Source organism: Cibotium barometz, chromosome 27 (assembly GCF_041138505.1).
Source record: "Cibotium barometz isolate CiBa-2024 chromosome 27, ASM4113850v1, whole genome shotgun sequence".
Lineage (NCBI taxonomy): Eukaryota > Viridiplantae > Streptophyta > Polypodiopsida > Cyatheales > Cibotiaceae > Cibotium > Cibotium barometz.
In genome coordinates, this window is record NC_141072.1 from 53,843,441 (window position 1) to 53,915,529 (window position 72,089).

Consider the following 72,089-nt stretch of genomic DNA (forward strand, 5'->3'; position numbering starts at 1 on the left):
CTTAATCTGGATGAAGAACACTTGAAGAGCTTCTTCGTCACACCACAGTCATCCAGAAGCAGAGGAAGAAGCGGGTCGACTACCACGCCAAGTTCCGCATGTTCAAGGAAGAAGATCCGGTCCTGTTGTTCCAGCCTCGAATGGGTCCGCATCCGGGAGCGGCTAAAGCTCCAATGGACAGGACCGCTCTGGGTGGTGGAAAAATTCTACGATAGCACCTTCCTCCTTGGCATGCTCAAAGGAGAACAGTTCTAGAAGCCGGTCAATGGCTATCGACTACGACCATACCATGTGCCGATGCCCCCTAATCCATTCATTAATGAGGCGCACCACTAACCCACTGCTTGGGCATCCATCACTTTAATGATGGAACCCACATCATGATTATTTGATGGCCGCACAGCAATCATGCAACGATAACTCTTTTTAAATCATTGTAACTTCTAATTGACTCTTGTGTATCTATTTGTTTGCATGTAGCCCGTCTTTTCGCTCCACGCCACAACCTTTCACCAGCAACTTCCTTCCTCCTTCTCTCCCATATGCAACACCTGCTCTCCTTCCAACCATGGTGACCTTCGAGCCCTCTCTAGCATCGCCACTGATACCGCTGACGTGCAACAGTGGGGCTGGCCATCAAAGAGGCCAACCACTATTGCAGACCAGAGTAGCACACACATGAAGCTGGGCCAATTGCTAACACTATTGTTCCCTAGAGGTATAAGGTTGTGAGACAAACCCGGCCCCAACTATTAAAATTGAAGTATCGTCCCCATATGTACCTACACCCCAAGAGGTACAAAACACTTCAGAAGTCTAACAGGAGAAATCAGTGTTTATTGCTCGCCCCATCAAGGTGGTGAGCTCAGAACAAATAGCAAGCCTCAACACCGAATTAGGGTGAACCCACTCAGGTATAAAACCCAGAAGGCCAAACTCTTAGGCAAGAGGCATATCCAGGACTTGGCAGAGCCAAACCCGAAGATAGCTATCAACATGGGAAACCTACAACTAGCCATGTTTGCCATGGCTCTACTGAAGGATCATACCGCAGCTCTTCGGAAGAACTATGACGAGCTGCGTGATAGGATGGATGTCGTACAAAGAGCAGCAACATCGTGACTAGATATACAAGGACGAGATGCTCACTCATATCAAGGAACTCAATGGCAAGGGTGCCCAGAAGAAGCCCATCACTCGGCGGTGGGGGGGAAACCAGGACACAAAAGTAGATATCCAAAGGGCCATTAGAACCAGTGAAGAGGCAAACAATGACACCTTTCATCTAGACCACTTTATACATAAGCATGCCCTGAATCCTCAAACACGTCCCAACCCGAATATCTGTGTTCCGTCGCTCATAATTATGGAAGTCATATCTCGGAAGACATTCCCTGGCAGTCATCTCATGGAAGTCGTCCTTCATCTTCTGCCTTCTGGATCCCTTCTTCCACATGAAAGTCTCCACCCCCCGAGGATAGCACCTCCACATCATCGGCCACCCCCACCACGTTCTAGAGGAGGGAAACGGCCACCTCCACCAACGCTGCCTCGACCATCCTCGATCTCGCTCACCTTCTATGTTGTTGCTGAAATGCTGTAAAGACTTCCACACAAATACAATACAGGCAACCGTGGGGAAATGCCTTTTGTGCCGATGGTAGTCTCCGACCTGATGCATATTGAGGTGTGAGAATGGTGAGAACCACAAAGAAGCAGCAGTAGAAGAGCTCTATTGGGAAGGCGAAGCTACTGATATAGAGATGGGGCAATGACAGGATGTCAAAGGAGGTGGATGGTGGCTACATTGCGGTGGCATAGATGCGGTGTGATGGGGCAATGTGACAGGATGTCAAAGGAGGTGGATGGTGGCTACATTGCGGTGGCATAGATGCGGTGTGATGCACGTGGTGGCAGCACACGATGGACGACAGTCTTACACTATGGTAGTCTGTGGTTCAATGATTGGGCGCCGATTGCAGTCGTCAACACAACTTGCAGCGTCTCTCTTTCACCAACACTATACTATGTACTATAGGCTCCGATCCCCCTCTCCTTTCCCTTTCACAACAATGTAGCATCTCTATTTCAAGCCGAGATTCCTCTCTCTTTCTCTCCCCCTCTCTCTCTTCATGTGGGTCTTCCTATGTGTCTGGGCCAAACCCCCTGTGTCTAGGACCAAAGAGAGGAGGAGGGGAAGCAAAACCTTCGTGTTTGGGTCAAGACAAAGGGGAGAGTGGGTCTTCGTATGTGTCTGGGCCAAACCCCCTGTGTCTAGGACCAAAGAGAGGAGGAGGGAAAGCAAAACCTACGTGTTTGGGTCAAGACAAAGGAGGGGGGGAGGAAAGAGGAGGAAAGAAGCAAAATCTTTGTGCATAAGATTCGGGGAGTTCTGTTTGCAGAGGAGAGAAAATAAGTCCTACATGATTTTCTTCCTATGATTTTTAAAAAATATATGTAGAAACAAGTATTTCCATTCTTGCACATGTTTTAGTCAATAAAGCGGCAATGTTGTGGGCCTTTGGGCAACGAATGAGGTTGCTTTTTGGCGGGCGTCAAGCCCGTTTTTTAGTGAATTACCTATATTCTACCCGCCACTTTTCAAGATTGGCTGTCGAGCTTGGAGTATTGAACGTCATTTTGACAAGTAAAATTAATATGAACCCGTCAAAAAAAATTTATGTCTAAAATCATAAGTATATATATAATAATATATGGATAAATTATCGTTAAAGAAGGCAATTTTATGTCAAATCATAAGTATATATATATAATAATATATGGATAAATTGCCGTTAAAGAAGGCAATTAGAAACCAAATGGTCATCCAAACTCCATAATGTTGCCCAACTGCCTAGTGCCCACTTTGCCACTACTCGGCGCCCACGATTCAAGCGGCTAGCAACTTACCTAGCCACCAAGTCTCTGAACTTATCTCAAAAGTCAAATCGCTAAGGTGGCAAAGTCCGAACTTATCTCAAAAGTTGAATCGCTAAGGTGGCAAACTCCTGCCCCTCAACGTGGACAAAGGAGAGGAGGGAGAGGGCTAGGAGAGCAAGGAATTCTCTTTCTTTTTTAATTAGTGTTTTAAAAAAACAATAATTTACTGTATACGTTGTGCAGCTTTTTTTAAAAAAAATTAGCTCTGCCCTCTCTGTCCTGTGCAGCTTTTTTTCAAAATTTTAGCTCTGTCCTCTTTGTCCTGTGCAAGCAGTGGCGCGCTTTTTGGGCTGTCTCTTTCTTGCGTTTTGTGGGCTTTCTTACAGCTCTCTCATCACGCAAGCCCAGACGCTAAGCATGGAAAGCGAGTGTTGCACATGCTCATCTCCCTCTCATCTCGACGTCCGCACACGCATGCAGCTCCACCTAAATCCTTTGGCCGCCACATACCGCACAAAACTCCTCACCCAGCATCGCATCCTCCACCGCCATCTCCACACAAAACACCTCACCCACCATGTACACCCGCAGCATCACATCCTCCAGTGCTCTCGCCTCCACCCCCGAGGACAGCACCTCCACATCATCTGCCACCCCCACCACGTCCTGGAGGAGGGAAACGGCCACCTCCACACCAACGGTGCCTCGACCATCCTCGATCTCGCTCACCTTCTATGTTGTTGCTGAAATGCTGTAAAGACTTCGCAGTACAGGCAATTGGTGGGAAATGCCTTAACCACTGTCCTCAACTTGTGGGGAAACACCATTTAAGAGGCTAAATGTAGTACAGGCAACCATGGGGAAATACCTTAACCGTGGGGTCCACCTTCAAGTTTTAAAATTGAAGGTATTTTTCAAAATCTACAAGTGAAATTACACTAAACCCGGTTTTTTTTTTACACTGGGGCCTGCGCACATCATCCAGGTGTGTCAGAAAAGTGAGCCATGACCAAGAACTATGGCTGTGGCTACACTTACCAAATTGCTTGATGAAGGCTAGAATTAGTGCCATGCGTGAGTACTCCTATGTAGAGCCGTTATGAAAAAGTTGTTTTTGAGAAAGCACGGGTCCCTCCATGTGTGCGAAAGGGCATTTTCGGTAGAGTTCCTAAGCTTGTCAGATAGAGTCACGGTTCTGACCAACGGATTCATGTGTGCATCGTATGAGCAAAGGAAGGGCTAACATCACAGCATGGGGTAGATCCATACACTCTTTCTTCTTTGTCCTTTATGCCTTCCTATCCACATACTTCTATGCCCTCTATGGTATATCCCCCTACATCATCTATGCCTTTTATGGCAACTTTATCTACTATGATTCCTTCTTCTACTACTTCCACTACTACTCCTCTCCCCACTCAATCATATCATCCCTTTAACCCATTCACTCAATCTTTGAGCCTTCCAAGTCTTTCCGATTCACAAAAGCTTATCCCAAACAACTACCACACTTGGTCCTTGTTTATGCAACTTCTTTTGGAAAGCGCCAGGGTGTGGTCTATAATAACCTTTCCTCATATGGTGCCTTCTCAATATCAAACCTATATGGATGCACGGGCCAAAGCTTTACTTGTGCATGGCATGTCTACATCGGTTGTGTCTCAATTTCTCTCTACAAGGACACGCTATACAAATGGAATATGGAAGACTTTCAACGGTTAAGATGGCTAAGTTGGAAGAAGATTTGGATAAGCTTTCTATCTCCGAATCCGATAACATAGTGGAGAAGCTTGGAGAATTCAATTGAATCAAGCGGCAACTTGAAGAGTTTGGTACATTGGTAAGCAATCCGATCCACAAGCTACTTGGTAAATTGCCTTCTTCTTTTAAATCGTTCAAAGATAACATCTTTCTTCGAGTTCCTTTCCCTTCCTTTGAAGAGACTATGGGTCTTCTTCATGATAAGTGCCTTACTCGCAAGTAAAACAAAAAGGACTCGGCTTTTGTAAGCCAAGGCAAGGGCAAGGGGAATGATCAACGCAAAGGCTCTAATTCCAATGCTAAAGATTCTTCAACCAAAGGCGACAAGGACAAATCAAAGGATTCTTCCAAGGAGTACACTTTCTGTGGTCGTAGTGGCCATACGGAAGATCGTTATTTTGCTAAGAAGGCGACATTCAAGAAGGTAAAAGCTGAACTTGAATCCAAATCTAAGGGTTCTTCTACATCAACATCTTCTCACAACAAAAACAAAGACAAGAAGGAAGACGGTAACGCCAAGATTGCATATGTTGCTATGTCTTCTGATTGGTTATATATGCTTCCTTATATATGTGCCATTTTAATGTAAGTTAACATTAAAAATTCTATAAATCTTGTTTAAAAACTTGGGAGCATCATCAAAACCAAAATACGATGTTATAACATAAGATATTATTTTTTAATATCTATACATTTACACAATTTCTAACACTCGTTAATTATATCCTCGTGTATTTGACTTAAAACACCTCGAAAACATAGCCCTAATCAAGGAACCCTACCACAACCAACCTCCCTCACCCTTGCTCTCCTTGAATCATTTTGAAAATCGCTCTCTTGCTCTTCCCATTGCTTCGCTTTCTCAAGCCCCCTGGCTATCAACCATCTTTCTCACTTCTTGCCAAAATTAGCAACCAAAACCTACCATGGCTAGCAACAACAAGCCCATTGGAGTTTGATTCCTGCAGCTCCATCCTAGACCCTATGTTTCATCAAGAATGACTGCAAAAGGTCAGGATGTTCGAGTTCGTAGCAAAAACCTAGACGAGCGTGCAAGAAAATATGGAATCCAAAGTGCAACTAGCAGAGTTATCAAAGAACAACACAATCAAGATGGAAGGACGAAAGGCGGTGCCGGTCATACCAGAAAACATCGCCAAGGCATTCAATCTTCCTACAAAAGGCATCACCACCAATGCCGACTCCGATGTGGATATTGAGGAGGAGCTCTCAAAAGTCAGTATAAGGAATACTCTGTTGCCACATGATGTGATCCAGATAAGCAAAGACAATTCAGATTTTACTTTGATATGATCTATTTGGTTGCCAAAAACACCAACATCAGTAGAACCAACTACATACTGTTGGGTGGCAGAGCAGAAAATGGCGATAAGGTGAACTGGGCAGTAGTGGTGGCTAAAAACATGCAGCACAACAAGCTCATAAGTTGTGGCTATCCAAAGGTCACACAAAGATGGTGGGGCATTTGAAAGCCTTAGCATAGCTTGGTGAGTTGAGGAAGGATAGCCTCGCTGCAAACTAGGAAAGTGTGCAGAAGTAGAAGGAAGAAGAAGCAACAAGGAAGAGGTTCAAAAACAAAAGTTGGAAGAAGAAGCGGCCATGAAGAGACTAGAGGAGGAGTCTCAGAGCAGAGGCTGGAAGAAAAAGCAGCAAGGAAGAGTCTCAAAAACAAAAGCTGACCTATCTATGTAACGCTCAGTGCTCGAAAATCCTCAACTAATCTTTACTGGGAAAAAAAATCTTCTCCAAAGCCATGGATAGCCTGCTAGGCTCTGTTTGTGGGAGGGAGAAAGGGAGGCCCGGGAGAGAGAGAGAGAGAAAGAGCGCCATGCGGTTGAGTAAAGAGACATTTAAACGTCTTCATTTAGAAGACTCAGGCATTTTAAATTTCACCAATGGAATGAAAATGAAGTTTGCTTTTTTTTTTTCAAACTCTATTGATAGAGATTTTGATGTTGCATAGTGTATTCACACAATACCATAAAAAGCTCATCTTAGGGACACAATTATCCTCAAGGGCCCAGGAGAGAGAGAGAGAGAGAGAGAGAGAGCACCATGCGGTTGAGTAAAGAGACATTTAAATGTCTTCATTTAGAAGATTTAGGCATTTTACCTTTCACCAGTGGAAAATGAAGTTTGCTTTTTCTTTTTTTTGTTCAACTCCATTGAAAGATTTTGATGTTGGATAGTGTATTCCCACAATACCATAAAAATCTCATCTCAGGGACACAATTATCCTCAAGGTATGATAAATATATCACCATATGCCCATGAGTCAAGATATATCTGTTGATTCATCTATCATCACTCCAAACCAAGGACTAGAAGTCAAATGATTTATTTTAGATTTCTTCAAAGAAATCTTATTGGAATCAACACTAGCCCATGCAAGAAGTGTTCCTTGCTTTTTATTCTTTCGTGTATCAATTAATAGCTAAAAATAACTTAAGTCAAGCGTCAATACAACTATTGAATATGTCCCTAAATACTCAAAGGAAAAAAAGAAGAAGCAAAAAGCTACCTACTACCAAATTTGATAACTGTCATAACACCCATCTCGAGGGTCACCACCGTCCATAGCCCATGCCTATTCTCTCCGTGGGCATGGTGCATGCATGGTCGAGACTCTCATGAGTCCTACTCAAAGAAGCGCACAGGGACATGGTGAGGGGAGAGGACTCAGGAGAGGGGGAGAGAGTGACGAGTCAGACTCGAGAGAAGTGATTAGACATAGGCTTCAAAGTTCAAGCCCAGACTCCACCCCAAGACCTTCAAAGAAGATTGATATCATTGATTATTAGGATTTAGAAGATGTTAGTGGTAGTAGGTAAGTTCCAATGTGGAGTCGTGGACAGTAGTAGGTCTAACCATCACAATGCCGACCCTGCCACCTAGATCCGAATGGGCGTGTCACTCTTTGCCCACGTGAGTGGGTACTACGTAGTGGGTGTCCTTACAGCCACTACCTCCCCCTCAGGCTCTTTGTGTCAGGCTAGTGTGGCCTCTTTCTCCCTCTCTAGCCGATAGCAACCTCCACTAGGGAGCCCCATTGCCCATGCCTGGTTCCTATCACACACTCTCTCTTGGAGACCGAGTCTCTCCCTCTCGAGTATGCCTCCCCCTTACAATCTGTTGCCCTCGCACACTAAAGGCTTCGTGGAAGAAGTGTTCCTTGCTTTTTATTCTTTCGTGTATCAATTAAGAGCTAAAAATAACTTAAGTCAAGCGTCAATACAACTATTGAATATGTCCCTAAATACTCAAAGAAAAAAAAGGCCAAAAGCTGCCTATTACCAAATTTGATAACTGTCATAACACCCATCTCGAGGGTCACCACCATCCATAGCCCATTCCCATCCCCTTCGTGGGCATGGTGCATGCATGGTCGAGACTCTCGTGAGTCCTACTCAAAGAAGCGCATAGGGACAGAGGGTGAGGGGAGAGGACTCATGAGAGGGGGAGAGAGTGATGAGTCAGACTCGAGAGAAGTGATTAGACGTAGGCTTCAAAGTTCAAGCTGAGACTCCAGTCCAAGACCTTCAAAGAAGATTGATATGATTGATTATTAGGATTTAGAAGATGTCAGTGGTAGTAGGTAACTTCCAACGTCGAGTTGTGGATAGTAGTAGGTCTAACCATCACGAGATGTCGACCCTGCCGCCCAGATCCGAATGGGCGTGTCACTCTTTGCCCACGTGAGTAGGTACTACGTAGTGGGTGTCCTTACAACATGCAAGTTACATGTCATACAGTGTCTTGCATACTACATACTACATACTACATAGTAAATAGTACACAAGTATTGGACCCGCGCGTTGGCTATGGTATAGATCCTTGCATTACCCTCACATTGAGACCATGTGTGCATGTACAAACATGTGTGTGTGTGTGTGTGTGTGTGTGTGTGTGTGTGTGTGTGTGTGTGTGTGTGCTCGTGCATGCATGTATGTGTGTGTGCATATACATGTGTGTGTGTGTGTGTGTGTGTGTGTGTGTGTGTGTGTGTGTTCGTGCATGCATGTATGTGTGTGCGCATGCAACTTCATGTATGCATTTGTGTGTTTGTGTGTATTAAATTTTAATTTTAGTTATAATTTAATTAATGAATTAAGTTTCCCTTTATATTCTTTCTCCCCTCTCTGCCCATCACTCTCTCTCTCTCTCTCTCTCTCTCTCTCTCTCTCTCTCTCTCTCTCTCTCTCTATGTCTCTCTCCCCTCTATACTCATCTCTCTCTCTCTAGCATTGTGGGTTGCCTCTGCATGCTCATCTCCCTCTCTCTCTCTCTCTCTCCTTGCCTCCCTCCCTCTCTCTCTCTCTCTCTCTCTCTCTCTCTCTCTCTCTCTCTCTCTCTCTCTCTCTCTCTCTCTCTCTCTCTCTCTAGCACCGCGGGCATCTACCCTCTCTCTCTTTCTTTGTCTCCCCACCTAGCACTGTAGAGTGTCTCTAGTTGCAACAAGCATCTACCATGTCTCTCACTCTCTCTTTCTCTAGTTGCAAGCATCTACCATGTCTCTCACTCTCTCTTTCTCTCCCCCTAGTGTTGTTGCTATATGGGCATCTAAGTTGCCTCCCAAAATTTAGGGAGCGCTCCTCTAGGGCAACCACTACCTCCCCCTCAGGCTCTCTATGTCAGGCTAGTGTGGCTTCTTTCTCCCTCTCTAGCCGATAGAGCAACCTCCACTAGGGAGCCCCATTGCCCAGGCCTGGTTCGTATCACACTCTCTCTCTTGGAGACTGAGTCTCTCCCTCTCAAGTATGCCTCCCCCTTACAATCTACTGCCCTCGCGCACTAAAGGCTTCGTGGAAGAAGTGTTCCTTGCTTTTTATTCTTTTGTGTAATCAATTAAGAGCTAAAATTAACTTAAGTCAAGCCATCAATAAAACTATTGAATATGTCCCTAAATATTCAAAGAAAAAAAAAGCCAAAAGCTACCTATTTTACCAAATTTGATCTTACAGTTCTGTTCTTATAACTGTAGGACAATCAATTTTTTATTGTACCTTTTAGTCTCATTTAGTTGTTCTCTTTGATGAGACACCTTCAGATGTACTCTTAGTTTTGGTCTCATAGACCAGAGACGTTAATATATCATTTCATTTCATTTCATTCATTTATCCCCCTAGTGTTGTTGCTACCTCTGTCTATGGGCATCTAAGCTACCTCCCAAAATTTTTTATTGTACCTTTTAGTCTCATTTAGTTGTTCTCTTTGATGAGACACCTTCAGATGTACTCTTAGTTTTGGTCTCATAGACCAGAGACGTTAATATATCATTTCATTTCATTTCATTCATTTATCCCCCTAGTGTTGTTGCTACCTCTGTCTATGGGCATCTAAGCTACCTCCCAAAATTCAGGAAGCGCTCCTCTAGGGCAACCACTACCTCCCCCTCAGGTTCTCTTTGTCATGCTAATGTGGTCTCTTTCTCCCTCTCTAACTGATAGCAGCCTCCACTAGAAAGCCCCATTGCCCAGGCCTAGTTCGTGTCACACTCTCTCTCTTGGAGACTGAGTCTCTCCCTCTCGAGTACGCCTCCCGCCGCCTACAACTTGCCGCCCTCGCACACTAAAGGCTTCGTGGACCACGCTCCTTTTTCTCCCTCTCTAGCCGTTAGCGTCCCTCGATGGGAAGCCCCATTGCCCCTCACTCTCTCTCTCTCTCTCTTGGAAATTGAATCTCTCCCTCTCAATTGCGCCGCTTCCCTTACAGTCTGTCACCCCCTCACACATTAAAGAGTCCATGGATCGCGCTCAGGCAAGAGAAGGAGTTGCTTTCCCTCTACTGCCACATGATGGGTCTTACCTTCCAATAATAGATGGTAGATGTTTTTTCCCTTATTTCTTAAAAAACCCCACCTATTTTCATGTGAATCCCTTGCCTTCCTCTTGTGGGCCTCTCTCTCCTCTCCTTTGCCCATGTGGAGGGGTTTCACTTGTCCTTTATCTTGTACATATTTGTTAAATTTAAAGTTTTTATTCTAGAACCTCTAAAAATTTGTATGTATTTGTATCTTTAAATTTTAAATTTGGAGGTATTTTTCAAAATTTGAAGGTGCAATTACACTAAATCCTGTTTTTTGTTAACACTATCTATGCAATGTGCTCCTCTCTCTCTCTCTCTCTCTCTCTCTCTCTCTCTCTCTCTCTCTCTCTCTCTCTCTCTCTCTCTCTCTCTCTCTCTCTCTCTCTCTCTCTGCCCAGGTTCGAGAAAAGAGAGGTTCATATTAGCCTAGAACTTGTTCACGTTCTAGAAATCCGGCTCAAATTAAAGGGAGAAGGAAAAACGCATTTTCAAAAATGTTGAAATATAGTTATAAGTGGATAGATTTATGAATAAAATACCTCTTCAAATTCACTATATCCATCTTAAGAAGGATTCACGTATGGTTTAGTAAAATATATTTCCTGAATGGAGCTCTAGGGCCTGCCCTGCTCAAGCTATTATTACACTTAAAGAGTGTGTGTATTGATTATGTGTGCGTACGCATGCGTGTGTGTCTCATGATTCAAATCTTTTTGTGCACACACTTGGGAGTGTGTATGTCGACTTAGTGTGTGTGCATGCGCATGTGGGAGCGCATGTATGCATATGTGTCTTTGTGTACATGCATATGTGAATGTGCCTATGAGTGTGTGTGTGTGTGTGTGTGTGTGTGTGTGTGTGTGTGTGTGTGTGTGTGTGCTCGTGTACACATGTATCAACATGTGCACTTTTGTGTGCGAGTGTGTGTGTACATATATATTTAATTGTGTGTGCATGCACGAACACACACACTCACATATGCACACACACACACACACACACATATATGTATGTATATGTATATATACATACATACATACATATATATATATTATGTACATATATATATATACATACATACATACATACATATATTATGTACATATATATTTAATTGAAATTGAATTTAGAAAGTTTGGTGTGTACATAGATATACTTAGCATATATAGTTAAATAATGTGAATTGAATTAATTTGATTTGATTTGAATTAATTTGAATTGAATTAAATTTGATTTTAATTTTATATAATTAAAAAAAATAAGTAAACTATCTAAATTCTATTTAAGTTAAAATAAATTTAAATAATTTAAATTAAATTAATACAAAGCTAAACTAAATTGAATTTCAATAAAAATAAATTTAAAGTTAGTCTCTCTCTCTCTCCTCCCCGGCATCTCTCTCTCTCTCTCTCTCTCTCTCTCTCTCTCTCTCTCAACATCCACCATCTCTTTTTATCTCTCACCATCTACCATCTCTCTCTCTCTAGTCTCTCTCTACCTAGGCCCTAGCATGTGTCTCTCTCTACCTACCTACTAGCAGGTCTCTCAACCCCCTCTCTCTCTCTCTCTCTCTCTCTCTCTCTCTCTCTCTCTCTCTCTCTCTCTCTATGTGCCTGGAAAAGAGAAAGTAGAAGCACCTACCGAAGAAGGAGTTGCACCAACTTCCATTGTAGTAGTTGCCGGTCCAACCGTCGTAGGAGATATAGGATCCATAGTATCTTCAAGTTTGCCTTTGTCTTTTGGAGTAGAGGACTTCCGAGATCCCATAGGGAGTGGAGGGTGGGAAAACACAAGAGAAGAAGTGTCGTACCTCCAACGTAGCCACCCAATAGATGGGCTGTCCACCAAGGAAGTATCTCCAAAATATGCACAAAGATAGTGCAAAAACGCAGCCACAAAATGCAGCCGATATATGAAACAATAGACTCCGTAGAAACCACCAAAAGAGGGCTGAGAATGTAGCCTTAGGTAGAAGGAGTATGGAGGAGTTGATTGTCCACAAAAACGCAAACACAAAGTGTATAGCAAAGTGGAATTTTCAGCCGGTAGAAAGGTGTAGAAAAGAGGATGAATATGTACCTCAAAACACCATGAAGAGGGCTGAAGTTGATGAGAAAAACGCAGCCAAGAAATCTCTCCACAAGAAGCCTCCAAAAAAACGCTACCGCATGTAGAGAAAACTAGTGACAATGTTTTCACCGCAAGTAGAGTTATAGGACTCGGATTGAAGTGCTTTAAAAACACACTTGTAGAGGATGGTAAGGGGCTAGTTTGAAGCCTCTTGCATCATTGAATGAGTGCAAGGATGATGAGTAAGGGCTTCTGCAAAAAACGCAAGCAGAAATTCTGCATGTAGGCAATCTGCGAAGAATAACTCAAAAACGGTGAGGAATTTGCGAAAACTTTCTTCTGCAAAGTTGTAGACCATGATGATTCCAATAGGTTTCATGGGCACAATCCTCAAAAACACATCCGTTTAGCAGATAATCAAGCATGTAAGAGCTTCTGTAAAAAACGCAAGCAGAAATTCTGCATGCAAGCAGTCTGCGAAGAATAACTCAAAAACGGTGAGGAATTTGCGAAAACTTTCTTCTACAAAGTTGTAGACCACGATGATTCCAGTAGATCACGTGGGAACAATCCTCAAAAATGCATCCGTTTAGCAGATAATCAAGAATGAAAAAACGTAATTGAAAGCGGGGTTGTTGAAGAGGACTAGAGCTAGAGAGGAAGAAGGATAAGGAGACTCTATGTGCACCACCACCTTGCTCTTGATACTATGTGAGAAAGAAGAGATGAGAGAAGAGACAATGTACTCAAGAACTCATCAATGAACCACTATCCAACTTCATTAGAAATGAACTACAATGCCTCATATATATAGGAAAGTTCCTCCACCCTTTCCTCCACCCAAAAAGTGTGTAAATAGAAAAAAATGGAAATGAATGCTATAAATCCCAAAAATGCCTAGAGGCTAAAGAGTGTGCCACTAGTGTGACACCATCTGGAGATGACACCTATCCAACAGGTTTGTGCAAGACCATATTCGATAATCATCATCGATTTCTCCCGTCAAATCATCCTAAATATGTTGCTAGTTAGAGTAACATTCCTCCACAAACACTTCGTGCAAAAGATTGGAAGCGTATTTGGGAGTCTACAAATGTTCTTCCTCCAGATGGCATGAACAGGTACAGTAATGTTTTTTCAATCTTGTTTTGTGTAGTCTCTAATTGGATTAAAGATCACATAGAGCAATCCCTTGTGTAGGTACTCCATTTTTTTCGGCTACTATATTGGACCCATCTTAAGATCAACCATCTTCTTGATCCCATGCACATCTTCAAGAATGTGGGATCTGGTATTTGGGAACATGTTATTGGTAAACGAGATAATGTTAGCGTACGGGAGGACTTACGGGTCGCAGGACGTATGCGTCAAGCTTGGCCACGAGAGGAGGGTGGGGAGGTTCATCTTCCGCCTACACCATGGATTATATCACAGAAAGAGGAGAAGCAGGTAAAGCAGGCCATCACCACTTTTGCATACGCCCATTGGATGTATGAGATCATTGAAGGGAGCCTTTACAACCACTAATAAGAAAAGAGGCGTTGAGCAACTATATGGGTTGAAGTCCCACGATTGGCACAAGATGCTCCATGTAAGTGTTTTCCAAGTCTTGTACGTTGAAACAAGAGTTTGAAAAAATGTATTTATATGATGGGCGAGCTTGTGAGGTATGTAAAACCCATGTCAGATCACCCTTCATTATACCTTGCAAAATGAACATACATGAGGTATAACGTACTATTCATTTATTTTTCAGATATGTTAGTTCCAAAGTAATTGATCTAGCCACGTTGGATGATGCGCGTGGCAGTGGAGGTGATTTGTTTGGTAGAGGAGACTTTTTCGCGAACCATTCTCACAAGTCAACTACATCTCATTGTGCATTTAGTGGACGAAATTGCTTTATGTGGAACTGTGCATGCACGTTGGATGTTCTTCCTAGAGCGCTTCATGAAGACCTTAAAAGACTTTGTGAGGCAAAGTGCAAGGCCCGAAGGAAGCATGGCCGAGGGTTGGTTGACAAGAGTCTCTTGTATTATATTTCAGAATTTCTTGGTTAGGTACAAAGTAAAGTAATTGACAGAACATTGATTGATGATCTCAATTTCACTTGCATCCTTAATAGTGATGTGATGAGCAGATGGGTTACAAGATATGAGGATGCAAAGACAAAAAGGCAAGCAGAAAGAGCTCTCTTTCGGAGGCAACATGGCTCTCGTAAGGCGTACCCTAAGCATCTAGCAACACTTCCAAATGATATCCATGTTGATTGGTTGCATGAGAAAATGGAGAGAGTAGAGAGCGGCGAGGGGCTGCATATCAGGCGGAAGAATGGGAGTATGCACGAGGATGCATGTTAAAGGTACATAGAACTAATGTTTTGCATTAGTTGTAAGTGATTTGCTTTTAATATTTATTCACATTGCTTACACAAATATTGCTTCTATTTTGGTCCAATGCACTATGTTCAATGCTATATGGTGTGAAGGCAAGCATTTTCGAACACAAAGAATTGATGAAAAGAGGAATACACAAGATTGCAGTGTCATTAGTAGCTTTGAGGGAGCCAATGGAAAAATGGATGATTATTGTGGCACAATCCAAGACATATTTAGGCTTGACTTTCGTCGCTTCTTTGGTATGTTTTGGATGTCAAATGGCAAATGAACGTGGTGGAAAAAGGGCCTAATGTAACGATAAAATGCCATGCAAGTGGCTATGTAACTATTGACTCTACAAAGTTTTGGAAAACAAAGAAAGATAGGCTCGTATTGCCACAACAATGTGAGCAGGTATGCATTTTTTTACTAACGTGTTTCATGTACATATATATCTAAGCTCGCGTACCCCTTGACTTTTGATATGCTAATTAATTATTGCAGTATGTGTATTTGAGTAGGTTATCTATCTGCCAATGGTGCATGACATTAAATGGTGGTACGTCATCCCTATTGCACCACGTTCCAAAGTGATGTATAATACATTCACTGATATGGAGCATATGGAGGATGTAGCAAGCCGCAATGAAGATGATGTCGAACATGCCAATGAAGAAGTTGTGATCGATGATCAAGAAATAAGAGATGATCATGATAATGAGGATGAGCATGCCATTTCTCATGATTATGAGGATGACCCTACCATTGAGGATGATGGTGATGTTGATGAGGATAATCAGGGCATCGATACCATTATCAATGGACATAATATCGATAGTGGAATAAATTTAATCGTAGCCTTACAAATTGATCAAATGGATATTGATGTTGATCGTTTGGTAAGGATGGATCTTATTGAAGATGAGATCGAACCCTAACCAATCCATCACTGTATTATTCTAAATTGATGACATTTCTATTGTATATGTTGTCTTTTAATTATCATCTCATGATTTATTTTTGAATACATTACATTGTTGTAAATGCATATAGTGGGATTGTGTAATGATATATACTATAATGTACAATGAGATGGTTTAAAGAAAATGGTTTTTAATTTTGTAAAGGAATGGAGTTTTTCTTAATAAAGTTCTCTGTTATCACGTGTAATAAGACGTGTATAATTGCGTGTATATACACGTGCTGGTACACGCGTTTTTGAAACCAGTATACATGCGAATTTAGATGCCAATATACACGAGTTTTTGAAACCAGTATACACACGAATGTAGATGCCAATATACACACGCCCGATACTACTCATATACATTCGCGACCGTACACGCGCCTGTAACTTATCGTGTGTATCGAATGCATGTATGGCAGCAGTGTCTTGTAGTGACACCGAGTCCTTTTTGAGCCGACTCGCTCACAGCGGAACCACTGAGTAGCGCCCTTTTTTTAGCATTCTTCAAATGTTGTCGTTGATGCCTGCTTTCTTCTTGCAGTGCATTGCATTAATTCTATCGTGCGCACGACTTCTTGCTCCAACCTCCGTTTCTTGCTGCCTCTTCATGGTGCCTCCGAACATTACCACTTCCTTAGCACAATATGCAAGTTCCACTCTGCTCGGCACTTTGACTTCTTCTTGGAGTGGCCTCCTCATTGCCACAGCCAGATCTCTCTATTGAGCTACTCAGGTCATCGTCTTCTTCACATTGTTATTTGCTGCTATGCTGCCCATGCTGTAGATCCACACACTATTGTTGCTTCGTTGCTCTACCACCTGTTATATGCCAACTGAGCTATTGCATCACTTACTAATGTGTGCTACTACAATGCTGCTGATATGCTTGCTCTAGTCTCTTTTCTTGCTTGCTCTATTGGCTACTGTTGAAGGTATTCTCTAACATAACATCTGTAAGGTCAACATCTATTGTGTTGAACTTTCTCTCTCATGTGCTCTACACAAGCATCCATTTCTGGCCCGTCTTTGCTAGCGTGTCATCAGTGTTGCATCTTCAGTCTTCCATGCCATATTCTTCTAATATCTTTGTGAGCTCTCCACCATTGAGCTTCACATGCAGCTTCTCATTGCTACAAATCTTTGCCTCTGTAATGAACCTCCTTCCAAGGTTCCACCATAGCCATTGACATGGCCATTGTAAGCTTTAAACTAAGCTTCACTACTTGCATGCCTTCTTTCTTGACAAGCATGCATCCAAGGGTGTTTCCTTCAAAGCTTCTCCATATAGAAGAAGCGATAGGTGCAAACAATGTGAAAGCTACTGAGGCTTCCACCCAAATACCCATCTTCCATGAGCATCATATTCAAGCTTCACCTCTCCCGATGAGTTTAATATTGGACTGTATTTTCAGCCCTTACGTACTTGCCCATTTGGACAAGTGTGCACCTCATAATACTCTTTGCTCTCACTGGCAAAGAACCATGGGATCCAAATATCCCTTAAATCAGCAACCCTTTAATATTAGACTGTATTTTCAGCCCTTACGTACTTGCCCATTTGGACAAGTGTGCACCTCATAATACTCTTTGCTCTCACTGGCAAAGAACCATGGGATCCAAATATCCCTTAAATCAGCAACCCTTCTCTAAATTGAGCATTCTTCCATGCTCAAACCAAAAATTAATGAGGCAAAATCCAAAATACCTTCACAAATCTTTTCTTGGTAGCTTCTCCTTGTTGACACCGAAGACTCAATAGCCTTCATACTTGCTGAAATCTCCATTTTCGGCTTCCATGATGACGAGCAGGCTCTTCATGTTGCAAAAGTCCCATTTGAAACTCTCTTGGGCAGCTTCTATGCAACCTCCTTGTTGCAAATCTCCTCTCAAATCCTCACAAATGCAAATCCAAATGATAATATGAGTGCATAATTTATTTTTTTTCATAATAACTGAAAATGATGCTTAATCATATGAACACATAACCAAGAAAAACTATACATAAATATCCACCATGACCAAGAGCCCACCCAAGCTTTGATACCATGTTAACAATCCTAAAATGGAATTGATCATGGTGATAGACAATGATTAAGCAACATAATTAAGGTGGATTAAACCACACTAGAAACTCCATGAGAGAGAGAGGGAGATTGCACACTCAACAGTCAATTCTATTCTATTGCATATCTCAAGTGAACCATACAATGATATAGGCTTTCTAGCCTTATCCCACTTTACACACTATCATCCATGTGGCACTCCCTTTTTTACTCTTTTGGTCAACACCATTCAATATTACATGTGGCATTCCTATCTCACCACAATATCTTGTACCTCTAGGGTGCTTTCCCACATACACACAACACCGCGATTACATCTCTCAACACTGTACGTTATGTAGTGTGTATATATTAATAATTATATATATGACGTATGTAGTATGTACTATATTAGTATGCAAGAAATTGTATGACATGCAACTTGCAAGTTGTAAGGACACCCACTACGTAGTACCTACTCACGTGGGCAAAGAGTGACACGCCCTTTGGGATCTGGGCGGCAGGGTCAACGTCATGATGGTTAGACCTACTACTGTCCACCACGACTCCACATTGGAACTTACCTACTACGATTGACATCTTCTAAATCCTAATAATCAATGATATCAATCTTCTTTGAAGGTCTTGGACTGGAGTCTTGGGCTTGAACTTTGAAGCCTACGTCTAATCACTTCTCTTGAGTTTGACTCGTCACTCTCTCCCCCTCTCTGGAGTCCTCTCCCCTCACCCTGCCTGTGCTCTTCTTTGAGTAGGACTCACGAGAGTCTCAACCATGCATGCACCGTGCCCACAGAGAGAATAGGCATGGACTGTGGACGGTGGTGACCCTCGAGACGGGTGTTATGACAGTTATCAAATTTGGTAATAAAAGTAGCTTTTGGATTTTTTTTCTTTGAGTATTTAGGGACATATTCAATAGTTGTATTGATGCTTAACTTAAGTTATTTTTAGCTATTAATTGATACACGAAAGAATAAAAAGCAAGGAACACTTCTTGCATGGGCTAGTGTTGATTCCAATAAGATTTCTTTGAAGAAATCCAAAACAAATCATTTGACCGATGATGTGCATGCTGTATCCTCAAGTAGTTGTTCATTACAGGATCTTTCTACTCTATTACATGAAGAAAGGCTTGCATTAAAAAGGTAAATGAGATAAAGGATCTAACATTATTTAGAAGTATTTACTTGATTCCAAAAAAAGGTAAATGAGATAAAGGATCTAACATTATTTAGAAGTACTTACTTGATTCCAAAAAAAATCTTTCTTTTTCAAAATTTTCCTGAGATTATTTCTCTTATGCAAGATTGCTTGGTTCCTTGTACAATATCATTGTATAATGACGATAAAGTAATGGTTTTTTGTATGGCTAACTATTTAATGGACTTTATATATGGAAAAATGTTGCTTCTAGTTCTTGGTTTGGAGTTATGATAGATGAATCAACACATATATCTTGACTCATGGCCATATGGTGATTTATTTATCATACCTTCAAAATAATTGTGTCCCTAAGATGAGCTTTTTATGGTATTGTGCGAATATACTATGCAACATCAAAATCTCTATCAATGGAGTTGGAAAAAAAATGCAAACTTCATTTTCATTCCACTTGTGAAAGGTAAAATGCCTAAGTCTTCTAAATGAAGACGTTTAAATGTCTCTTTACTCAACCGCATGGCACTCCATGATCCACCCGAGTTCAAGTCCCACCATTGGTCGTATATGCCCTTGAGTTGCATTCTACCCCGACGTTAATACCCCTCTCTCTCTCTCTCTCCGTGGCCCCTCCCACAAACAGAGCCTAGGAGGCTATCCATGGCTTTGGAGAAGTTTTTTTTTTCCCAGTAAAGATTAGTTGAGCATTTTCGAGCACCGAGCGTTACATGGAGAGGCCAGCTACACGGAGGAAGAGAACATTGCAGCATGCTGCGTAACACCCTGGACCCCCTCCTGCCCAACGCCAAGGGCTTGCAACACGTGTGCTTGCAGACGGGACCGGGATCGCATTACACGTGGTCGGTCTTCGTCGGCCAGATCAGCATGCCAGTATTCCACGAGGCTGGCCGAGTCCAACTTCTACTACGCCCAAGGTGGCTGGCAGCAGCAGCAGGGCGTTGACGTGGTCGGAATCATCTTCGGCGTCTCGCCCAACGCAATCCTCAACGCATCGCTGGCTTTGGCCGCGTATGCCTGCATCTACAAGCACGACGGCTCTCCCTTTGTTTTCCCGGGCAGCCTACGATGCTGGGAGTCCCACGTCGAGGCCTCGGATGCCGACCTTGTGGCGGAACAAGAGATTTGGGCGGCCACGAATGATGCTGGTAAGAACGAAGCCCTCAACATCGCCAATGGAGACACCGTCACGTGGAAGACCCTTTGGCCGGCCATTGCCCGGAGCTTCGACCTCGAGCTGGCCACCTACACAGGCGAGTCCCGGAGCTTGGTGGAGATCATGCACAGCAAAGCACACGTGTGGGAGGGCATTGTCTCCAAGTTCGGTCTGCATCCCACACGATGGGAAGATCTCGTGCTTGTATGGTGGTTCCTTGACCTGGTCTTTAACAAGCTTCCACCGTATAGAACGAGCATGGCCAAGAGTGCCAAGCTGGGCTTCCTTGGCTCTCGAGACACCAAAGCCTCCTTGCTGGCCAGCTTCGAAAACATGAAGAAGATGGCGCGGCTCATTCCATGACAGCCATGAAATACTTCGATTTCCGTCCTTGGGAACAAAGGTCATCTAACTTGGCTTAGAATCACGATGTTATGATCCATTTCTTTGACTAAATATCTTTATACATACATCAAACATGTCTCACTTGATCGATCATAGCGATTAACGAATTTTCTTTTCTGCTACATTAGTATCTCCCAGCCAATGACAATAACTGTTTCTTTAAGTTTATGCAACATTAGGTCTTATTCAAATTAAAGTCTTTTTGAAAGTGCACAGGCAGAAAAAAGAATGTGAATATAAATTTATAGTGATATCGTCACAAGAGTGCGCAAGGAAAAAAAAAAAGGGATGCGGTTATAATTCGCTAGTGATAATGTCACAAGAAGGATATTAAAGGAAAGTACCTTCTTATACTGATGTAGATAGCTTTTGATGAGATCAATGCAACATGCGTATTTGATATAATTTGAGGCTTTTATTGGTTCAGAGTCTATTTGGTGCCATAAACAGCACCTATCCTGCTCCTACAAAGGTTTTATCTCGAGTTTTTGTGGATAGCCCCTCTCCTACTCTACGTAAGCATAGATGGTGTTGTGGTTTGTTAAGGTATGAGAGATTGTGTTAGAACTGGTTAGGGAGCAGCCATAGCTACTGTAGGTGCATAGGAACAAGAGATGATTTACAAGTGGAGGTGACGCTTAATATAGAAGGGATGAGTGGGGCTGTTAGTTACAACTGATGTAACCGGTGACTAGGTGGTTCGGTGCATGGGTCTTTATGCATGTGTGCATGTACATACATGTGTGGTGTAAACCATACTCAACACGCCCCCGTCTAAAACCGAGCAGTGTGGTTTTGCAAGGAATGCATATGAGAATGCATGTATGCTATAAGTTTGTACAAGTATGCATGATGTCTATGCACTAGTGAGTTATATGCTTCAGCCCGGATCAAATGTGGCTTTAATGTACCGGCCACTCTAACGCGCCCACCATCGCGTGAAGATGAAGTTCCTCATCGGAGGAGCGAAGCTCGTGCTTGGCGTGCCCCACGGTCTTCTTCGAGCATCCTTTCCTCTTCTTACAAGACGGGGAATCCATGGCAACACTTCTCCAGTAAAGTAGTGCTAGCCAGAGAACACACCAGCAGCTACAACATTGATGTGTTTTTGTAGAGGATGATAGCGGCGCTCGGGATGTTGATGGAGGTAGTCTAAGGAACAAAAAACAATGGACACCACCAAGGATGGAGTGAGAACCCGAAGATTAAGTGGGTTGGAGTATCAAAGCATGCGAGGGAACTTACCTTTGAAAGGGTTTGGAGAGGTTAAGCATTGCAGGTGGTGGTGGTGGTGGTGCTGAAACAGAGGTAGAGGGCTGTAGTAAAAGTGAGTGTGCAGAGTACGAGCGTGGAGATGAGAAAAGTCCCACCGTCCATGAAGAATTGTGCCCAGGTGTGTGAGTTGCTGGCTGTACCAAGACCAGCATGGGCATCACTAAAAAGTATTTGATTTGCAGAAAGAGGGTAAGCTGCATTTTTGACACGCATGTCTGCATGCATGCCTTTGAGCTAGGCATGATTAGCTGCATCTGTGGCAGCAAGGAAGAGGCTCTTGCGTTTCACCTCATTCGAAGAAGTCTGACTCCTCAGGGGACAAAGGGAAACAAAGTACAGGGATGCATGGGACAGCAGAAGGGAGGCCAAATACACTGATTGGAGCAGCATCAGTTTGAAGGAGCACGCAGCCGATGATGTCGATATAGTGGCTGGTGGTTGTTGGAGCGGCCTGTAATGACACCATGTAAAAGCCCCTGCTGTGAGGGCTTTCCCCTGTGATAGCAGGGGCTGGACAACTTTCGACATGGGTTGGCTGCAGGAGAGGCATCAAGGGAACATGCTGCAAATAGAAGAAAGCCCGTGTGTAGGGCCTTAGAAAAACCACATCCGATGGGCAGAAGTGTGTTGCTGGAGTAGGGAAAGGCCAGCAAGACGCCTTTCCCGGTAGGAAACCCACCGAGCCGTGGCAGCCGCGAGCTGGTTTTTGACTGGGAAAGGCCTCTGGCTGGCCTTTCCCGGCTGTGATGGACGGGCGTCATCACAGTGGGGATCTGCACCGTTGATTTGAGGAGCTTAAATTTCAGAATCTGAATCCGCTGCACGTGCCATCCCTTCTCACTGCCGAGGTGTCCACACCAAGAAGCACGAGCTGTCGCCATCCCTTTCCGCCTGCTGATGTGTACGACTGAGCATTACACGACATCTACCTCCCCTTTCCATGATGGCCGGAGGCCCTCATCTCTAAATCACACGGTGCATTTAAGAGGGGGTTCAAGTTGTTGAGGGGGCCCGATTTTGGGCGGGGCCAATCCGGGCCGTTGGATCCCCGAAAGTAAACTAGGGCCGAAGAAAAACTCGGCCTATGAAGTAAACTAGGGATCTTAGTTTACTTCGTAGGCCGAGTTTTTATTTTTGAAAAACTCGGCCTGTGAAGTAAACTAGGATCCCTAGTTTACTTCATAGGCCAAGTTTTTTTTGTGATGTCCGCACTTGGCCTCTGAAGTAAACTAAGATCCTTCACCTCCCCTAGTTTATAAAAGATCTAGGGCCACCCCACAGTAAAGTCCGGGGCTTGCCAAATTGCCTAGTTTACTCCAGTTCCCGAGTTTGCACTTATAATTTTTTTGCCTAAGTCTCAAATTGCAAAAGAATGGATTTGAACCCACGACGTGCCGCTAGGGAGGCCATAGTCTTACCATTAGGCTATAATTTCTACTAGCTAGTGTGTTCGGCCTTTATTAATATATGTGCGCGGCAGCCCTAGTTTACTTTCGGACCCTAGTTTACTTTCGGGGATCCGACGGCCCGGATCGGCCCCGTCCAAAATCGGGCCCCCTCAGCCATCGATCCCACTTCAACCCCCTCTTAAATGCATCGTGCCTTTTAGACACGAGGCCGGGAGGCCGTTCTAGTTGGAAAGAGGCTCGTGGCCTCCGCCGGTCACCCAGGAAAGGCCTCCCGATGGCCTTTCCCTAAGGACGGGGGGAGCGAGAGATAGGCAGCTGATGGACTGGATTTCGACATTTCAGATTCTGCCTCTGACAATGATAGGCAACTACAGCCGATTCTGACCACTCAGCATTGCAGACGTTAAAGAATTCGGCACGCTGATGTGTCATGATCATGACGGTTATAGGGTTGCATTCCGTGAAATAATGCAAGCTGATTTGATGGCTGGGATCGATCTTCTCACGACCCCATCCTTGACGGTGGATTGAACCCACACTAACCCACACTTGAAGATCAGGCTGCATACAGACCTTCAAAAGCAGAAGTGAGAAAGGCCTCATCAGTTAGAAAGTACAGAACCATATTTAGTATAGAAGGGATGAGTGGGGGTGTTAGTTACAACTGATGTAACCGGTGACTAGGTGGTTATGTGCATGGGTGTGTATGCATACATGTGTGGTGTAAACCATACTTCAACAGTGGAAAAGAGTGTAATAATTCTTTCTATTTGTTATGATCCTTGGTGTTAGGCTTCATCTTCCAACACTGGTAAAGAGTGTGTTTTGTTGTAATAATTCTTTCTATTTGTTATGATCCTTGGTGCTAGGCTTCATTATGGTTGAGTCTACCTTGTATCTCTGGAGCTCTGATAGAAACTCACTACTACACGGACCTTTGTATGAATGTATGCTGTGTGGGGTGTGTGTGTGTGGGAGCATATATTGATACCAAGTTCTACACCCACTATTGGGCATTGATGACGTTAGTGGGGATGTCGTTGTTCTTGGATTCATCTAGGTAAATCTTTATGCTGTATTAGTGGACATGCAAATTTCATATTGTGAAGTTTTCGTCCAAGTTGCAGCCAGTTGATAGTGTTAATTCTTTCTATCTTTAGTGGTGTATATGCCCTATCAACTACCTTTTTGTTGGAATAATTATTTCTATTTGTTATGATCCTTGGTGCTAGGCTTCATTATGATTGAGTCTGCCCTGTATCTCCAGAGCTCTGACATAAACTTAGTACACAGACCTTTGTATGCATGTATGCTGTGTGCGTGCGTGGAGGGTGTGTGTGTGGGAGCATATATTGATACCAAGTTCTACACCCACTATTGGGCACTAATGACGTTAGTGGGGATGTCGTAGTATCTAGTCCATAGGCTATGCATAATGGAGTTGATGGTTTATTGTCTTGTGGATGACTACTATGAGGTTATAAATTGCACTTTCTTATAAGGTGAATTTGGGTATGTTCTTGGATTCATCTAGGTATATGTGTTTTGTGTGTGTGTGTGTGTGTGTGTGTGTGTGTGTGAGAGAGAGAGAGAGAGAGAGAGAGAGAATATGAGAATCTTATAAAGGACAAACCCTCCTGGAATAATCATTTACACAATTTTCGCTTGTAGAGCTGACAGAATTTGACTATGACTTTGGACTTGATGTGCTCTTACAAATCTTTCTTAACCACTATTATGCCATTATTACTGATCATCTGTTGTAAATCTTCCTTTATCTCTTCTTTCACCTATGTGAATCCCATCTCTTGGTGATAACTTCCTATGTAAGTAGAGTCTCTTGAAGTGCTCTTGCAAATCTTTCTTGACCACTATTTTGCCATTATTACTGATCATGTGTCGTAAATCTTCCTTCATCTCTTCTTTCACCTATGTGAATCCCATCTCTTGGTGATAACTTCATATGTAAGTAGAGTCTCGGTGATAGATTTTGCTTATTCTCTCCAATGTTCCTAGGCTATCTTCAAGTTTATGAGCACACCCTTTAACAACATAATTTGCTGCATAAGATACGCGGTCAGCTCTTTCAAATAAGTCATAGGTTACCATGGTGTAGTCAAAGGTCCCACAAAGTGAGTTTCTTTGGCATCTTTGTTTCCTTTTGACTTGCCCAAACACACTTTTTCTTAAAATTGAGTTCAGAAGAGGGATAACTATTGTGAGGACCTTTGTAGATTCCATGAGCCAGAGAGGAGGAGGAATTGTTGGCCTTGGAAGCCAAAATGACCCCATGCTTCATCTCCTTGTTGATATGATGGGGGATGATTGGCCTGTTGCTCTTGTTGTCTTTCTCGCAGAGCTTCACCCGGCGTAGCTAGAGTTTGCAATGAGGACGTTGACCACTCTACTCCTTAGATGTGTTGGGTGTTAGACATTATGGTTTGCATGCACTCGTACATGTATCACATTCACACCATTCATGTTAGGCGTTGCTAAAACCCTTGTAACTACTTTGTCCTTCTTAATAAGGCCTCACTCCGGTATCAATTCACTCATACATAAGCGCTTTAATACATCTTGGCATTAATACCCGATCCTTCCGTGTGTTCTGTGGCCTGTGCCTCACAAGGCAGTGGCCCTTGCCCTTCTCGCCACTGCGTGCTCCTCAGCCATGAGGTACCTACACATCGTATTTTCTTACATGGTATCGGACGTCAACTACCTTGGCCCCTATGGGTGCCCGTTCCCCTCCGCTGCTCTGCACGATGCCCACCTTGCTATGATACCCCTTGTGTTCCTTATTCTGTTGTAGGAAACACGAACGGTTCCATTATACCTCAGGCCCCATGGTGACTCTTGCTCCAATTGCAGCACATGCCTCCTCCCATGAAGGAAGGCCCGTATACACAGCATCAGTCCTTTCTGCAGCATCTGACTCTCTAGCCCCCTCCAATGAAGGGGCCCTTGGGGCCTTTTGTTTGTTTGTGCATTACCGGCCCCCTCAAAAACGATGGTGGGTACAACTTTTGCTCTTGGCTCTACCCTCACTCCAAATCATGGGGCCTCCTCCCACATAGGTGTGAGGGCAAAAGGATGAAAGGACCAGATGTACGAGAGATCAGAGCAAATCAACACAGCATGAAATGGGTGAGTGAGTTTATGTATGATGGTGAATGAAGTCATGTACAAGAGGCTCTCTAATGTGAGGTGACTTGGAGTAGAAAACCGCGAAGAAGCAAAGATGTGGTCGGAGCTAAAGCATGGTCAGTGACGAAGGCTTGCGTCGATGAGAGGCAAAAGGCACTCCGAGAGGAGGTGGTTGGTGTTGAAGGCTCGTGTCTGTGGATGCGGAGGCACTCCGAGGTGGTAGATATTTGTAGTGGGCAGCGTGTAACTATTCGGCCCTCCTAGCTCTATTTCACATGATGAAACCCATGCCTAGACACCATGCAGGTGGAAGAAGATATGGGGACAGGGTCCGTAAGGTTTGATTAAGAAAAAAGCACCATTCTTGGTTAAAAAGAAGGAAAAAGCAAAAGTCAAACAGGGTTGACTGCAAGCCAAGGACACCATTGGAAAGAGGAGACTAAGCTGGACCAAAAAGCTAAAAGGCACTTTCTCAAAAAGCAGCTCTATGGTATATTTTATTAATAAAAGTAAAAAGAGCAAAAGTAAAGGCAAAAAGGAAAAAGCAAAGCATAAAAAGATAAAGTAAAAGCACGATGGCTTTTTGGCAAAAAATAAGGTCCTTCCCAAGTATAAAAGAAGCTAGAGTCCTCTTGTATTGGGCATTAAGCTTGTGGAGAGCAAGGAGACTCTTATCTTCATCCACTTGCTGCTGTCGTCGCCACCCACCTCAGCCACCCTAGAGCTGCTGTTGTTGAGCTTGGCTCGGACCATCGCCTAGCTTAGCCACCCTAGAGCCGCCGTCACTCAGCGCAACCACCCCAGAGTCACCACCTAGCTCCGCCCGACCTGCGCTCCGCCTCCACCTGCCTCCGCTCAGCCACCGCCTCCACCTGCCTCCGCTCAGCCACACCGCCCATCTTTGGAAGCTTGAACTTGGACTTGAAGCTTGGGCATGAAGCTTGGACATAAACATGGAACATATAGCTTAGACATGGATCTTAGACATGAACATGGAACTTGGACATAGAGCTTGGACATGGAACATAGAGCTTTGACATGAACATGAAACTTGGACATGAACATGGAACTTGGACATGGAACATAGAGCTTAGACATGAAGTTTTGACATGACCATGGAACTTGGACATAGAGCTTAGACATGGAACACAGAGCTTAGACACGGAGCTTGGATTTTGGACTTGGATCTGAGTTTGGATCTAGACTTGGACTTGGGACTTGGATTTGGATTCCTTAGACTTGGATTCATTGGATTTGGTACTAGCCCGGTCAGAGATACTTCTATCCCGAGGCTCTATTGAAGACTCTCCTTGGCCACTGATGCAAGTCTAGATGACTAAAGGACTATACATATGCTGGCTGAGATGTAAGGGAATCCTCGTTGCCTGGAGATGCGTAGGATGCTACAAACTCAAGTTGTTTTCTGCTGAATACCTGAATATGCATTGGGGAAATAAGGCCATGCTTTTTATACTCCCCCTCAAATAGCAGTCGGCTGCCTCAAGAGGCTGTCGGCTGATGCATGAAGCCCCAAGACTGGGAAAAACCTAGTCGACTGCTGAAAGTACCCTTACGACTTGCTAAGTGCCAGTTGGCCAGCATTAAATGCTGGTCGGGCACTGCAAAACGAGTCAGGTGTCCTTTTGATGCTGGTCGGGCACTGCAATCGTCGATAGCTAGCCGACAGGCATTGCTATAGTCGGGTGCTATAGCAATGCCTGTCGGCTACTACCCCGACTATCAGGCAAAGGCCTTGGCTGCCTTTGCAACGCTAGCCAAAAGCTGAGGCTGCCTTGGGGCTGGCCCCCTTCTATGTGAATGCACCTAAAATGCTTTACATGCTACTACTGTTAAGGCTGACACATACATGCGCTACTACTGTTAAGGCTGACACATACATGCTCTTGAATGATGCTTTATCCAAGTGGCCTCTAAGGCTTAGAGACTAACCTACGTAGCTTGTGCCTGACTGTCCTTGGATTGAGGGCTCACAATGGGGTCACAACATATGACAAATAATCCTAGAAAAGGTTCTACTTCTGTACAAATGTTGCACTTGAAGATCATGCCAGTGTGTCACTGTGTATCCCAATGCAGGGTGCATGTGACATTCCCTCCTGCTTAACTTGGCGGCAGGTTGAGAGCTTCCAAGTAGTCCACCAACAACTAGGGGTACTCATGAAAGAATTCTTCATCGAGCCAAATTGCTTCATGGGTTCTGTGATCCTTAAACTTCTTATAGAATTGTCATATTCTTTGTACGAAAATCTGTGGAGGAGAATCTATTCTGGTGCTATAACTTCAGCCTCGTCAATCATATCTGGTTGTTGCTCTTCTGAGATATCCTGCAATGCTAGACCTACATATGGCTTCAACCAAGAAACATAAAAGACATTGTGCATAGTCCAACTTTTCGGCAACTTTAACTTTAAAGAGACATCACTTAACTTCTGAATGACTGGAAATGGGTCGAAACTTCAAAATGAGAGTTTAGGACAATGCTTGCCCACTTGCTTTAGCCATTGTTTCATGATGTGGAGATATACCCAATCTTCTCCTTAAAGTGGATATCTCGCCTAGATTTGTTGGCTTTCCAGCATAATTGTCATAGTACGAAAATACGATACGATACCGCACAGGAATTTTTGGTACAATATGAAATTTTGGGATACCGTACGATAAAATACGGTTTTTTTTAAATACACTTACAAACTATGGAGCTTCAAACTTGAATGTGAGGGAAGGTTGGGGGGGAGGAGTCTACAGTGCTAGAGGAACCAGAACATGGAGATGTGTCTCTCCCAGTTGGATCTCCCAATTGTCTCCCAAAAAAGAGCCCGCATAGGTAATGCGATACCAAAGGTCTCCTAGTGTAGCGTTTATGACTAAGGGACCGTCCTTGCACAAATACGGGCAATGCATCTAGGGTGATAGGTTTAGGTTAGGGACTCCTCTGTAGATCAAAATGGCTGTGTCCAAATCTTCTCCCTCGGTACATAACTTGAGGATATGACTATCTAGACTAGCTATACCAAGGATCTCCAAGTGATGTAGCAAGATTCTCTCATCCTACCAATCAAGTGCCCTTGCGAAGAGGTAGAGACTTCGTGAAGACGTCCGCCGCATTGTCCCCTGTTGAACAATAAAAAGAAGAAAGATGTCACCAGCCAAGATCTTTCGGGTTACGAGCAATAGCGATATAGCTCTATCGCACTGGATGACCGTGGGCTCCTCTATGGAAACTTAATCTCGCCAAAAGCAACCTCTGCAGCTACACAACCTCACAAGCAGCACCACAAGGAGCCCGGTACTCTGCCTCTGTAGACAATAGTTGGCTACCTCTTGCAGCTTGCTGCTCCATGAAACCGCTCCTGAGCCAAGGGAAAAACTGTAGACAATAAGGCAATAGTTGGCTACCTCTTGCAGCTTGCTGCTCCATGAAACCGCTCCTGAGCCAAGGGAAAAACTGTATCCTGACGTGGATCTCCTCACCAATCTGAGTCACTCCAACCTTGGAGTCGTACTCATTCCTTCGTGTCACCTCCAGCGGTGTAGAAGAGTCCAAGATCCTTCGTACCCCGCAAGATCCGCAATCCTGCGTCATGAGACTTCAACGACATCTGCATGAATGAGCTCAACAGCCCCACAGGAAAGCTCAAGTCCAATCTGGTGTTCAACAACCAGATCAATGAACCAACCAGCTTCTAGTACAGAGAGGCATCAACTGGCTCACAAGGATCATTCAATGTAAGCTTTGTGTTCGGGTTCATCGGTGACTTGATAGGCTTGCAGTTCTCCATCCCAAAGGCCTCAAGCAACTCATGAACATACTGCTGCTGCTGAGAGACAAAGAACCCCCTCTGGGTCAGCTAGATCTCCAATCCCAAGAAGAAGTAGAGTAAGCCTAAATCGGTCATCTCAAACTCCTTTGACAAGGCAGCCTTCGTCACTACAATGTGCTCCATATGACCACCGATGAGAATGAGGTCATCCACATAAAGGATAATCAACGTGACCATGTCGCCTTCCCGAAAGAGATATAGGTTGGGATCTGCAACCGATCTCTGAAATCCAATCCGTAGAAAGAAAGAATCAATCTTCTGATTCCAAGCCCTGGGAGCTTGCTTAAGAACATACAAGGCCTTCCGCAACCTGATCCCGGAACCTCAAAGCCTGGAGGCTTCTCAACACCTCCTCCTGCTGCTGCTGCAGGTTACCATTAAGGAACATAGATTTAACATCCATCTGATATACCGGTGTCACGTCGTGCATCCCGCACTTGGATGCCATGTAGACATTTCTGTACAAAAGGTGCAGGACCTGGGATGGTAAACTGGTCCCATGTGAGCCCAGTCCGGGAGGGACGAGTCAGTCATCAGGGATCCATCCCAATCGTCACTCATCACGGAGGTCAGGTGTGCATTGTCCTACACAGGAGTCCAAGGTCAGGTGTGCATTGTCGTGCACATGAAACAGTGCCAGTCCACGATGTGAGTCTCCCTCTAGAATGATGTTAGTGATTCTGTGTATCTAGTATGGTATTGGATGCCAGATCATTATGTAGGTAGTTAGGGTTTGCTTTTAGAGGAAAAGGGGCGAGCCCATAGGGCTACCCCGAGTCTTTGTGTTGGCATGGGGATAGTGTAAAACCACCCCCATGAGGGCTAGAAGGCCCTGGCTAACCCCACCAACCATGGAGGGGCTGTAGGACAGCCCTAAGGGCAACAGGCTAGGGGAAGCCTATAAGCTGTACAACCTAATTATGGCTATAAGGGCAAGTATGGGGCAGTCCATACAGGCTGCCCAGTCCCCAAACAGCCTAAAGACAGTGCCCAGCCCCCTAAGGAATCATGCGCATAGTGTCCAGCCACCATCAAGGGAAATGATGCGCAGATTTTATATGTTTTATTCAGCATTTAATGCTGATTTTACAGTCATGGGACATAATTAGTGCTGGCCGACTGCTGTTTATAGGTAGTATAAATAGGTGAGCCCATAATCCCATTGTGTTATCTCATATTTCACCAAGTGCTCAAGCAATCCAAGGGGCCAAGACAGCCAAGGGCTTGTAACGTCACAAAGGGGTGAAGGACTGAAGGTCAAGGGGGCAGGGATTTCTCAACCAAGAAAGGTCAAGTTTCTATATTTTCTTTTTAGATTTACATCATTCTAATAAAGCAAATACACCATCCGTGGTGGAGGCCCTATAGAGGGTATTTGGGACCCAATATTGTGTCCTCTCCTCTCTCCCTCTCTCTCTCTCTCTATTTTCTGCACATCTTCATTCAGTTTTGTGTGTTAATTCCGTCGCAAAAAGTGTGCTGATTTCTGAGTATTGAAGTTACCGATCTCCCCCGAAGCTTCTGCATGTTACAACCGGCCACCGCTAAGAAGAGGCAAGGGCAAGAACAGTCCAAATCATGGTCATCCTCACTGTCGATGCAAAGGTATCCTCATAGTCGATGCCAAGCCGCTGAGCATAACCCTTAGCCACCCACAAGTCTGGCTTTGTGTTTGTCCACCGACCCATATGACGTATACTTGGTCTTAAAGACCCACTTGACACCAATGACAGACTGTTTCAACGGCCTCGGTACCAACTCCCAAGTGTTATGCTTCTCAATGTCATCCAGTTCCACCTGCATGGCTGTCCTCCAAGGATCCTATGCAAGGGCTTCCTTGACGATGGAAGTGGGCTCTTTGTCCCGCATGATACGAGACATCAAAGCATAGTTTACCTATAAAAGCTTCACTGAATTACTTTTATCACGGACTCCGTGCGATCTTCAAGGTCTGTCCTTTATGGTCCATTCGGAGGGAAGCTCCATGACACCTAACTCCCAAGGGTGTCTACCAACCACCTGGGTAATCGAACAGAACGTGGAGCCTCCTGCTCTGCTGCGAGGGCTCATCTCCAACTGTGGGCTCAACCTCCTCAACTGATTGAGGTTGTCCAGCTAGAACAATGGACTGGGAATCATCATCATAATCTTCTGCATCTCCAAGAAGTGGCGGCTCATCAATAGTGGAAATCGGAACATGCTCATCAAAGACCACATCCCTGCTGACAACAACCTCCTTCCTCTTTGGATCGTACAACCTGTATCCCTTTGGAAAGAGAGTTATAACCCACAAAGATAAGCTTTTGGGACTTTGAGTCGAGCTTCCCCCTTTGCTTCTTTGGAATGTGAACATATGCATCGCTCCCAAACACACGGAAATGGGAGACATCAGGTTTTCTGCCAAAATATACCTCAAAGGGAGTCATGTTTGGTACTGAAGTCGTCGGAGAACGGTTGAGGATATGGATAGCTGGTCACTCTCTCCAAAGCAGACAAGGAAGATCACAATGCTCCAGCATCATCCTCACCATCTCGACCACAGTCGTGTTCTTATGTTCAACTACTCCATTATCTGACGACAAGCCTGTATTGGCCAGCTCCCGCTTGATGCCATGTTCCGCAAAAAAAATCTTGCGAAAGCATTGGAAGAAAATTCTCCTCCTTTGTCAGCCCGAAGAGTCTTCACCTGCAAGCTAGACTCTTTCTCCACCATCACATGCCACTCCTTGAACCGAGCAAAAGCTTGGTCCTTCTGTGAAAGGAAATAAACCCATGTGAATTTGGAACAATCATCAACAAAAGCAGCATAAAGTACAAAGAACCTCCCAAAGGATGTAGTCTGCATACGTCCACACAAGTCAGTGTATACCAACTCCAAAGGTTTCGAAGCCCACCTAGAAGCCTGCTTTGGAAAAGATTCCCTGTGTTTCTTACCACCACGAATGCAAGAACTATAGCGTCCTTTCCTGCTACCAACATCTGGCAAGCCAACCACCATCTGGTACTGGAAAGCTCGCCGTGGAAAGCTCGCCACAACATATCCACATTCAAGTGGCCAAATTGAAAGTGCCACAAGTCACCAATCTAAGAGCCTGTCAAAGAGGAGAGTGTGGAGAGTTTGTATATACCATTCTCCACGTAGCCTTCCCAAACTACCTGGCCAGTCTCGTGGTCCCGTAGAGCAACATGCATTGACAACAATAGATGAAAACCAAGTGTGGGGATGTAAAGAACACGAGAGGAATGCTTCCCCCCTCTGCCATTGGGAATGATCTCCATCCGGCCCTCACTGTGTATCGGTATGGTGGAATTGTCACCAATGAAAATGTGACCTGACTGTCGTTTCAGATCCTGAAAGAAGTCACGGGGAGGAGTCATGTGCCTGGAAGCACCACTATCAAGAATCCATTCTTGAGTATCCTTTGCGGTGAAGCCAACTGCCTCCTCACTCGAAGAAGATGAAGCATCCGTGTCCAACATCTCCAAGTGCACAAAGCCTGGAGTCTTTGCAGCTGAAGTTGAAGAATCAGCACTCTTCTCAGTCTGCTTGGGACACTTCCTCCAATAGTGGCCTTTCTTGCCACAATCATTACAGGTCCTCTCGGCCTTCAACTTCTCTCGGTTGGCTTTTTCTCAGAAGACTTCTCCGATGAAGCCTTCCCTTTGCCGTGGTTGTTGTTATTACGGCCTTTCGACCGTTGGCCAGTTAAGGCCTCAGAACCTCCGCCTTGTGGAGGGTTCGTGAATTGCTCTTCCTGGTCCAAGACCATGGTCCAAGACCATGGGCACAAGCTCCTCCCATGTGATGGTGTTGAGCTTGCCCCACTGGTAATCTAACAAAGAGTAAAAGGCTAAGTACTGAGAGGGAAAATGTGACAGCAACGCTATGGCCATATCCTTGGAGGATATCTCTTTCCCTGTCTGGAGAACTTCTTGCTGAAGAGCCTGCAGCTTGTTGATGTGCTCCTGTAAACAGCCGACAATAGCCTCTATTGCCCACAACCAGCAAACAGGGTCAGTCCACCAGCTCTCTCTGATCGGCCAATTAGCAGACTCATGTCGGCCAGCATACAAGGGAAAGCCGGGGGCAGTAGAGCAGTCAGACATCCCTCCACACCAAGAAAAAATGGGAAACAAATATGGGAACTGAGGAAAAATGGTGACACATCAAAACTGGGTAGGCACACAACACCATATTGGGGAATATGGGAATTTCTCACAAGTTTGGGACACGTGGTCAAAATTTTGGATTAACCATAACTTGAACACCACTAATCCAAAATGAGCGCTTTATAGCTCTTTAGATTCTATTTTTCAAGCGCTTTGCAACGATAGGTCATATGATAGGGTTTTGAGAAACTTACAAACATGTTATCCATGTCCCCTTTTTTAAGTATTCAAAAATGGGAATTGGAAAATTCCCAAATTCACTAATATGGTGTTACACCCACAACAGAGGCCCTGACATAGTGTACAAACAGGAGATGACTGTAACAGAGTCTTCACGCCCTTGAGCAAGTTAGTAAGAGGTGTTGCAAGGTCAGAAAACTTGTCCATATGTGTGTTGTAGGCCTAACAACGGCCCACAAATGAGCGGCTTTCCTGGCATGTACCTTTTCAGGGTTGAGGCTAATACCTGAAGAACTGATGATGTATCCTAGGTAATGGATTTCTTGTACTCCAAACTCACTCTTCTTGGCATTGATAAACAACTCATCATTGTCTTGCAAGAGTTGCAAAACCTATGCCAAATCTTGCTCATGTTGCTCTTGTGCAGTCCTTGAGAAGATAAGAATGTCATCTAAGAAGATGAAGACGCATTTGCCAATGAGATCCCAAAAAACCCGACATCATTTTGTTGGTGCATTGGTGAGACCAAAGGGCATCCCCACAAATTCGTAGTGGCCACGCTCGGTCCTAAAGGCCGTTTTTGGAATGTAGGCCTCGAAGATCTGAACCTGATGGTAGCCACTCTTAAAATCTATCTTAGAAAAAATTAAAATTTTTGCACCATTGAGTCGTTCTAGGATGTACTCTATTTTGGGCATGGGGAGCCTATTCTTCACTGTTAGCTTGTTGAGCATCTTGTAATCCACACATAATTGTGCAGACTTATCTTTCTTCTGGACAAACAGAATGGGAGCGGCAAATGGTGGGGAGGATGGTCAGATAAACCAGACTGGAGTAACTGAGCAGTGCTGTTCCAGGTTGCTCTCCAATGCCTTAGGGAAACTTGCTGGGAAACCTAGAAAGGCAATAGGGAAACTTGCTGAGAGGTTTTGAACCACGAACCAACTCTATGTGATGGTCCTCAGGTCTATTGGGTGGGAGAGTGGTCGGGAGGTCGTCTCGCAACATGATGTTGCTGTATTGAGACAAAAGACCAGTCATCCGCTGCTCCCCTCCGGGTGCTACTTGAACTACATTAGATTGAGAGCGGACGTACAGTAACACACACTTTGCTTCTTTTATGATCACTCTCTAGGCTTGAATGTGGGAAATGAGTGGAATTCCAGGAATGCTCCGATCCCCGGTGAATCATGAGAGGCTCAGGAAAGCCTTCAACGATGGTGAAAGTGTCTTGCCTCCAATCAGGAATGGATGCATACTATCTAAACCACTAGATCCTGAGGATCATGTCAGACCCTAAGAGAGGGGAGACAATGAAATCCTACTAGAATGTGGCCCGCTGAACCTGAAACTCAAATTGCAGAGCTTTATGAGTAATGTGCGTACATAGACCAGGGGTAAACCCGTCCACATCCAAATGATAAGGAACCAAGGTATAACTCATCTTAGTAGTAGCCAACTATGGAGAGATGGCATCCGTAGAATTGCCCATGTCAAAGAGGACAATGAATTGATGTCTCTTTGAAGTGCCATAGGCATAGATGAGAGCCTTTGTCTTGCCCTCAACCTCACCCTCCTGCGTATCATCAAATACCACTGGTGGCACTGAATTCAAAGAGGGTAAAAGTTGAACGGCGTTTGAGGCTGATGGTGGAAGTGATGATTCTATGGTGGCTACTGTGCAATGAAAAGATGCAGGGGAGACACACAATTAAACTAGAATTACTGATCTTAGATCTATGTTTAAACTAAAGAGAGCTAACATTCACTAAAAATTGCATTCTATTACATTGTTTGACGAAACTAAGCCTAATACAAACTATGTGCAAGCCCTAAGAACATGAAAAACCACAAAAACAACAACAAAAACAACAAGCACACACACACTCATAAAACCCTAAAAGAGAACACACAAGGTGAGAGGCTGAAAATCTTCTTCTTCTTCACTCAACACTCAACACACCATATACAAAGATAACAGTACACACAATATGAAAAGGTACTCAATCAAATACATACTAGGGTTCTCTCTATAGTGTGAACCCAACTAAATGAGCTGGCGCTATAACTATGCCAGTCTCTAGAATGGCTGTCACACAACTTGTCATCCCACTCACCGCATATCACCCATGATCTCACCAACCATGCCACTGGTGTAAGTGTGGGGCCTATCCCCCAGGCGGGTCATCAGTGTCCATCGCCTCACTAGATAAGCTCGATATCTCAACACTCCCCCTCGAGCTCAACTCCATCTCATGTACACCAAGCAAAGCCCTGAATGTGCGGAGCTTCTCTATACCCAATGCTTTGGTGAAGATGTCAACGACCTGATCCTGTGTGTTGACATAAACAAGGTCAATGTCTCCTGCCAAAACCTTCTCTCTGACAAAATGGTAGTGGACCTCTATGTGCTTTGTGTGAGCATGAAAAATTGGGTTCCTGGCCAACTGTATACTAATGTTGTCACAAAAAATGACAACTTGTCTATACACTGATAGACCCAAAATCTGCAAGTAGCTTTCTCAACCAAGCTACCTCATATGCTGCCATAGCAGCACCTCTGTACTCAGCCTCTGTACTGGATAGAGCAACTGTAGGCTGCTTCTTGCTGCTCCAAGTAATTATCACAATTATAAACATCATCACTCTTATCACAATCATGGCATTGATATCAATCAAACAAAGGAATCCATAAGTAACAGTGATCCTTATGGTCCTTGTGAGAAGTAATCTAACATTGATATCAATCAAACAAAGGAATCCATAAGTAACAATGATCCTTGTGAGGAGTGATCTAACATTTCATGCTTGAGTGTGAGGTTTCTAGAAAAAATTTGGCAGAGTATTCTATGCTTTTGGAACGAATTTCTAAAATTTTCTCATCCATATATGCACACAGTTTATATAAAAAGATCATCAAAATTATAGCAACAAAACCATGCTATCCATTTGATAAACCAAAAAACTCTAGAATCCACAACTAAAACCAAAAACATAGGAATACATATCCAAAACCATCACCCAACACCATAGTAATCAGAAAACATAGGAATCCTAAACAACTATATCAAAACTACAAACAACTATATCAAAACTACAAACAACTAGCCACTATAAGTATGAGGAAGGTACATATGCTCACTAATCAAATGCATTTTCTCCCACACGTGCATCAATCTCATCATCAGTAGCCTGTGAAGTTCTAGCATCCTCATGTCTTCCCCTCTTCCTAGCATGTTAGTAAGGGTTCCAGATATGAAGAGAGTAGTCTCTCATCCTTGTTATCGATGAACACACACATCTAGTCTTCAAACATGCCTTAAGAATAGGGGCTGTATGTACCACATCCCAACTCAAGGCAAATACCATTGCGGTGGCAAAACAACTCAACAAAGCAAACCATACATGTGAAGCTCCTCTCTAAGCCTCCATACCACCATGTAGGGATGTTGTATCATCTAACACCCTGGTATCATCATCGTCAATGATTGTCTCTATCTGTTGCTCTCCACTTCAGCCACCAATACCTAAGAACCATAAAGTTTAAGTTAAAAAAAGGAATCCAGAATTAACACTAATCCTTGTGAGTATTAATCCAATATTTTATGTTTGATTGTAAGGTTTCCCCAAAAAAATTTCCAGTCTCCTTTGTTTTTGGAACAAAAGTCCAAAATTTTCTCATCCATATGTGTATGAAAAGAGCATCAAGACTATAACCAAAACCATTGCAAACAGAAACATAGAAAACCATATCTATAGCACATTTAAAATTCATCCAATAAGTAATGTGCAAGTGATAATTCAGTTTTGCATACCTCTCCCTTGTGCAACCCATGCCCTCTCAACTACTCTGGGTTGCTCCCACATAATTTGGGCATGAAGCTTCTTTTCCCTATACAATAACCTAACCCTTCTCTAGATCTATCCAATTCCCACTTTGAGCAATCATGCATAGGGTGAGGAAACATACTAGTGTCCTCGTTGGAAATCATTAACCATTGCTTTGCTCTTATAAGAATAGTGGGTATATGTCCCTTTTCTCTCAAATGAACAAAAAACCTTCATATATATGCAAGGCACACCTATTGTACAAATTTTGGGTAATACATGCAATCAAACAAGAAGATGACAAGATTCCATGCTGTACTTTCCAAAAAAAGTATCAATAAACGTTGCTACGTCGTATGGACCAATCTTTGAGCAACTAGGTCAAGTCTCGCTTCTTAAGAGATTTGACATCACCTCCTTTTTCCTTAGTCTCTTCTTGGGCCTCCAGTGGAAACAAATATTTCCTTTTCTCTACCTTTACCTCTTCATAGTAGTCAGGAGAAATCTTCCTAAACGTGAAACATTCGACCCGCAAGCATTTGAAACTATGGTCTTCTTTGAATCTCCTCTTCAAACTCCTTGTTAATGTCATGCCAAATATTATCCCACTCGGCCATGATCACATCATTAACCATCTTTCTCTCCCTATTACATGTCCACATGGACACAATCAAGGCACCGTTCTCGGTTACATAACCCTTGTTTCCAAAAGCTATCTTTAGACCTCAAACATCATCTCTCAATCCCCTAATTCTTGCATAGAGAATAAAGGCTTGCATAGGGGAATCACTGGACATTCATTAACAACTAAAAATCCTTGTTTTTTGCATTATGTCTTCACCCTTGTCCTTGTAGATTTTTTGCATTATGTCTTCACCCTTGTCCTTGTAGATTTTTTTCTCATCCCTATTCTCGTCCACACAAGAGGAACCTTAGATCGCATAACATAGGGAACAATTTGCAAGTTATCCTCCTTTAGGGCCAACTCATCATCCACCTCATGATTGCTACTTGTAATGGTTGCATCAAAAGTCTGACTATAAACTTCACCCACATCCTCTTTCTCCTAAAAATCAATCTTCACAACTGTACTAATTTGGTCCAAACGCTGTCGTGCCATGGCATGTCTATGGTGTGAAACCATGCATGTGAGGCCATTAAATGCAAATCTAGATGTATGGGATTAAGTGCCATGACTTGAATCATTTTATGATGCCTATGTACATATGTTCATATTGTAAATGAGGTTCAATAAGACGAGCTGAGGCTGAGCCAGGTCTCGAAGCCTCTGTACATAAGTGTGGTGTGAATCATGGAGTTTTTATGCTTATGGTGAACCTTGAGGTAGCACGAATTATCAATGAACCAAAAGCAGCATCACTTTCTTATGGGGCTGACAAGAAAGAGGGATTAGTTGCACTTTTTGATCTTGATGGAGGCACAAGAAAGACTGAAGGACCAGCAACAACTGATCACTTCTAGAGAGGGATGGTGGCCATTATTGAGGCTTTGAGGCTTTAAAAATAAAAAAATACATTAATACAAGTGGCCAACTTGGGAATGGCCACTTGGGGGTTTTGTTTGGCTGCCAGCTCCCTTGCCAGCGTGGAAGCGCCACCTCTAGAAGGCTGGCGAAAAGATGCAAAGTTTGAATCCGCCTGGTAGATAGTATGCATGGCTAGTGATTCTGCATAGATCCTAAGGTGAGTCGGTTTTGAGAAGGTGGCCACCTGGCTTTTGGAGGGCTCTCGGTGGAGCGAGCAGGCACTGAAGATAAGGCAGTCGCCTTGAACGCCTGGCGGGTAATAGACCAGAGGCAAGGAGAGTGAGGAGATGCCTTGTGTACAGTGGCGCAGAGCGCAGGTAGGTGCAGTGTAGGAGCCATCTGTGTGAAGAGAACGGGCCGGCATCAGCTGTTGGCCGCTTTGTTGATATAAGAGCCAGGCGGGTATTGTTGCAGCAGTACAGAGGCGAGGAAGGAAAGGTGGCCGCCGCCTTGTGAGAAGTCGCTTGACTGGGGGGGGGATACTAGAGACGACAGTGGGGAAAAACAAGAGAGGTTGGCGACGACTGGTGAAGCGCCAAAAGCCTGGTTGGGGGACTTCTCGGGCACTTACAGGTTGGCTATGCAAGTTAAAAAAAAGGGCGCGGCAACAGCACACAGCGTAAAGGAGGAGGTAGCCGTGGTGTACCAGGCCAGGTAATCTAAGACAAGCTGCTGGGGCGGCCTTGGTGTCGCAGAGCCAAGCTGGTGATATAGCAGGGACACGCAGCTGACGAGAGAGAGAGGCACCTTGCTGAAGGCTGCAGCAAACGGGTTTGAAGAGGAGAGTAGCCGGTCGGTGCTCGAAGACCGCTTGGAGTGTAGCTGCACAGCAGGCGAAGAAGGTTTGGTTTATATTCTTGGTAAAGCTTGGGCACTCACGGCTTTGGAAAAATTTTGATGGTTTCTTTTGAGCTTTGAAAGCTGAGAGTCTCAAAGCAGGGTTGATTTTGGGTTTTGAACATGAAGCTTTTGGAAATCACATGATGATATATATGCCATATGTTATTTTTGCTTTTGTGAAGTTGTTGGATTCAATAAGCAAGTTTTCAAGAGATCAAAATCTCATCTTCATATGATGAAGCTGGCAAAAAGTGAAGTATGTTATGTGAATGGTTACATGTATATGGGAATCTTTTGAAGATTGTGCTATGCCTACATGTGTTATGTATGAGGCACTTGGAAAAAAGGTCAGGAGATCTATGCTTGAAGCGGGTCATGCTCTTGACTCGTAATGTATATGCATTCATCAAGCTGAATTTGGGGATGCTTTGAAGTGAATTGGCACATGTACATGTCGACCAAAATTGAGATGTCATAACCCCCTTGAAGAGTTATATGTTTTGTTTCCTTGCTGGGATTTGAAATGACTCTCACAGCCAGAAGTCTCGCACTTGCCCAGCAATACTGCCCACGTCAGCATTGGTGAACCCAACGTGAAACTGTTGGGGTGAGAGTTAGTGGTGAAATACACAGTGCAAGCTATGGCTGAGAATCCTAAGGGACAGGGGGTTCATTTTGACCCCGGGGTTATGCAAATGTTTCAGATGTTTACTATGTATATGCAACAGTAGCAAGCGGCTGAGAGGGGGCAAATTTCCACGACTAAAGCACTGCAGTCAATCGTGAAGAAGGTGGATCAATTTGATGGTAAAGACATCACAAAGTACCTGCGCAATTACACAAAGGAAATGGAGCTAAACAGGGTGACTGAGGTTCGAAGCTTTGAGCTAGTATGTGTTCCTAAAATAAGAGAGCGCATAAGAGGATTATATGCAGCACATGGTGGCAGAAATTGGGAGGAGTTCAAGCTTGCTTTGAAGGATGATTATTTCATGGAGGATTCCGAGCGGGTGACCAAGCAAACTTTCTTGGAGTGGGTTACAAAACCCAAAATTGGAATTTCTGCCACAGAGTTGCTAAGAGAGTTTGAGAAGCGCTATGCCCAGTTGTCAAGGATAGAGTGCACAACCTTAGACAGGGAAAAAACAGAGCTCTTCTTACAAGCAGCTGGGAAAGATCTCCAAGAAAAACTAGAAATTCTCCTTGAGGATAAGGATACGGAGCAGGGGTTAAAGAATGATTGGAATGATTCACCATGCTAGCAAAGCGGCAGTGAAGGAGGGATAAAATGGTGATGAGCTCGGCAACTCCTATAACTGTTACCCCTGAGAATCTACCAAAACCTACTGCAATCCCAAAGGTAGAAGGGCCGATGGATGAGCTTATTAAGGGCATGCGAGACCTAAAACTGAAGATGTCCAGGATTGAGGAAAAAGGGCTACCATTAGGGCAGGCTTCTATGCAAAGGCCTCAAAGCAAAGAAGGGCTCTGGGTCACCGAAGATAACCACACGTGCGTCGTGGAAGATATTGGAACAAGGAGTAAGAGTTGTTTTCTGAATTCGGGCATGGAGCTGGTTGATTGACCTTGCTCGTCTCCTCAACGGATGAGTCCATGGTTCTTTTATATTGGATCTGTTGGTTGATCTTGCTGATCTTCAACGAAGATTCCATTTTAATATTTGAATATATTACCGAGCACTATGAGCTAGGAACCATCGAAGAGACCCCTGAGTGGATAGGTGTGGTGAGCGTTCTGGTTGCCAATGATGCCATAGGTACACCGATGAAGGAATGATTGGAAATTAGGATTCAACCGAAGATTTTAGAGGATTATGATTAGTGACACTATGATTTCATTAAACGATTGTTTTAAAGACAGCTAAATCTGTGAAAAGGTAATTTTATATTGGGTGTGTAAGTGGTGTGACTAGTTTTAAGTTTGCATGAATATCCAGCTAGGGGGCCTGGGAACTCTTTTCCCTGGTACCTGGGACAAAACCTAACCAAATTCCTAATTGGATCCCATCACTACATTGGTTGGGCGGTTGGCTAACCCATGGAACTAGGCTGGACTGATGGATCCGTAAATTGAGACTCAATTCTGTTATGGTACGATAAATGAAGTAAATCCCAGACAAAAATTGTTCTATGGAAAAGAATCAACGGCTGTGCCTCTTAATGAGGAAAAAAGCGTTGGTCTCTATGATCCAAGTGCAATCTTTTCCTTGATCTGACTATGGGACTTTAGGGTTTGGTTAGATCAGTTCAGTTAGTTAAGGCTTTTGGTGACAACGTTAGAGAAAAATTATCCTAGAGGAATCGCCCGTGCTTTTCGGGCAAGGGAAGTTTTTTTCGGTTCAATTTTGGAGGAACCGATGGATTAGTATCTTGTCCGGATATCCATGGGCGAGGCCCCAAGTGAGGGACCCTGCCCCATGCAAGAAGTGCTACTTCTACTGCTAGCACCCCTGAATTTGTTGCTGCGCGGTAGGGATAGGGATCTTTCAGCTAGTATCAGAGCAAACTGTCTAATGTGGATCAACCGAGAAGCCAAAAATGTCAAAAATTTAAGAAGCAGTAAAAGGTTGTAATTGTGTGATGAAATTCATACAAATTGATATTCAGACTGAAATTCATAAATAAGTAATTGAGTCTTCATATGGAAGTACCACAATTGCATGGAATCCCTGATTTGCTTGAGACCTAGACATGATAGTATTTACCTTATAGTTCCAAGGACCATGACTACCCGTATATACCAAGGGTATAACTGCAGCTCTTTACTGGCAATACATATACGAGTAAATCTAAGAATTGAAATTATAAGCATAAATGATATCCAGATGATGAATTCGATTGTGGTTGATATGATTTTTAAATTCTGGTTAAGAACTGATGAGTTGATTTGGATTCTAATTGAAAAATGATGATTCTTGAATTTTGGTTGAAATGTAATAAGCTGAGCAAAACCACAATGAGGATGAATGGGACGAGTCCCTGTGATGATGTTCACTGGAATGACATTAATGACTTCAGCAAATCACTATGAGATTAGTGGATTGTGCTGACAGATTGCTGCAATTAACACTTGATCCAGTGGATCAGGTTAAGGGATGTCAAATTAAAAATTTGTATAATTGAAAATTCCCATGGAGGACTGTTCAGATAGAAATTTTGGTCTAATGGACCATTATTGTGGTAAGGATTTGAATGATATGATCTGAGTGAATTATTATCTGATGATGAGTTCTATATAAGGAATCTTTATCCCAGGATTCTGTTGGGTTCACCAGACTATAAGGAACCCCAGAATCAGTTGGATCTTAAGGGAAAGAGTTGTCCTCTAATTTTGTGAGATGAGGACATCTCGTGTTTTTTAAGTGGGATAAAAATGTAAGATTCCTCTCTCTGACTTTTGGGGTGTGCTATTGTAAGAACCTCCCCTTCTGATCTTATAATTATTCCCCTCTTTGAAATAAAAGAAAGATCTTATTTTACCCTGTTTTGGCCTAGAGAGAGAAAATATCTAGAGAGAGGTAATTTAAAATTGAGATATTTTTGGATATAAAAATCCTCCTAGTGTCTAAAATGGTTTCCCCTAAAATAGAAATTCAAAAAGAACTTTCCAATGAGCAATTGGAATTAATTGAAAATAGGGAAAAAGGACCTTAGTGTAAGGGTCGAGATTTTTTAAAAATTTTGAATTATGCTCCAATTAAGGTTCCTATGGACCAATAAGATTAATCCAAATGTAAGGAGGAGATAAATTGAAGAATAAAAGAAAATCTCCCAAAAATGAGTAAATGCTCACATAAGATGAAGAGTTGACTAAGGACAAGGTTTATTAGTTAAAAAAGAAGAGATATTTAGAGGAAATAATGCATTTTTGACACCTCAGTGTGGGGATCTCCCCTCATGAAGGAGGCACCTATTTCACATGTGTGGAGGACTTTTAAACTCATAAATAATGAGATACTTTCATCTCTCCTCTCTCCTGTTTCAACTAGATACAAAAAGTAAGCTAAACTGAACTAAAAATGGTCAAAATTTGACCAAACTGATCTGGAAATTTCTAGAATCAGTTTGCTTGGTTAGAGGCTCATTTTTTCCTATAAATAGAAGCCTCCCCCTTTGTAAAACGTTAATAGTGTTTATGCACTATTACTCTACTCCTATGTTATTCTAAAAGAGTAATTCCCACCGTTTGTGCATTCTTTAAAAAAAATTCTAGTTTACTCCATGTACATATTCACCTATGAATATGCATAAATATCACTGATATAAATTATAAAAACTAATTTCTATGTATGGAAAGATGCATAATGGAAATCTTTATTATAAAAGTGTTGTTTTCATTGAATTTAATTTCTATGCATAGAAAGATGCATGATGGAAATTTTTATTATAAAAGTATTGTTTTCATTGAATTTAATTTCTATGCATAGAAAGATGCATAATGGAAATCTTTAAAGTCAATATTAGGTAATTTGGGAAAAATCTCACATTTTGGAAATCAATTACTCCATATAGTTTTGGACATATCTTAAACATAATAACTCCAAATTTGTCGGAGATCATAGATTTAGATTCTTCTCTTCAAGATCTTTCCGATGATATGTCACATGAGGGGGTTTTGACAAACTTTTGGACAAGTTCACCATGCTCCCATTTTTCAAATGAGAATGGGATTTTTTCCAAATTATCTAATATGGTGTTTTTATTATAAAAGTGTTGTTTTCATTGAATTCAATTTCTATGCATAGAAAGATGCATAATGGAAAATTTTATTATAAAAGTGTTGTTTTCATTGAGTTTAATTTCTATGCAATATTTTTATTATAAAAGTGTTACTTCCATTAAAATTTAAATTCTATGCATAGAAAGATGCATATTGGTTATTATTTTTTATTATAAAAGAGTGATGTTCATTAGATTTAAATTCTATGCATAGAAATATGCATATTGGTTTTTTTAAATTATAAAAGAGTGATTTTCATTAGATTTAAATTATATGCATAGAAAGATGCATATTGGTTATTTTTTTAATTATAAAAGAGTGATTTTCATTAAAATTAAAATTCTACGCATAGAAAGATGCATATTGGTTATTTTTTTTAATTATAAAAGAGTGATTTTCATTAGATTTAAATTCTATGCATAGAAAGATGCATAGTGATTTTTTTTTAAATTATAAAAGAGTGATTTTCATTAGATTTAAATTCTATGCATAGAAAGATACATATTGGTTATTTTTTAAATTATTAAAGAGTGATTTTCATTAGATTTAAATTCTATGCATAGAAAGATGCATATTGGTTATTTTTTTATTATAAAAGAGTGATTTTCATTAAAATTTAAATTCTCTACATAGAAAGATGCATATTGGTTATTTTTTTATAAAAGAATGATTTTCATTAGATTTAAATTCTATGCATAGAAAGATGCATATTGGTTATTTTTTTATTATAAAAGAGTGATTTTCATTAGATTTAAATTCTATGTATAGAAAGATGCATATTGAAAATAATGTTTTTTATTATAAAAGTGTTACTTTCACCAATATTGATTCTTATGCATAAAATGATGCATAAAAGAATTTTTTTTATTATAAAAGTGTTACTTTCATCAAAATTGATTTTTTATGCATAAATAGATGCATAAAAGAATTTTCTTTTATATAAAAGTGTTATTTCCATAGAAGTTGGATTTTATGCATAGATAGATGCATACAAAATTTTTATATCAAAATAAGAGTTCTCTTTAATCCTATGTTTAAATCCCATGAATATTGGTAAATGAATAAGTAAATACTCTGTGAGAGAAAATTCTACCGTTTCATATTCTCTAGGATGGTGATGAGAAAATTCACAAAATCTATCAAAGTCGGAATTTTAGATAAATGATTAATTTATTCCTCATAGGAATTTATGATTAGTTTTAAATTCAATCAAGCAAAATACTCAATGATTGAAATTTAGTAAAGTAGTAATTGAAATATTACCCTTCGAGAAAGTTAGTTCAAGGAGAACCTTTCCAGACTCAAACCCTGAATCAGACTATGACCAAGACTTAATCTCCTTCGTCAGTTTCAAGAAAAGATGATGTGACCAATTCAGGAAAATTTCACAAAAATCATCCACCGAATCTGAAATCAAGTTAAGACTCTTGATTCTGATCTGAGGATCAAGGTAACAGAATTCACGAAATTCTGTTAGAATTTTAGACTTGTGATCTAGAAGTATTGGGATACGGATTTAAGATATACTCATTGTATTCAAAAAAATCAAACTGAAAACTTACATAGAAATCATGTTTTCTTAAAGGACTGTCTTATGCCAGAATGCTGGAGGGACCATTTGGTATATGTTTTTCTAAGGGAAGTTCGGTTGCAACAGCAAGCGGGGAGTGTTCAAAGGACAGCTCACACGGCAAAACCTGTCTCCAGCTTGGGTATGGTGAAAAATGGTGTGCTTCCGATACGATGGGCGAGGGCCGACGAAGCGGTCCCTGAGTGAAGTGCCAGGACACCTAAGGAGGATCCTGGAGGGTTCTAACCGGGCGATGCACGGGCGATGCACGGGCTCACGGTGCTTAGGACACCCATGCATACGTTATGGAAGATATATATATATATATATGATAACGAGAAAATTATTGTAATCTGTTTACTAGATCTCATTGCTGACTTGCTGGTCTCAACGGAGAGTCTAGAGTGATACTGTTTTGTGAGAAACAAGGATTGAATAGAAATTTTGAGTTATGACATTTGTAACCAATTTGTCAATGGAATATTTTAAAAGTTAAAGTTTAAAGAGGAGCATGTGTGTATATGTATTCTAAAGCAAAAGTTAAGAAAGGCATTCAATTATGGGTGGGTGAGTACTTGTCTGGTTCTACCAACTCCAGTGGTTGGCAGTGGCCGGATGGCTAGAATCAGTAGAGTTTTAATAATAAAATTGATTAATAGGAATACGTTTAGAACTCGAGTAGTTAAATAAAAACCTGAAGACTTCTCTAATGAATAGATCAACGGCTATGCCTGATTCAATTAGGAAAAAAGCGTTGATCCCTTCAAGTTAAGTCTGTAATAGTTTCCCTTCTATCTGGTTTATTTAGATGAAGGTTAGTTCAGTATCTTGACCTCGTTAGAAAAATTCGTTAAGAAATTCAAAATGGTGGAATCGTCCCCGTTTTTCGTGCATGGAAAATTTTCTTGGTTTCGGTTTTTAGAATGACCACCAGCTTAGTCTCGTGCCCAGACATTCAAGGTGGGCGAGGCCCCGAGTGGGAAACCCTGCCCTGTGCATGAGGGAGCTGCTTCTCCTGTGCCAGCTACTACCGAGAATCCGATGTGCAGAGGGGGATGTGCAGAGGGGGCAGTGGGATCTTACAGTAAACCTACAATGTATATTGAAACTAAACCCCTTACTTGCAAGTTTTTGGTGGTTGAGTATGTGTTGGAGAAGCAGATTTGATCTTGGGGCATAAATGGACTATTGCTGCCTGTGAGGTGAAAAAAAAAAAAAGACCACGCCTCTATAGCCCTTCACCTCCCACCAGCCACCACCGGCTGGAACACTTCTCACTGTTCACCACCCACCCACACCAGAAGAACGGCTCAAAACCATGATATATAATTGATCATCCAACAAAACATACACAGTACCATCCACATTTCAAACAAACTCAACAATTTCACCAAAAACCAAGACTCTGGGCTTGGATTTACTGGAATTCACCCTTGCGTCTGACAACTAGGCCTCTCTCCCGGTCTCTGCTTCTCTTTAGAGGGCGCCCCACCAGCAACCCTCCTTCACTTTCTCTGTAGCCCGGCTACTCTTTGTCCAGCTGCTCTACAAAGGCAACAAGTGTCGTAGGCGAGTCCCACTTGTCTCCAGCCCACACATCAACACCTCTACTCAGCTAACCAAAACACCCAAGGCACTTCTCTCTCTCTTCAGAGGGCACCCCACCAACAACCCTCCTTCACTGCCAACTTCCCTCTTCAGCTGTCTTCAGTTAGCTCTGTACATCCAGCTCCACGGCAATCTCTGGTCTTCACCCTGCATCCGGCCCATCCACCAGTGTGCCTACAGCTACTTTATCCACTTCAAAGGCGGCCTCCAGTTGACGCCATCCCCTTCTCTTCACTCTCCTCAATCACTCCAGAGCCCCCATGGTCGATGCTGCCTGTAGAGCCAGCCTCTCTCAACGCTGACGACTAGCCCTTCTGCGCACCCAGAGGCCTATAGCTTCTCTTCCTTTGCGTCTGCCTGCAGAACCACCAGAGCCACAGCTCTCCCACAAGGTGGCTACCACACCAGCCCCAAACTCTCCTCTTCACCCTAGCAGCTTCTCTTTTTCATCACACGGCGACCACCTTCGACGTCTTTGCCAACTTCTAGACGTCACGCTGGCAGCGTACAAAGCCTCCATGTGGCTCCAAAATTATTGGCCACGTTGTTGGTATTTTTTATTTATTTTTTTAAAACTTTAATGATGGCCACCAATGCCCTTTCATTACCTTGTGCCTCAGTTCACGTGCAGCGTCCACATGACTTTCCTAAACAAGTGCTGCTCACACATCTTCAATCAGCTGCATCATCGACTTACCAAAACACGACCATTCCCCATGCTCCAAAGGCGACTCACATTCGAATCGATCGGTGCCCTGCATTTAGCAACCACTCGCACACCATACTGCTGCAATAAAAAACTTCCAAATCTCCAGCATCTGCTCCCAAAAAAAAACATGCGTGTACCAACTCACTGCAAAGCCATTCGCTCTGTACATTTGCCAAGGCATTCAGGGTAAAATTTATTTGCAAACCATGTGTCCCATATGTACACAGACTCAAAACACTTCTCAGATTTTTGCCTGACACTGCCCAAGCACCACTGTGCTTTGCTAGCGATAGAGTCATCATGATGGTCAATGAAAAAAAGTTAACAGTACCATACTGCAAGGAAGAGGATCTAACTTTAATGGATTTCTATGATGCTAAACACAAAAAGTTACAAGCCTCTTCCATAGAAGCCCCTCTACACAATTACCTACCATCTGCATCAACAACTGACTCCGTTAGAGCATCTACTCCTTCAACCCCATCCTCACCAACAAAGTTAGATGCCAATACCTCGTAATCAATAGCTATTGCTAAAGAAGTTCCCACAATGCAACCATCTATCTCTAACAAGGAACTCAAAATAAAAGCCCCAGACCTCTTCATCGACAAACCTCACCAAAGGAGACAACCACATGCTCGATGGCCTCATCATCAACCACCACTCCACCAGAGACTCTAGCCTCATCATCATCAAAAAATGCCCATGAGTCTCAAACCTGTAACCTCCACGCCAACCAAAGTCAAGGAGCATCCCAAACCTTCCACATCAATCCAAAAGAAAACTCCACCAAGACAACCACAATCAAGGTATCTTAATAGTATCAAGATGTGGTTGGAGAAGAAACTACTTGTAGCTCAAGGCTACTATGAAGGTGCCAATCAAATTTGGGTGCCTCAATAGTCAAAGCCTCTTCCTCAACGCAGCACTCAGAGGGGCCAAGGAAAAAGAAAAGTACTCCACAACATCATCCACAAAAACCTATGGGAGTTCCTCAAAGAACTCCACCAATCAACAAGTGTGGGTACCAAAAACACTACTACAAGCATAAGGGTACTACCAAAGAAATACCAAAGCTTGGATCCCCAAGCGCATCACAAAGTCCCCTAAGCTTGCACAAAGAAGGAAGCCTCAATACCAAGCACATCCGCCACCTGTTTATAATGTTCATCAAAGATGGGTGCCTGTGCATGTGCTTTAACAACAAGGACACTATGATGGTAATCCCATCATATGGTTGCCAAAATCAAACAATGTGAAGAAAGCCTTACCCACCGACTTCAACACCAAGAGCTTCACCTAAATCTCGACAAGAATGGAGGCCCAAGCAAAAACAAGCAAATCACTCAAGCACTCTTGTGCATTCAGCACCAACACAAGAGCTTGTATGTTCAAGTAAACAACTAGTAGTCTTAAAACTACTGCCTCGAGACAACATTTAAGCAACAAATTCAAGAATCAATACCCACATCTGAATGGAGACTTACGAGCACATCAAGGATAAAATAACAATGCTCTTGTCACCCCTTTAGATGTGAGAAATAATTATCCAAGAACCTATTGCTCGGAAATCATGTCCTAGCTAACCCATAGAATCAATTAAATAAAAAAAACATCGAGGTCAAAACTTGCAACTTCACAAGGTCAAAACCTACATATTCATGGAATTTCATCTCACGGAATTACACTTCACGGAATTCCATCTCACGACGCAATTACACTTCACGGAATTCCATCTCATGAAATTACCCTTCATAAAATTCCATCTCACGCAATTACACGTCACGAAATTACCCTTCACAGAATTCCATCTCACAGAATTACCTCTCACGGAATTCCTTTTCATGGAATTCCATTTCACGGCCTACAATTTCACGGAATATCCCTTCACGGCCAAAAAACCTACAATCTCACAGGATTAGACCATTTCACAGCTTGCAATTTCACCGAAACACCATTTCACGGGAATAACTTCCATGGGTCTAGGCCGTTTCACGGAATATCCCTTCTTCAAAAAGCAAAAAAAACCTGCAATCTCACGAGTTCAGGTCTCGCATGAGTTCAGAGTTTCATGGATTTAAGAACTTGCACTTTTTTGATTTACACCATATCACAGATTAAGCCATCTCACGCATTAACACCTTCCAGAAGATCTTCAATCACCATTATATATTGTTAAGCTTATTGCTTACTATTCTTTTGGCTAAATTAATGTAGCAGCTACTCCATGAGTACATATCCATACTCATGCACTGGAGAACATTTGCACCAAAGCCTCACCATTGACAACTTCCATGTACATCTCTCGATGGGGGGCCATGGTGGGTGCGAAAGCTTGGTCAATGGTACAACCCATCGCCTGGAATTTTCCTTCAAATTATAAACCTCTCCAAACGACGCTATCATCTTCACAAATCAATGATCTTAAATCCTTAGCAAAGATATTTATATTAGCCTCATAAGTCGATGTAATTCTTTCAATCCTCACCAACAAATGGCTACATCAACACCAAGCAGCTCAATAAGAGTCTATATGACTCAATTCTTGTACTTTATGTATGTCTGCTTCATAAGAGCACTTAAATATACATAAAAATAAAAAAAGCACATGGGTAGAAGAAAGAAGAAATAGGTCCTACTTAACAACATTTGACAAGAATCCTCCCACAAAGGGACATCATCAAAGGCCAATTTCTTCAAATAATGAATGTCACTTCAATGAATTAAATGAGAAATTGAGAATCACCATCTGGTTCTGATAATATTGTCTGCGTTCCTCTAGATCTCTTCCTCTCTTCTCTCCCATTATTAACATCTCTTAGCATCCCCACTAAAACAAATCACATGTAACAAAGGGACATCATCAAAGGCCAATTTCTTCAAATAATGAATGTCACTTCAATGAATTAAATGAGGAATTGAGAATCACCATCTCGTTCTGATAATATTGTCTACGTTCCTCTGGATCTCTTCCTCTCTTCTCTCCCATTATTAACATCTCTTAGCATCCCCCCACTAAAACAAATCACATGTAACATTGCTTATGATTTCCAAAAACAAAGTGAGCAAAAGCAAAAAAAAAAAACATGCTCACACAAATATACAATCATTTGCAAAAAAAAGGCCTACCCCCCACCTCGTTAGGAATTCCCTATAAACTACTAACCTTTTCATTCACTAACTAGCTTTTCTTATTCCTTCCAAAGGGACAAAGACCATTGATCATAAATCATCAAAGCCATCAACAAATCTTGTCCATTCTCCCCATACAATGGTCTTCAACACGATCACAAGGACGTGATCGCCATCAGGGAAAGGGGGGATGTTAACCCAATTCCAGGGTTAACAAGATCTACCACCATTATCTTACATCAAGGAGTCACGATAGATACACCAAAGGGTCATACATTCAAGATATGAAGCAATAGCGTCCAAAGTTACAACTTGGACAAGTGCGCGTAATGGTGTGATGGAGTATTTATGGCGAGCCTTGCTTCAAGAGCATGTGGTAGCAATATAGGATGAAGTCCTAAGTGATGTACTTCATGGATATATTATGAGAGTAGTCATTGTAATAGCATTATGCCTCTTATGAGCCCCGCTTCAAGAGCATGTGGTAGCAAGATAGGATGAAGTCCTAAGTGATGTACTTCATGGATATATTATGAGAGTAGTCATTGTAATAGCATTATGCCTCTTATGAGCCTAAAGTGCCCGACGGGGCACAATTTAAGTGTGAGTGTAAACACTTATGGCCATGTATATAAGTGAATCTCTCTCATAATACAACATACTCTCCCATTGTGCAATTGAGTCTTACTCTTGCTAATCCTCTTTCTGATCTCTCTCCCTCATGCATGCTAGTGAGTGTGTGAGAGAAGTGAGGTGAGAGGAGGAACGAGTACCCATAGTGCAACGCGACGGTGCGACAACGCTCGCGGAAGGCATGGTGGAACTGCTTCTCAAGGATTTGTAGAGCTTGGAGACCTCAAGGGTTACGAGCTCGTCCATTGGAAAGATTCTCACGATAGTTGTGGTTCACCAGGTAATATATTTTTGGATGTGTTTCAAGGAGGGTTAGGGTGAGCCTTAACATGTACATATGTTTGAGAAGGAACAGGGGCTTGCTTGAGAAAGGCATGGGCATTCGCTTGAGAAAGGCACAACCATTCGCTTGAGAAAGGAACTTGAGAAGGTATTTTTGAGATATCGAGCTCATCTAGTGAGGCGGTGGACACTGACCCACCTGGGGGATAGGCCCCACACTTACACCACTAGCATGGTTGGTGAGATCATGGGTGATATGTGGCCAGTGGAATGACAGGCTGTGTGACAGCCATTCTAGATATTGGCATAGTTATAGCGTCAGCTCATTTAGTTGGGTTCACACTATAGAGAACCCTAGTATGTATTTGGTTGAGTACCTTTCATATGGTGTGTACTCTTATCTTTGTATAGTGTGTGTTGAGTGTTGAGTGAAAAAGAAGAAGATTTTCGGCCTCTGAACTTGTGTGTTCTCTTTTAGGGTTTTGTGAGTGTGTGTGTGTGTGCTTGCAAGAGCTCAAGCTCTCTTCTCCCTTGCATCTTTTCAAGTATGGATGTGGCTACGCAGACGATATAGGCATTCTCTTGTAAAGGAATGGGTGTACGCTTTCTGTGTCAAGAAGATCTCCTATAAATGCACAAGGATGAGGTGTCTTCTGTGACATCCACCCCCTAATATTCTCATGACTATACATCTATACCCTTTTTGTACACCTCATCAATGCTCTTTATGCCCTTATAAATGCACTTTATTCTCTTTGAATGCATACTTCTCATATTTATGAAGTAGATTTGAAAAGATCTGCCCAAGAGGAAGGAACGACCATGGCTAAGGAAGGAACAACCGTGGCTCTCAGAAGTGAATGGGCGTATGCATCTCAAAAGATAGGCAGAGCCAAAAAATGAGTCAAACCTCCTCCTGAGATTTTTGGGTGTTTCTTGATGATTTTTTTGTGTTTTCTTTTTGTGGGTGGCTTTAGATAACCTCAAGCTACCCTATGGTACCTAGAATACTTAACAAAACCTATTTACCTAAGACTAATTAAGGGATTAAGCTACTTATGTAAGTTTTACAAATCTTGAAGGAAACAAAAATTCATGAACTTCAAAAGCAAAATTAGGCACTTACTTGTGTCTCCTTCTTTTAATGAATACTCCCAAGCTCGTCATGCTCCGTTGAACTCCATTGCCAAGGAAAAAAAGGTCAAAAAAACAAACAAACATACCAAAACATACAACTATAGGTGGATTTGTATTCCAACTGAGCTATGCAATGACTCTAGCATATGATAGAGTGTGGAGGCACCTAAGCTGAATGCCTATCCTAGGCGCCAAATATGTTGACCAAATCAACATACTACCTTGCACAAGAGAGGGGGAGAACAAGAGAAGGAAGAAATTGTAAGGGTCGGCTTAAGAACTAGCAAATAGCATACCCTAATAACAGTTAACTCCCCTATGTGAGGCTGCTAGGGAATCACTCCACCTCCACTTGTGTCACTCAAATAGAGCTTCTTTAAGCTAGGTAGAGAGCAAAGAGGAAGGGATCTATGGAGAGCTCAACCTCTACTCCATGTATTTGTATGTGCAAGAGTAATCTCAAGAAGAATACAAGAAGAGGGAGAGGAGGAAGCAAGACAAGGACCATCACCTACATGCACACAACCACAATCAAGAAAGCAAGCATATCAACAAACAGAAACCTACTACGATAGCCACAAGGGAGTGAGAGAGAGAGAGAGAAGGTGAAACTCAATTGCAATAATGGGATTGTCCCTTTTCATATTTCATAAGTCTCTTATATACATGAGCTCTCCTTTTACAATGGTCGGCCGCCCATTCAACAATTAGGGGCCCAAAACTGTTTTCCTAGCTCTATATACACCTAGGCATATTCTTATGGCCAGCATTACACATGTCATAAGCTCGGTCATCCACTCATCATTTGCATGAAGCGCTTAGCGCACTTACATAATAATGAGTTACAAGAAGCGTAGCCACACTTAAAAAAATATTAAACAATGTGGTTAACACATGCACCAATAGTTGGCACAAGGAGGTAGAGAATGACCCTAGGGCCATTCTACTGGGTAGATTGATGTTTTAAAGTAGCACGAGGGGGCATAGAATGGTCCTCAAGAGACATTCTACCAAGCACAATGTGCATTCTAGAGATTGGCCCTTGGGATATTCTTTCAAGCACATTGTCCATGATAGAGAATGGTGGACCTGGGGCCATTCTAAAGCACATTTTGTGCATGGAAGAACGGCCTTGGGACCATTCTACCAAGAACCAATAGTTGGCACAAGGGGCTATAGAATGGCCCTAAGGCCATTGTACTAGACATATTGATGCCTTTATGTAGCACAAAAGCGCATAGAATGGCCCAAGGGCCACTCTACCAAGCCATTAGGGAAAAACGGAGCTCATTTTGGGGCCTTGTAAGAAATTCACTATTTTTCGATTTATTTCTCTCCTAAAAGATCTCAAAAATAATAAAATATGGAAACGTGGCTCAGAACTGTCAGTAAGGACCACTGAACTATCAGTTCAGAAAAGAATAAGATAATCTTTTGTCTAACTAACACGATTTTGCATTAAATATCTCCTTAATTTTTTTTGTTTCTCGAAGATTTCGCATCTCTTTTGACGACGTGTGCAGGCCTCTCATAAAGAATCCATCACTGAACTTAATGATTGTATAGATACTGCCACACTTCCACAATTCATGTTACAAAAAGACTATGAGATTGACAAGCCAACTTTGCAACCTCAGAAGCACAAAAATGGCCGATACTAGTGAGTTACAATCTCAGAAGAAGCGATTATACCATCTTCACATCGACTTAGAAGAACAATATGCTCCAGCACAAAAAAGACGAAAGGATACGGTGCTAAATGCTCAACAACGGGAAAATATGAGAAGAGAAGGGCTCCAACATATTGACTTATGGTGTGATGGAAGTATATATCCAAAATGTCTAGTAAAAAACTCTACACCTCCATTTGTCAATCCAACCACACTACTGAGGTTTGCGGGCGATGGACAAAATGGACTTCTTGGTTATATTTCAGCACAGTCTGCATTTGCAGAAACATATAAAACAATGTACCTACAAGAAAAGGGAGCCAGGATTCAAGAGATAGCTATTCGTGCAAAATTGGAGCAGCAGTTGTTGCAGAATGAAATTGAGGAGCATTCAAAGAGCATTCAAAGAGTTAACAAGATCAAGAAGGAAGAGAACCATGCTTGGAGACAGACAACGAAGCAGGAAGATTAAAAACATTGCTTGAAGGCTGGGACTGGTGGATGCAAGCGAAGAATTCAGGAAGCAAGGTTAGTTTGTAATTTTTTATTTTTTAAACTCAAAAATGCTCTCAAATGACTATATCTATTTTGTCCATTAATGCAAAACAGGATTGGAAGTGTTGAATAATATAGGCATATTGTGTTGTTACTATATTGTTACTATAGGAAATTATTGGAGCCTGCAAAAGAAAATATGGATCACAACCTTCTTCCAGTTAAACAAATGAAAGGATTGCTTTCTTGTGGTGTAGCAAAAGGTTTGATTGAAGAAAAAAAATACAAAACAATCAAACGCAATGTTGTAGAGGACTTTATATCCAATAATCAAGTTGATGGTACTACAATCCAAGAGGCTCTTGATGTTAATGGAGTTAGCAAGAAGGGATATAGTTCGATTTTCCATGCGATATCCTCAACATTGAGAGATCAAAGGATTAAACGAGTTTTACTGCCAAATCCAGCAACAGTGTGGAAGATAAGAGGTCATTTGAAAGTATAGATGAGTTTATTGGACCATATATCCATATTGAAGAAATATTTCAAAGGATTAAACGAGTTTTACTGCCAAATCCAGCAACAGTGTGGAAGATAAGAGGTCATTTGAAAGTATAGATGAGTTTATTGGACCATATATCCATATTGAAGAAATATTTCATGGTGCTAAAGGAACCACTGTGTATGACCCTTGGAACAATATATTTGTAGATCTACAACAACTTCAAGAAAGAATGGTCGAGTTTTATGGAATAACATTTGAAGAGTGCAAAGGCATTTTGAAATTTGTTATCAAACTGGATGAGTGTGAGGTTGTAAAAGAAAAGAAAATGGAAAGGATTACTATCACATTGATGAATGGAGCACTTGATACATCATTGAATGAAGCGAGTTCAAAGTATTTTAGTGTGCAGTCAGAGAAACACATATGGTGGTTGGCAGGTATGATCATTTTTTATTTCGTACTTGATTTTAGTCAATGTTTTCAAATTTTTTATAGTAAGACTTTTGTTTTGTATAATCACAGGTAAAGACAGAAGACCATGAAACACTAGATTGGGTGTTTCACCACACGAAAATACCAAGAATAATTAAAAGACAAGTGCAAGGAGAGAATCTCCATGTTGCAGGAAAAGGTGATTTTCAAGTAGAGTGGCATATGGCGGGGGATCTTAAAACACTTAAGTGCATGTATAACGTTAGTAAAGGAGGTAACTCAAAGTCTCCTTGTCTTTACTGCAAAGAATCAGCTCAAGTAATGGATTCCAAATGGTGGAAGAGAGCACCTAATAGAGATAAAGTTGACCCTAACTTCAAGGCCATTCTTGACATTCCACTATGTAATGTTCACATATGCACATTGCATGCTCTATGTCGAATTATTGAGAAATTGGTATTTTTGTATATTGGATTTGATTGGAAACTCCGTCCCGAAAGAAATATAAAGGATGCTCTTCATGCATTGGAAAAAGTGTTATCCAATATAGGTCTGCATGGAGGTGATGTTCATATCACAAAGGATTTTAAAACGTCTACCAATGGCAAGGAGGTACCAATCAAGCCCTCTATTGGTGGTGTTAAGGCAAGAAGATTCTTGTCTCGACCCAAACACAATAGTAAGCAAGTAAGGCAAGGTAGAACAGTTTCAAGGAGTAGTTATGGATTGTGGAAGCAACTCCATAATGCCGTGAAAGATCATGAGGCAGATGGGGAAGCACGAAATGTGAAGGCAGAAGTGTGGAGGTCTCTTGATCAACTCTTCATGTTCTGTGACAATGTAACATGGACAAAGAGTGATTACAAGAACTTTGAAGAGGCAATTAAACATTTTGGGAAGTCAATGAAAGACGCATGGACAGCCTGCAATATAACTCACTACATGGTAAAGTGATGTCTTCTTCTTTTACTTAAGTGTGATCCTCTTTTCTTTTATAACTTACTATGCATTCTTATGTCTTTGTGAAAACAGCATATCATCTACAACCACCTTCCCTATTTTATCAAAAAGTATGGATGCCCAGCAATTTGGTCTACCCAAGGCATGGAGAAGTCTCACTACATGGCACGTAATGCATTTTTCAGACACACACAACACTATGGAGGGAGTCAAAAGGCAAATAGTCTGAAGGAAGTCTTCCAATGGTTTTACCGAGGCATTCTACAAAGGCTGCATGCTAAAAGAAAAGTTGCTAGTTCCAAAGTCAAGCTTGCTTTTATTCTAGCCCAAAAGCAAAGACGAAGACAAACTTTGGACAATTCAATGGCAGCAGAGAGACATAGACAGTGGAGGGATTCGAAGATATTTAGAAACCATAAATGGACAAGTAAACATGAATAGCAGTTTGTAGCTTATTGGTGTTATGTCCACATGTTTTCAAACTCAATCAATAGATTTTTATTCTGTGGAACAAGTGACTCTTGGTGTTATGCCTATATGTTTTGAGACTCCATCAAAAGTATTTCTTTTGTGAAACATGTGATCTATATTAACAAGCATCAATACATCCATATATTAATACACAAAAAATTCAATCAATACTACTTAATTATGCTAGACATACTGTTGATCCTTACCAATAAAGTACTGAGTGTCAAATGCTTTTAGAAGCTTTTGAGTGTGGGAAGAGTACTGAAGTGTCGTACGGTGATGGGACAAATGCAAAAGGGTACTGATCGTCCGTACGGACAAGGAACTGATGATGATCAAAGACTTTGTACAAATCAGTTCAACTTCAACATAATGTTTGTGCTATATTTGATGACTAAATCCTATTACTCCCAAGGCTTGCGAGTCGGAACTCTCTTTTTGAACTTGATTGGACTCTTTTTCTTCCTTATTGGCTTGATGTCGACTTTCTGTTTATCAATGCTTGCCTCTGTTGCTTGTCTGAGAGGGGTATCCTTGTCTTCAGCTATCTCCACGTGTTCTTCTTCTTGGATTGTGTGGCCTGATGCAATCATGGGTGGCTCTCGAAACCTTATGAGCTTGTGTTTTCCATAGCCCTCTAGACATTTGGGCTCCTTAACACCACATACTAATGCATAAGAAGTGTAAGACAAAAAGTAAGAGGCCCTAGAGGCCTGCTTATTCACATAATCCCCAAATATATCTATGGCGGACAACCTCTCTATTAAAATGATCTTTTCCTTTTGCCATGGAAGATCGTGTCCACCTAAAACCCTAGACAAACATTTAAAGAAGTAAACAATGGCTTCTCCATTGTTGCTCAACTGCCTATGGTAAATCAAGATCTTAGCACTGCCTAGATCATGAATATAATGAGCTAGGCTTGACATTTTGCCAAACCCAGCCGGCCTGCTTCCACTTGATCTCTGGAGGAATGTGTCATCCTCAATTTGTAGCTGCCATGTATCAAAAGATTGTAGTGAGACAATGATACATAACTACAAAACATTTAAACACAAGATAAAGTATTTGATTTGAAGTAATAATATCATACCCTCTCATTTTCATCAGCAACAAGAAGTTCATCTTTCCAAAGATTTATTCCTCTCCCCTCCAGTCCAGCCTCTTCTTTAAGTTTTTCCTTATGAAGTGCTGAGAGATTCATAGCTTCCTGGGTGAGCTGGAAGGCAGCTTCATCTGGCTCTTGGGAATTTTCAGCCTCTTTGAAACAAATAGTAAGGGCCTCTGCAGGATCAAAAGTTGTTTCCAAAGCTAGCAGTGAATGGTCATCCTCTATGCCAACCTCCTTGTCAAGCCTTGAAGCCTAGGCAATAAGGGAAATGGCATAGTCCTCCCTTACACTCTATATCATGGAGGAAAACATAATCTTAACCACCAATCAAGACACCTGGAAGCATGGGCACTGCATAGTTGCTGCTCTGAACATCAAAATCTTCAACTGGCTGTGCTGCCCTAAGAGTTTCAGTCCTCAGTTGAACAAGGTCAAGAGCAGCCACTTGCAGCCCCTCATCCTCGAGGTTGATAGCTTCTTCCTACTCTGCCATATCTGTTGCCATAGGAATATCCTCTTTTACCTCCGCTACAGATATATCTTCTTCTTTAGTCTCCTGCCCTGGCTCTTCTAGAGATTGCTGTTGAAAGACAATGTACATAAGGAATGCCATGTTTTCCTCAAGCACTCTACACTTTCTGGTGTGCAAGTTACAGCTGAATTTATATTCCTCGGGCAGGCTGTCAAACCTTCTATTCACATGGTACCTCAGCCTGTCAATGGAGATAATATGATTTAAATGCACAAAAACCTTTTCACCTTCCACAATCCTTCCTGCCTCTGTCAGTTGTTTGAAGGTATCCCAATGGTCTGAAAGGAAATCTCTGTGATGGTCCAAAAGAGAGCTCATAGTGAACTCCCTGTTGAAAATACTGTGGTATATGTGGAAGTTCCTCTGAGCCTTGCACTTGTGAAGAAAGTCAAATAGGAGCAAATCTGGAGATTTGTCCTCTTCTAGTTCCCTTTGTTTTGAAAGGGAAGACTCACCTTTCTGCTCTAGTCTCTTGCTTTTGCCTGAACCAAAATTTATATAACATGAATTCTATATGCTCACATATGCAATTAGATAATGTATAGGATATCACCAAACAACTCTCTTCATAAGCACACATGAATCACCTGGTGATTGATGTGGTCTGAGTATAGCAGCAAAAAAGTCTAGCTTCCTCTTGAAAGGAGGGGCTTGAGAATCAACTGTTCCAAAGCAAAAACCTTTCTCATCATCAAGAAAGACATCCCCATGGACATAGAAAGCAGAACAATGAGGAAACAGTAAAAACCAAAAGGGACACAAGAATTTGCAACAAAACCGATGCAGATCCATTTGAAAAATGTCAAGTGCTCTCCTCGCATTTTGTTGCAAATTCTAAATTTCTATTGACATCCATCTCCAATAAAATACTAGGGATATCTCACAATGTTCAGGACAGTAAATGATACCAGGAGGAATTCCCCAGGGCAAAAGAGAGCAAAAGAAAGAGGAAAAAATAAAAACTAAAACAAATATCAGAATTTGCAGGAAAATGCGATTTGGAGCATTTGGAAAATGTAAAGCACGATTTGGAGCATTTGGAAAATGTAAAGCACTATAATCGCATTTTGTTGCAAAATTCTAAATCCTATTCATATCCATCTCTAATCAAATCCTAGGGTGATCTACTAGATTTCTAGGCACTGAGATTCAAGAATTCTACAGATGGAAGAAATATATATCAGAAAACATTGGAAAGGGTATAGATCTCTGACCTTTCTTTTCCTCTTCCATACTGTTGGAGTAACCCTGGAGATTCTCCTGCTCTCTTCCAAACTTGAGCTGTAGCACTGGTAACCTGGAGATGTGGTAATGGTAGTAGTCTTCAGATAGGTTGCAGAGTGGATGGAGTGTGTTGGGTAGGAAGTGATCAGAGTGGGAAAGAAAAGGATGATGGGAGGGTGCTGGCAGGGATGGAAGACGGGGAGGGAAAAGTGTTAATGGATCTAATTATGAAATCATGAGTGGCACAATTTCCAAGGCAAAAAGTGACCCAAAAATTTCAAATTCCAAAAGATCTGGGTGGGACCCACACGTGTTAAAAAACGACTATATTTCACACGTGTGGTATTTAATAACTCCTTTATTTGTATTTTGCAATAATCTACTCTCCTAACTCAGTTCTCTTGCATCTCTACCTCCCTACTCTACACCATCAGCATCCAGACCAGCAGCAGCAGAGGTTCATCCCCAGCACAGGATACTCATCATCAGCACAACACACTTGCAGATAGCTTCCAGGTTAGTAAGACAATCTATTTCCTTCTCTTCTTGTTCAATAGTATATTAGGGTAAGGAACTGATTGATGTGATGTAGGTTAGATATTATGATAAATATTATATGCGTTTTTTAGATTTTCTCCACTGCATGTAGAAGCAGGAAGACTTTTTATTTGGGCCTGTTGTGTGAGAACTTGATCACTTCTTGATGTCTATAGGCTCAATCCATGTTGCACCAAGCTGCATACACCTGAAATGACTAAAGGCATGTTGAAGTATGCTGTCTCTAGAATTTGCAGCAAAACGCGAGGAGAGGGCTTTAGAAATCTCAAACAGCCCAAATCGCATTTTGTTGCAAATTTGAAAATGCTTCTTCATCCACCCATTTCATTGTGATTTTGTAACTTTCCAGGCTATTCAAGGCTACATAGTTCTTGCATAAACTCAATACATATTGTTTATGGTTGAAAAGACAGAGAATTCATTGTAGGGATGCAATAGCATGTTGTTTCAAGTATTTGCAAAAAAACACGATGATGAGCTATTAGAAATTTCAAATCATCATAATCGCGTTTTGTTACAAATCGTTCAATTTTGCTTTATCCAATTTGTCATCACCTTCTTTTATCATTCCATGTTCTCCATGGTTGTAATCTTTTTCTATTGCTTTGTATGGACCTTTTCAGAGTGATGGCAAGAACCAAGGCAACTGCAAGGAGGTCTGGCAAGGGGCCAGGGCTTGCAGCAGCAGCAGCAGCAGCTGGGGCTGATGTCAAGGAATCTAGTGTGCCTCCAAAAGGAAGAGTTGCACATGGTAGGAAGGGGAAGCCAATGAGCATGCTGCAGCAAAAGTCCAAGAGGTTAAAACATTCTGCAGGTGTGCTAAAGGAGATCAGGAAACAACAAAAAGCTATAGGCTTTGTAATCCCCAAGGCACCTTTTCAGAGGCTAGTGAGAGAAATTTGTGATAGCTGGCACCTTGGTTTCAGGTGGAACAGGACTTCCATTCTTTCCTTACAGGAAATGGCAGAGGATTACTTGGAGAAGTACTTTGAAGATGCAATGCTTGTAGCAGCCCATGCTCACAGGGTAACTCTGATGGCCAAGGACTTCAACACATTGTCCAGAGTGAGGTGGAGGTATGACAAGCTGGTCCATCCTGTGGAATGGCAGGACATAAAAATGAGAGACATATTATTAATTCCACCTACAAGGAAATTGAAGGCAGACAAGGTGAAGGTTGTTGAAGTGACCCACTCAATGAGCACCAGAGGGAAAGCTGCTTATGAGGAGTCACTGAAGCAGCAAATAGAAGAATCCAAATCTGCTATAGATGTGGAGACTGTACAGCTGGAGCTATAGATACAGAGAAGGTTGCAGGAGCTGGGCCCTAACATAGTTGTCCATATTGAAGATGATTTTTCAGAGAATAATTTTGACTTGACAAAAGCATACTTGGCAGCATTGGCTCATAAGAATGAGTATTGCTCAGATACTATCATTCTTGCAATGCTCTAGTAAGTATCTTTTATTTTACATTTGTTTGCAAAATAATCCTTATTGTACCTCCTCCCTTACACCTTACCTTAATTATTGTTTTGTCCGATGTAGCATGATGAGAAGCTAGCTGAACCATGCTGTACAGCATACAGTTTATATTATTGATCCTGCAATTTCCTTCAAGTCAAGAGATCCAAAGGAAACTCCCATGGATATTTCCAATTGGTTCAGACACTGTGATTTTGATCATGTTGATATTTTGCTACTTCCATACCATAACAAGTATGTGTGTGGCTGCTTCTTTTGGGATTTTCCTTCAAGATTGAGTTCTCTTGTAGCCTTTGATTTCTTAATGCTTTTTTCCTTATGCAGTGACCACTGGAGCTTTGCTTCTATTGACATCCAGCAGAAGCAATGCTTTTTATTCAACTCTCTTAGAAACACACACAGAGAGGTGAAATTGTAAGTGGTTTGTGTGCTATTTTTTACTTTAAACTTCATTATTTGGATTTAATGCACACTAACTGAATTATATGTATTGCAGTTGTATTAGAAGACTTCTAGATGCATTGGATCAGTGTCCTCCTAATGTCAATCTTTTGGATTCAATAGAGCCAATAGATTTAGAGGTAGAAAGTTGTTCCCTCTACTGATGTCTATTTCATGCTATGCCTTTGAACTTATTGAATAATTTTATTTTGTTCAGACATTAACAGTTTCTAACATATCTTTCCAACTATCCAGACACCACAACAAGATGATTCAAGTAGCTGTGGGTGGCTGGAGAGTGCTGATTAGTGCCAAATATATACTTTCAAGCTATTTTGAGATAGGACAGCCAGAGCTTGTAAGAAAAAATAATTTTCATTTAGCTTCAAAAATTTTGATATTGGTACAAAGTGTTCTAAATCATCATATCTCATTGCAGAAGATGAGAGAAGATAGCTTCAACTCGAGCTATGTGTATAGTTTCAGAGCTGATATAATTTGGAAGTTTTTGAAGTATGCCTTCCCCAAACCTATTGTACCAGCTACTGTCGAGTTGGGTGAGAGCTCTAAAGTCCGAGAAGGTGTCATACAACTTGATGACACAGATGATGCAGATGTGGTGCCACAAGAACAAGGACCTAGTGCTGATGAGGAGAAGCCACAAGAACAAGGACCTGCTCTGCTGCTGATGTTATTGAGGAAATGATGGAGCAGTAGCAAACAGATGCTCCAGGGGCAGTAGAGGAGACAATTGTACACGATAGGATGGAGCAGCAGAAAGTAGATTCTCCAAATAAAGATGATACGGTGAGCTTGGACCATGTAGAGCAGCCTCTAGATCAGCCTGTAGATAAATAGAAAATTGTTGTCAAGAATATGTTCTACATATATAATTAAACACTTCTGTACATAATTTTACATTTCTGAATATAATACCTTTGTTTATGGAGTCTGTGTTATCTCAATTTTTAAATTTTCAATGTCTTTGCATTTTATTGATCTCTCTCTTCTTTTGAGCACCTGCAAAAAAGCAATATGAAACAATAGGGTAAAGTAAACTAATAGCAGTGCTTAATGAGACTAGGATAAGTCACATGGTATACCTTCTTATTGTTGTAGATAAATAAAAAGTCCTTTGAAATAGAACCTTCTGTCTCAAATAGAATGTCATTGCGCAATTGAGCTAGGGAGCAACATTGTCTTAATGTGATATTGACTAGCACATCACCATTCTCAACAACATCAATATCAAGAAGTTTATTTTCTGCACCAAAAGAATCTTCATCTTGATCCATTGGGACTAGTTTTGTACCTAGCATTCGACTGCGCTTATAATAAAAAGAAAAAATGAAATTTTGTGATGCAACCATGTACTTCAGTTGCATAGAAGGTTGGACAACCTCACAAAACACTGAACTACATGTCTTCTTATCCCAACCTTTATCCAAAAATTGTGGCATGCATGCCAGACTTGTTGCTTTAACTGTGAACATTGTTTTTGAAACCTTCACTGGAAAGGTATTAAACAAGTCTACAAAAACTGTGAGAGGCATGCATAAAGAAATTTTTATTATCCTTGTGGCAATATTGGGCCTCAGAGCTTTCTGTACTTCTTTGAAAAGCTTGGCTCTATATGCCTCTGTAACACTAAAATGTGGGAGAGGCCAATCCACTGAATTCCATGCTAGAAGGTCTTGTTTTCTTAACACACCATGTGTGTTTGCATTGTCCAGCAAACTGATAAAAATGATCAGTAAAAAATATACCGGATTGAGCTAGCTCTATTGCACATCAACCTTGGTATTGTTGTTCTCCTATCGATCCATGCAAAACATCTATAAATCCCAGAATACAATCGATGTTTTGCCATGTCTCATACGATGAAGGGTATAAATCTGAAATAAAATAACACAAGAAAGAAAGATTTGTCTTAAAAATCCATGCACCTCATAAAGAACAAAACCACAATAGAAAAATATACAATTAGGCCTGTGTTGCGGAACATCATTTGGATAGTCTCGCAAGACAAGTTCTTTATGCATGTACACATGCTGAATCAAAACTTCTTTCACCGATATCTTTCCTCTGGTGATTTTAAAATCTCGTACTCTTCCCTTCCATGATGCCAAGAAAATGTTTTTTGTCTGGGGTCTCTTTCTTTTACTAGGTTGCATGAGCACCCATGCTCCTTTCGAAACAGTAAACCTTTCCCAAGTTCCTTCCGTTTTGACTGTACTTGAATTCTCTACCGAAGAAATAGAAGAAGCAGGTCGACGGGGTAAGGATGTGTGGTATAATTTTGCCTTCATAGCATTATCATCCACCACAGAGCGTCTTCCACCAGAACGACCATAGTTTTTATTCACCATGGATACCTTGTGAATCTGTAACCACAGCAACGTAATGTAAACAAGATAACAAAGTGAAGTTTCAAGAAAGAGAAAGTGGGCAGACAGATAGTTGACAAGAAACATCTTACTCTAAGCCAAACAGGATCAAGGGAGCAGTTTTGGAAAAGAAGAGGTTGCTGCACAATGACGCAGTGGTGTAGAATGGTAGTCCTTTCGAAGGAAAGGCAGCATAACAATTCAAAGTTCAAAGGGAGGTGGAAGCGGGAAGGCCCTTGTCAGAGAAAATGTCAGACTAGATTCTATCTTCATGTCCAAAGATCTTGTGAGAATAAAAAACCAATCTCCACATTAATGTAGCATGCTTGTACCTACATAAAATATTGTTTCTTTTATCTATTTTCTTTTATTTTTGTGAATTTCCAACGTTACATTGGCCCTCTGTTCATTGGTTGAGAGCTTATTTTTCCAAACCGTAAAAGGCCCCAAAATGAGCTCCCTTTTTCCCTAATGACAATGTGCATTTTTCTTATGCCATTCTTTCAAGAACATTGTACATGGTATAATGGCCCTAGGGCCATCCTAAAGCACATTGTGCATGGAAGAATGGACCTAGGGCTATTTTACCATAAATAAGGGAATAGAGAATGGTCGGAGGGCCATTCCACCATACACATTCTTCATATATTATGCATGTAGGGGGTAGAGAATGGCCCTGAGACCATTCTAACATGCACTAATAGTTGGCATAAGGGGGTACAAAATGGCCATACGCTTATTCTACCATGTAGATTGATGTTTTCATGTTGCTCTAGGGCCATTTTAAAGCACGTTTTGCATGGAAGAATGGTCCCTACTAGGGACCATTCTACCATGCATCAATAGTTGGCATAAGGGGCTATAGATTGATGTTTTGATGTATCCCTAGGGCCATTCTAAATCACACTGTGCATGGAAGAATGGCCCTAGGGATGATTCTACCATGCACCCATAGTTCATATAAGGGAGTACAGAATGGCCCTAGGGACATTCTACCAACTGGATTGATGTTTTGATGTAGCACAAGGGGGGCCATTACACCAAGCACAATCTGCATTGTAGAATGGCCCTTAGGTCATTCTTTCAAGCACATTGTTCATGGTAGAATAGCCCTAGTGCCATTATAAAGCACATTATGCATAGAGGAACGGCCCTCTTACCATTCTACCATGAACAAGGGGGTATAGATTGGCCCTAGTAGTCCACCATGCACATTCTTGATGTAAGGGGGTAGAGAATGGCCCTGGGACCATTCTACCATGCGCCAATAGTTGGCACAAAGGGGCAAAGAATGGCCATTCTACCAGGAAAATTGATGTTTTGATATAGCCCAAGGGTCATTCTAAATCACATTGTGCATGGACAAATGGCCCTAGGGACCATTCTACAATGCACCAATAGTTGGCACAAGCGGGTACAGATTGGCCCTAAAGACATTCTACTAGATAGATTTATGTTTTGATGTAGAATAAGGACTATTCTAAAGCATATTGTGCATAGATGAATGGCCCTAGGTCCATTCTACCATGAACAAGGGGGTATAGAATGGTCCTAAGGCCATTCTATCATGCACATTCTAGATTTATTATGCATGTAGAGGGTGGAGAATGGTTGTGGGACCATTCTACCATGCACCAATAGTTGGCATGAGGATACATAACGGCCCTACGGCCATTCTACTAGGCAAATTGATGTTTTGATGTAGCCCTAGGGTCATTCTATAACACATTGTGCATGGAGGAACTACTCTGGGACCATTCTACCATACACCAATAGTTGGCACAAGGGGGTACATAATGGCCTTAGGGCCATTCTACAATGCACCAATAGTTGGGCACAAGGGGGTAGAGATTGGCCCTAAAGACATTCTACCAAACAGATTTATGTTTTGATGTAGCATAAGGGCCATTCTAAAGCACATTGTGCATGGATAAATGGCTCTATGGCTATTCCACCATGAACAAGGGGGTATAGAATGGCCCTAAGGCCATTCTATCATGCACATTTTAGATTTATTATGCATGTAAAGGGTGGAGAATGGTCGTGGGACCATTCTACCATGCACCAACAGTTGGCACGAGGATATATAATGGCCCTAAGGACATTCTACTAGGCATATTGATGTTTTGATGTATCCCTAGGGTCATTCTATAGCACATTGTGCATGGAGGAAATACTCTGGGACCATTCTACCATACACCAATAGTTGGCACAAGGGGGTACAGAATGGCCTTAGGGCCATTCTACCAAGTAGATTGATGTTTTAATGTAGCACAAGGAATCGTAGAATGGCCCAAGGGCTATACTTCCAAGCATAATGTGCATTGTAGAATGGCCCTCATGCCATTATTTCAAGCACATTATGCATGGTAGAATGGCCCTCAGGCCATTATTTCAAGCACATTATGCATGGTAGAATGGCCCTCAGGCCATTATTTCAAGCACATTATGCATGGTAGAATGGCCCTAGGGCCATTCTAAAAAGCACATTATGCATACATGAACGACCTTGGGACCATTTTACCATGCACTAATAGTTGGCACAGAATGGCCCTAGGGCCATTCTAAAGCACATTATTCATAGATGAACGGCCTTGGTACCATTTTACCATGCATTAATAGCTCGCACACAGAATGGCCCTAGGGCCATTCTACCAGGCAAATTGATGTTTTGATGTAGAACAAGGGAGCATAGAATGTCCCAAGGGAAATTCAAAATGATATTATGCATGGAAGAATGGTCCTAGGGTCATTCTAAAGCACATTGGGCATGCAAAATGGTTTCAGGTCCATTCTCTACTCCCTACATGCATAGAAAATCAGGAATGTGGATGGAAGAATGACACTAGGGTATTCTAAACCCCCTTGTTCATGGTAGAATGAGCCTAGGATCATTCTAAAGTACATTATGCATGGTAGAATGACACTAGGGTATTCTAAACCCCCTTGTTCATGGTAGAATGAGCCTAGGATCATTCTAAAGTACATTATGCATGGTAGAATGGCCCTAGGGCCATTCTACCATGGATATGGGGGTATAGAGAGGCCCATGGGCCATTCTCCCATGGACATTATTACTTTTCCATACATGCAAGGGGTAGAGAATGGCCCTGGGACCAATCTACCATGCACTAATAGCTGGCACAAGGGGTTATAGAATGTCCCTAGGACCAGTCTACCATGCACTAATAGTTGGCCATTGCATTTGTGAATGGAGATCTACAAGAGGAAGTGTACATGGCACAGCCAGAAGGGTATGTACACCCTAGATATCCCACTCACGTATGCAGGTTAAAAAAGGCATTGTATGGTCTAAAGCAAGCACCTCGTGCTTGGAGTGATAAGATGAGCAGATATCTTATATCACTTGGTTTTCAGATTTCTACAGCAGATTCTTCACTCTATGTGAAGAAGACAGAGCATGGGATTATTTTACTAGTCATCTATGTGGATGACTTGATTATCACAGGTGATCATGGTGCAGATGTGATGCATGTCAAGAAAGCTTTAAGTGGGAAATTTGACATGAAAGATCTTGGTGAGTTGAGATATTTCCTTGGCATTGAAGTGGTGAAAGATCATGCAGGTACTTGGTTAGTAGAGCACCAATATGCATTGGATATGTTGGCAAAGTATGGCATGACAGGGTGTAAACCTATGAGTACACCATTGGAGCAAAATGTGAAGTTGCGGGCTGATTATGGGGCGAGGAATTGGATGATCCTTCTATGTACAAGAAGATGGTTGGTAGTCTCATATACATGACTATCACACGCCCGGATTTGAGTTATGCTGTGGGGCTGGATTAATCTATGGTATCTCTGGTGCCTCCTCATGTTCACCTTCAATATAGTCCCAGTAACTTTTTTCCATCACGAAATTTGTCAATCTAAACCTCCAAGCATGGAAGTTGTTCTTGTCAAGCTTCTCCGTAACAATCTAGTTTATTCCATCATTCGACATCTTGTCTGGAATACAAATTTACCAAAAATAGCACTCTTGTTTGACCTACACAAACTACTGTATTCTCTGTAGTAGCGGTACTATACTGCACCCAAATTGTCACAACAAGTGACCTAAATTTGCATACATACACTCAATGGCAGCTTTGAGACCTATTTGCAGTACAGTGTCTACACTACCAATCACTCTTCTGGCAGTTCCAAAAATAGAGTTCTGTAGAGAATCAAAACTTACCTGCCGTAGTGCTTGTGTAAATTGAAAAACGAAGGTCTAGACGTGCGGCGCCAAAATGTAATTTCGGCCCAAAAATTCTTTCCAATGGATGATATAGTTGCCCTTTAGCTCTACTCGCGAAGAAAGTTTCTCAATTGGAGTTCGTTTGTCGGTGCCTCCCGAGAAGAGCTCTCGACAAGGGTGTAGTAGCCAACACAAAGGGGGAAGAGTAGATGAAGCTCTTACCCTCGTATCGCTTCTTGTGCTTCTCTTGCTTGCCCTTAACATAAACCAAACTTTGATACCATGAAAAGATGCAGAGGAGAAGAGAGATTGAGCTCTTGCAAGCACACACACACTCACACAAACCACCATGGAAGAGAACATTCAAGGTGAGAGGCTAAAAATTCTTTTTCTTCTTCTTCACACAACAAAAGAGGTCTACTAGGAAGATAAAGTGACTAACACACATAATAGAGTATATACAAGCGGTCCATAATGTGAACACGCTAAGAGGAGTTGGTAGGTGCTAAAAATTCTTTTTCTTCTTCTTCACACAACAAAAGAGGTCTACTAGGAAGATAAAGTGACTAACACACATAATAGAGTATATACAAGCGGTCCATAATGTGAACACGCTAAGAGGAGTTGGTAGGTGTGGACTAGTTGGTGTAGTCCAGCTGTAGAATCTTTGGTGAAGATATGTCGGTGCCAGCTACCAAACCCGCCAGTGATGTAAATGTTGAACAGTCATGCAAGCGCCTCGTGAGTGTTAGCTCATGTTAAGCTTGACATCTCAACATATTCTTGATATATTATATGCATGTAAGGGTAGAGAATTTCCCTAGTACCATTCAACCATGCACCAATAGTTGGCACAAGGGGGTACCAAATAGCCCTACAACAGTTCTA

At 42.0% G+C, this 72,089-nt stretch overlaps 1 pseudogene; it reads left to right on the plus strand.

Annotated features, from left to right (window-relative positions):
• Positions 1-19,871: 19,871 nt before the first annotated feature.
• On the plus strand, positions 19,872-20,640 carry LOC147623525 ((S)-8-oxocitronellyl enol synthase CYC2 pseudogene; annotated as a pseudogene).
• Positions 20,641-72,089: the final 51,449 nt, after the last annotated feature.